The sequence below is a fragment of the Sinohyriopsis cumingii genome, unplaced genomic scaffold (genome assembly GCF_028554795.1).
Source record: "Sinohyriopsis cumingii isolate HCF-2022 unplaced genomic scaffold, ASM2855479v2 utg001711l, whole genome shotgun sequence".
NCBI classification, from domain to species: Eukaryota; Metazoa; Mollusca; class Bivalvia; order Unionida; family Unionidae; genus Sinohyriopsis; species Sinohyriopsis cumingii.
In genome coordinates this window covers 138,318-199,982 of record NW_028316038.1, presented here as the reverse complement: position 1 = coordinate 199,982, position 61,665 = coordinate 138,318, and the positions used below count along the sequence as shown (strand labels likewise).

At 36.5% G+C, this 61,665-nt stretch overlaps 1 protein-coding gene across 1 annotated transcript; it reads right to left on the bottom strand.

The window, feature by feature from the left end:
* Nucleotides 1-6,564: 6,564 nt before the first annotated feature.
* LOC149771694 (sperm-associated antigen 16 protein-like) lies at nt 6,565-45,190 on the bottom strand. Its single transcript, XM_089948204.1, has 16 exons — nt 45,140-45,190; nt 40,938-41,015; nt 39,788-39,855; nt 36,266-36,390; nt 29,634-29,771; nt 27,110-27,217; nt 23,640-23,827; nt 22,735-22,871; nt 21,392-21,525; nt 19,987-20,130; nt 18,923-19,023; nt 17,523-17,734; nt 13,099-13,164; nt 11,994-12,120; nt 10,858-10,922; nt 6,565-7,346 (listed from the first exon to the last, which is right to left on the bottom strand). Exons 1-16 carry the CDS (start codon nt 45,177-45,179, stop codon nt 7,236-7,238), a joined length of 1,842 nt encoding a protein of 613 aa, XP_089804330.1. The 5' UTR covers nt 45,180-45,190; the 3' UTR covers nt 6,565-7,235.
* Nucleotides 45,191-61,665: the final 16,475 nt, after the last annotated feature.

The window sequence follows — 61,665 nt, the reverse complement described above, 5'->3', positions numbered from 1 at the left end:
ACACTCACATGATAAGTCACTGAGGACACACATGATGAGTTACTCAGGACAATCACATGATAAGTCAGCATCTAAATCTCAAGTTAAGTTTGTTGTTATCTCAGGCATATTTGGTGAATCTGTCAAAGGTGATGGCCACTTTTCCCATAAAGGTGCTGATCTCTATGATCAAGTGACATGTTGTCAGTGCTGATCTCTATGATCAAGTGACATGTCAGTGCTGATCTCTATGATCAAGTGACATGTCAGTGCTGCATCTCTATGATCAAGTGACATGTTGTCAGTCACTAAGGATCCTAGCTTGATGAACTTACTGTCTACCTTCAGAGAAATGCTACTGAGGCTAATTATTGGCTGTTGTGTGACACCTATTGTTATGATTTCCATTTTATTGATGCTGATAGTGAGAGAGAACATAGAACATGCACAAGAAATGCGTCCAGGAATGGAGGTGCCATATTTTGATCTTGACTTTCAGCCTGGCAAGGTTGTACAACATTTTCTCAGATCTCATGTACAGGTAGTTTCTTATTCCTGTGTCAAAGGCATAGTTAAGGGGCACTGAGAAGAAAATGAAAAAATATGTTTGTGCCGGGCTCAACCTTTTTTCATACCACACTTGATACTGAAGCCTCAGACATGGAAGCATCACACTGTGTCATTCTGCACTTCCTAAGGAGTTACACAGGGCAGCCAATCTTTCAGAGTATTTTGAAAAACTCTGCCCTACTGATAAAATCAAATGGTATGTAAGGTCAACAAAGGTAATGTAGAGTTGTTTCTTCTTTTCTCTACATTTCTCTTGCAGTTAGTATAAGGTGAAAATCAATTATTCACTGTTAATTAGTAATTTTCCAGACTATGAGCATAAATATCTTAAGAATTAAAAATTTTGGGCAGTATCACTCTGCCTTCATTAGCGATTAATGTTGATCGCCTGACTTATAATGGCGGCACACAGTCACATGATAAGAGGAGACAGGTGTAGGTGGGAGATCATTCAAGCCCCTCATCCCTGTATAGTGTTGGCCTCCACTGTCATATTTCAGTCACTTCCTTCCCCTTCCTCTTCTGATGTGCTTATCTTTGATTGGGAACAATGAAATGTCCTATATTACATGTACTACAATGTTCATGTAAGACCTATGACTCTCTACTGATTTATTCTTTGATCCTTGTTTCTAACACTTTACCCGTTTCCTTGATGTAATAATTCTTACAATCATTACACTTGATACAATAAACCATGCCTCATGTTTTAAATTTTTGTTTGTTTTGTCCTTCACATGTGTAAGTTGTTGTCTTAGAGAATTATATGGCTTGTGAGATACATTGATCCTATGATGTCTCAATACTCATGCTGGGACTTCTGTTGTACCATGGATATATTACATACCGATGTTGGTTTTATTTAGGCCACACGTGGTTTTGTTTTTAAAACATTCTGCTGTTTGAAAAACTACTCTGGATAGCCATTTACCTTTAATGCAGTTACCACATGCTCTGCTTCATCAGTAAGGGTATAAGGAACATTATCCTCATAGTGAAAAATTAATAAGGATCCATTTTGTTCATTTTCCAATCATTTTAATTCTTTAGAAAGGACACCTGTCCAGAAAGAATAGGTTTGTGTAGTCCCATGAGCGATTCTTTTAGGCATGATCTATTGGATGTCAAAACATTTTCTGTTTGAGAATTTTCTTTCGACATATCTACATGGATTACCTCTGCTGTTATTATAACATTTGCTCTATCCATGAATTTATTCTCAGATGCATAAAATATTCCATACAGCAACCATCCTGCAAAAGACCATGCCCCAATGCCATTAAGCTTCATTGAACAGCTCAAAAAAAAATATAATTTTACCTCATCTTAAAAACCTTGTTTGAAATGGACAACAATCCTGCATTTTGATTGGTCACATTACTTTTGAGTAAGATCCAGCATTTTGATTGGTCACAATACTTTTTAATAAAATTCAGCACTTTGATTGGTCAGATTACTTTTGAGTAAGATCCAGCATTTCGACTGGACAGAATACTTTTGAGTAAGATCCAGTGTTTAGTTGGACAGAATACTTTTGAGTAAGAGTTGCATTTTATGATGGAGGGACCAGGCTACATGTATGTCTGTGGGTGTTACACTTTTAATCTCTTTGCCTCTACACTATGTAGGTTTTTATGTGCTGATATGCAGTTAAACACTAACCAATTGGTAAATGAATCAGTCATCCTGGTATCAATACACCGATACTTCTCCAAACAAATGACAATAAAGAAGATACAGTGTACTGTGACATTTCTATACATTACGAATACAGTGACGCACAATACCACATGCGCTATAAAAGTGCATTTGGTAAATATATTAGAAGCAATTCACACAGAACCTCATATTACAGCATTGAATGATGCAAAACCATAGAAAACTATTTAATATAATATCCACACATCCCTTAATTAGTACCAAGGCTGGCACGAGACAATACGGCGTGTTAAGCGAAACAGACATTTGGCACACCCCCTTAGAATATTGCCGATAAGAAGCTCGTCAGAAATTGATTTAAGTTATGACCATACAAAAAGATTTTCATATGAAGAAAAAACGAATGGTTTTGTTTCATTTTAGCTCCATTGTTTGATTTTTGTGCCCCATTCCTTTTTTGATTTGGCATCCCTCTGAAAGCTCACTGCTTGCACATAACTTGATTTAGCACACTCCTGCCTTCGGCTTTTTTTTGTGTTATTGTTGTAGGGTTTAACACCATTTTTCAGCACACGATTGGCTATACATGGCGGCCAGTATTATTGGTGGAGGAAGAACCTAGGAAATCCCCGGAAAGAACCACCGACCCTCGAGAAGCTACTGGCTAGCTTTCTCACATACCCACATTGGCTGAATCTGAGACTCGAACCCATGCAGACAGAGGTGAGATTGCAGTGATCCGTAACAGAGTGCGCTTTAGACCACTCGGCCACTCGGGGCCTCTCTGCCTTAGGCACATATTCAGAAGTATGAATTATTAGTACTGTAAACATATGTATTGGCAATCATACTGGAAGTCAGTTAGCAAGCACACATATCTTGGGTCAAAACTCTAAAAAAATATTTTATGACATATCTGTCAACTTTTCAAAAGTCGAGTAGGGAGATTGAATAAAACAGTAGGGAGATCAAGACATAAAATCAGGAGGTTTCTCACAGCATTTTTTTTGTGTCATTTTTACTAGATACTAACCGATCTTCTGGGTCCAATAATGCATGAAATTCTGCAAGGACTCACTGTTTCTTTCCGAGATGTACTTTATTTTCCCCCAATGACATGCCCCATTTTCATATTCTGGTCAGCTGTGGCCAATTTACTGCACAATAGCTGAATATCAGACTTAAGTGAACAAGGAAGAAAGCAAGTGTGACTAATTAACAGTTAATCCTTATTGTTGCAATTATCTTGTGAAAAGGACTGCCCCTCTGTCATACTTCAAAGAAACCACATTCTACAATTTGTGTATTTAAGAACCAGAAATTGATTGGCAAATAACGATGCCGCATTTTGTTATAGTACCTAAAGTGCATGATAATTCATCTTAACAGTTCAACTCTGCAGTCTCAAGATACCATACATGTGGCAACTATTTTTACCACGTTTTATTTATTTCCGTGTTGTCAGCTCATAAGACATTTAACGATGTTAACTAAATAAGATATTTATTCTGAATTAGTTTTGGGAGTGGGGGCATAGATGCTATGAGGTATGTTTTTGTATTCCTTCTTTTAATTTAATGATGGTAATTAACATATATATGTACAGGACAGTAATGCCAGGTGTTTACTCATGTAAATTTCCATATGGGAATGGAGATGCTATTTTGCTTGTAGAGAAGGTTACATAGCACTCACAGTGAGTGTTATTGGGATTGGAACTAATCGTTGAGAATTTTATTGTTGTGGTTTATTTTTTGTTAGGATTTAAGATTTATTTCATTATTGTATTATAGGTTTAAAAAAAATCAATAATTACATAAATAATATTTAAACTTAACATTCTATTTACTGAAGAAAAGAATTCATTGTAACGTAATACTAATTATGTCATCACAGCAATATTCACAGGTGATAAAATCGAACATTGGCTTTTGTGGATTGCATACGATATATCTATTTATGAAGGATTTTATTTTGAAGGAATGAAAATAGACAGACATAATGTAATAATCAGGAGTTCTCTGCAAAATTAAGGAGATATGAGGTCATGAGGTTGGCATGGAAGGACCTCAAAATCAGGAGCTCTTGCGTTTGTAGGTGTGTTATGACTATATATTGATCACAGTAGTCATTATGATTCTGAAATCAATCAACACACACTTCCTCTTAGGTGAAAACTCTATTAAAATATCCATTAATTGTACATTATGTATTGATCTTGGTAGAACATGTAGTTGTAAGGTCAATAAATGACACAAACACCCTGCATAAAACTCTTATTAAAATATCCATTATGAGTACGTATGCATTGATTGTGGTAGACATGGTGGCTGTGAAGTCAATAAGCACACAACCCTGCTGCTTAGCTCATATTTATCCATTATGATTTGTAGTCATAATTATCCATGTGGATGTGAAGCTCCTTATACATTCACTTTGAGGCTTAAATCAATCAATGGATCTAATGTTTTATTCTGCACAATGAGAGAGAGAGAGAGAGAGAGAGAGAGAGAAATAGAGAGAGGGTTAAATCAATCAATGGATCTAATGTTTTATTCTGCACAATGAGAGAGAGAAATAGACAGAAATAGAGAGAGAGAAACAAAAAATAGAGGGTTAAATCAATCAATGGATCTAATGTTTTATTCTGCACAATGAGAGAGAGAGATAGAGAGAAATAGAGAAAGAGAAACAAAAAATAGAGGGTTAAATCAATCAATGGATCTAATGTTTTATTCTGCACAATGAGAGAGAGAGAAAAAAATAGAGAGAGAGAAAAAAAATAGAGGGTTAAATCAATCAATGGATCTAATGTTTTATTCTGCACAATGAGAGAGAGAGAGAAAAATAGAGAGAGAGAAAAAAATAGAGGGTTAAATCAATCAATGGATCTAATGTTTTATTCTGCACAATGAGAGAGAGAGAGAGAAAAATAGAGAGAGAGAAAAAAATAGAGGGTTAAATCAATCAATGGATCTAATGTTTTATTTTGCACAATGAGAGAGAGATAGAGAGAAATAGAGAGAGAGAAAAAAAATAGAGGGTTAAATCAATCAATGGATCTAATGTTTTATTCTGCACAATGAGAGAGAGAGAGAGAGAGAAATAGAGAGAGAGAAAAAAAAATAGAGGGTTAAATCAATCAATGGATCTAATGTTTTATTCTGCACAATGAGAGAGAGAAATAGATAGAAATAGAGAGAGAGAAAAAAAATTAGAGGGTTAAATCAATCAATGGATCTAATGTTTTATTCTGCACAATGAGAGAGAGAAATAGATAGAAATAGAGAGAGAGAAAAAAAATAGAGGGTTAAATCAATCAATGGATCTAATGTTTTATTCTGCACAATGAGAGAGAGAGAGAGAGAGAGAGAGAGAGAGAAAAATAGAGAGAGGGTTAAATCAATCAATGGATCTAATGTTTTATTCTGCACAATGAGAGAGAGATAGAGAGAGAAAAAAAAATAGAAATAGAGTTAAATCAATCAATGGATCTAATGTTTTATTCTGCACAATGAGAGAGAGAGAAATAGATAGAAATAGAGAGAGAGAAAAAAAAATAGAGGGTTAAATCAATCAATGGATCTAATGTTTTATTCTGCACAAAGAGAGAGAGAAATAGATAGAAATAGAGAGAGAGAAAAAAAAATAGAGGGTTAAATCAATCAATGGATCTAATGTTTTATTCTGCACAATGACAGAGAGAAATAGATAGAAATAGAGAGAGAAAAAAAAGAGGGTTAAATCAATCAATGGATCTAATGTTTTATTCTGCACAATGAGAGAGAGAAATAGATAGAAATAGAGAGAGAGAAAAAAAATTAGAGGGTTAAATCAATCAATGGATCTAATGTTTTATTCTGCACAATGAGAGAGAGAGAGAGAAAAATAGAGAGAGAAAAAGAAATAGAGGGTTAAATCAATCAATGGATCTAATGTTTTATTCTGCACAATGAGAGAGAGAGAGAGAGAAATAGAAAGAGGGTTAAATCAATCAATGGATCTAATGTTTTATTCTGCACAATGAGAGAGAGAGTACCTCTAAAGGGAAGAGCTTACATATATATATATATATATATATATATATATATATATATATATATATATATATATGCATATGCATGTGAGCACTTGTTAATAATTGTAACCTCAAAGGATGTATCAAAATTATAATTCTTTAAGGACACAGTGCAACTAATATTTCAACAAATTAATTATATGGAAATTATAAAATTAATTAAGCCAAACTTATGGGATAAATGGCAATACCTAAATTATATGGTGGAATGTAAGCACCCTGAGGGTCATGGTAATGGTAACAACCATAGTTCTTTTATTTTACAAGCACAAGAGTCATTCATTCAAAACCATTTTATTCATCCATCAAGGAACTTAAAACTATTTCATAATGCATTATAACTCATGAAGTAGATAAACATTTATCACAGTTTTTTGTCTCTCAAATATTTGAATGATACGAGTGTTGAATGTATTTAAAATAATAAACTATAATCATAAATGTATGTGTGAACAGAATCCATTTAAATGTTTTAAAAATAACCTTGATGTTCCTTTTCCTTCAACATTTGCATCATACAAGTTCTATGTACATACAAGTAAGCTGATATTAAGTGATATCAGAATGTATACAATCCGACATCCTGGTATTACTGGCATTGGATAAACATTTTAAATAGTTTCAATTTCATTTTTTAAGGATATGCGATTGGGGATTTTTTCCACAAATTTTGGGTGTTGTTTCTATTTTTATTTTTTATTTTTTTTAACTTTTAAATTATTACAGTGAAATTAATCCCATGCATATAAATCCTTTAAGATCGATATAGAATCTTAAAAAACAAAATTCTCTCAGAAACTCCTATATGTCTTCATTTCTCTCAAAAAGTCCTCATTGTTTTCATTCTCTCATAAAGTCCTAAATGTCTTCATTCTCTCAGAAAGTCCTAGATGTCTTCCTTCTTAAAATATTCGTTATAAAAGACATTCAGTTCCAGTCCCACTATATTTTATGACCAGATTCTAACAGTGCAGTCACTGCCACCAGACACCAGAAATTCTCCACTACGGTCAAACAGCAAGCACTGGACAGCATCCTCATGTCCAACCAATGAGGACAACTGAAAAAAAGACAATCAGAAGCTATAATATGTTATGGACCATTATAAATTAAGGAAAATGATTTATTAATATTGGCTTTCAAAGCTGGTAATATCACTACTTTCAGTGCACTGTCATCATGATTTTATATTGTTTTTCTTTTTTATTAAGTGAAAACATTAAGTTTTGTCAAAAGTCAGGCAATATGATTAGAGCAATTTCATTTAAACATTTATGATACTCAGGGAAGGCACTTTTTAAAAACAATATATAACAGGGTATTCTGATTATTCAAGAAGTTAATATGAAAATGACACAAAAATTTTATATATTTATGGGTGGCTACTTGATATTAAAATTTCCTTCCTTGGGTCCAAAGTATGCTTTACTGAAACAGCCCTAAATACACTATATTTTGTCTAGCACTAATTTTCATGGACTTTGCGGTTGCTGGTGACACATCATAGATTTAAAAACTAGAAAAATGGCTGTTATCTTGAAACAGCGTGACTCTTTCCCATTTCATTTGAACTGAACTCACAATGAAACTATATTTTATACAAAACCATGCAAACTGATATTCATGAAAATAGATACATTTACGTTAATAGTGTGTGAAGCTATTTCTTTATTTTTTGGAAGATAATTGATCCTGATGTGGAATTGTGCTTAGCTGACTTCAGTGATAATTGACCAAGCTGTGACACTGTGTTCAAATGACTTCAATGATAACAGATACTGATGTGACACTGTGCTCAGATGACTTCACTGATAATTGACCCAGCTGTGCCACTGAGCTCAACTGACTTCAGTGATAATTGATCCAGTTGTAACACTGCACTCAACTGACTTCAGTGATAATTGATCCAGTTGTGACACTGTGCTCAACTGACTTCAGTGATATCACCTAAATTAAATTTTATCTAAAGGTAAGATCATCATCATCATCAAACGAATAACCCAAGAGGTCATTGGGGCACCACAGTTGACTTTACAACCAATTCTCTCCATCTTTTACAGTTCTCTACTGCCCTTTGGGAATCTCCGAATCCCGTGCCTGTCCACTACTTAATGTTGTCTTCCCACCTCTTTTTCTGTCTGCCTCTTCTTCCGCACCCTTGCACTGTGCCTTGCAAAACTGTTTTTGTCAGTCCAGATGATCTTGAGACACGACCGTACCACTTCAGTTGACACTTTTTTACAGTGGTCAAGAGGTTTTAATAGGATCCAATGGCTCGTTGGATCTTGTTGTGAACTTCTTTATTGGTTACATGGTCAATGTATGAGATGCCCAAAATCTTGCTGTAGCATCTCATTTTGAAGGTTTGAATCCTTCTTTGTAGATCTGATGTGAGCGTCCATGTTTCACAAGCATACAGAAAGATGGATTTGACAATCATGCGCATCAGCCTGATTTTGGAACCAAAAGCAATGTTTGTATCTTTCCATATTGGTCTCTGACCTTGTTATTGCTACTGTTGTCTGGGCAATCCTGCAAATTAGTTCTGGTTTAGAGCCCTCATCTGTGATAACTGATCCCTAGTACTTGAAGCTTGTGACTCTTTCCAGCTTCTCTCCACTGACCTTTTTTCCTGCACTGATGCCATTTGGTGTTGTTGTCATCAGTTTGGTTTTTTTGGTGCTAATCTCCATACCTGTAGAAGCTGTGTCGATGCGCTCAACCAAGTTGACCAATGGGCAGTGGTACAGGCCGACTGGATCCATATGGGATGGAATAAGATGCTCCCACCCCCATGAGTCTCCCAACTATGGGTAAAATAGTGTGATGACAGCACAGCATCACTGGGTGGAAGTCTTCCTCAATGAAGTCAATGACCAGGGTGGAATGGCTCCAAGATGACCTCAATGACCATGTGCTCAAGGCCAGGGCGTGCCACACTATATCAGTGAATTTTGGCTGTGGTCATCCAGTCTGGAAAGAGACAGGCTTTGCCAGGCTGTATCTTGCCCTCGACAGACCACATGAAGATCTAAATCAATTTTTATATAAAAGTAGCACCTAAATTAATTTTTATCTAATATTATCACCTAAATTGATGATATTCATCCATCGGTGTCGATTAGAACCATTCAGTGGGGGTGGGTCTGGAGATGGCTGATAAGTCCGATGCAAGCCCTGAAGAGTCTGTTGCAGTGGGGACATGGATGTGCAGGATACTGACGGAGTTACAAAACTGCTTTCCATGATTTGCACAGATCACATTTCTCAGCTGTGTCCACCAGTCTTTTCTGCTCAAAGGCTGCTGCACCGGCATTGACTTAACTGTGCCAAGCATATCAATCAGCAGCAACACTCTCCCAGCTGTCAGGGTCAATTCCTAGGTTCTTCATCGAGGCCTTGAGGGCATCCTTGTACCTTTTTTTTGGCCACCATGAGATCTCTTGCCTTGCTGTAGCCCTCCATAGAAGACCTTCTTTCTTAGGTAGGCATTCTACCAGCATGCATACAACATGGCCAGCCCATTGGAGTTGTGCCTTGTACAGCATGGTGTGGATGCTTGTTATTCTGGCCTGAGTGAGCACCTCTGTATTTAGTACCTTGTCCTGCTATCTGATTTTCAGCCATTTTCTCAGGGAGCTCATATGGAAGTGGTTTAGTTTTTTAACATGGCGGCTATACACAGTCCATGTCTCGCAAGCATAGAGGAGGGTGGGGAGAACAACTGCTGCGTAGACTTTGAGTTTGGTGGTAAGCTTGATGCCTCTCTTATCCCAGACATTTGAGTGGAGTCTGCCAAATGCTATGCTGGCTTTGGCAATCCTGGTGTTGACCGTATCATCTATGTGGACTGCTTGTGAGAGGGTGCTGCCAAGGTATGTGAACTTGTCTACATTTTTGAGCATTTGGCCACTGACAGTGATGGATGGTTCCAGGTAATGTGCTCCAGGAGCTGGTTGATGCAGAACCTCTGTCTTGCTGGTAGAGATGGTGAGTCTGAAGTTGGTGGATGCTGTGGAAAAAAGGTCCATGCTCTGTTACATGCCTTCCTCCATGCTGGAGTTGAGGGCACAGTCATCTGCAAACAGGAGGTTGTGAATGTTCTCATTTTGGACTTTGGTTTTGGTATGAAGCCTCCTCAGGTTGAACAACCTCCCATCCAGATGGTATTGGAGAGCTACTCCCACATCACTATCCTTGAAAGCATTCATCAACATTGTGGAGAACATGAGGCTGAAGAGAGTGGGGGCTAAGATGCATCTTTGTTTCACACCATTCATAACTGCAAAGGGTTTGGAATAGTTACTCTGGTCCTGGACTCTGGCAAGCATGCCATCATGAAAATGCCTCATCATTTCAATGAAGACTTCTGAACATCCAAATTGGCCATCAACTTCCAAAGGCCTTCCTGGCTGACAGTGTCGAATGCTTTAGTTACATATCACCCAAATTAACTTTTACCTAAAAGCAATACCTAAATTAATTTTTATCTAAAGGTAATATACATTAATTTTTATCTAAAAGTAACATCTAGATTAATTTTTATCTGAGTTCTACAACACATTACTTACCTTTCCATTTGATATCTCGTACATCTTAATAGTGCTATCATTGCTTGCAATGGCCAACACAGTACCTGAAATGTAGGGGCAAAATTAGAAAATAATTCTGAGTTTGCATCTGTCTATCTTGCTTTGCCCGTTTACTGAGATAGAATAATATGAAACTAATGTAATAATAATATATTTCAATGTAAATGTGTAAAAACATTTATTGTTTAAAAAACATTCTAAACATGAAATTTGACATCCAGTTTACTTTTCCAATTATTACTGATTAGACAATATTCAAAAGACTGGTATTCATTCATGATTTAGACAATATTCAATAGACTGGTATTTATTCATCATTTAGAGAATATTCAATATGCTGATTTTCATTCATGATTTAAACAATATTCAATATACTGGTATTCATTTCATGATTTAGTCAATATTCAGTAGACTGGTATTCCTTATCATTTAGAGAATATTCAATATACTAATATTCATTCATGATTTAGACAATATTTAATATGTTGGTATTCATTCATGACTTAGACAATATTTAACATACTGGTATTCATTCATCATTTAAACAATGTTCAATATTTTGGTATTTATTCATAATTTAGACAATGTTCAATATACTGGTATTTATTCATGATTTAGATAATATTCAATACATTGGTATTCATTCATTATTTATACAATATTCAATATACTGGTATTCATTCGACATTTTGAAAATATTCAATATACTGGTATTCATTTATCATTTAGACAATATTCAGTATACTAGTATTCATTAATCATTTAGAGAATATTCAATATGTTGGTATTTATTCGTGATTTAGGCAATATTCAATATGTAGGTATTCATTTATCATTTAGGATGTTTTCAAAAAGGTTGTATTCATTCGTTAAAAAACTGGCTGAAATTCAAGACATCAACTACTGAAACAAACTGTTAAATTACCTTAAAGTTCTGTTCTGCTCTGAAAATTGTGAGTTTTGGAATGTAAGGCAGGCATCAGTTTCAAACATTGCTGCCTTATTTACTGCTTATAAAAGTTTATGCATGCCAATGTCATTTTTTTATGTAACTGCGGGGGATAGGGGGCAAATCTATCTATTCATGTTATTAAAGAAAATCCTAATTAGCTCACCTGAAGGGTCGAAGCCCACTCTGTTGGCTGGATGGGGTCCTGTCTCAAAACTGACAATTGGAGCCACAGCCCTTACATCCCAGACCTTTGCAGTTCCATATGAGTCACAGGAGGCCACCATATCACCCTAGGAAAAAAATGAATAAATATATTTCAGTTCCAGTCAGATTTTTTTCTCTGGAAATAACTGTCAGATTTATCTCCCCTGGTACTATTATAATTAACAGTACTTAAGAAATCATAATTCCTCTTATTGCTATGCATGTGTGATAGATTTTGACCATTTGAGAAAGTGCACCCATTATTAAGCTGATGGCATCACAAATGTTAACATGGTTTCTTGTAGTTTTATGGTAGTATAAACATGACAAAATGTACTGGCTTATGAAAAATTATTCTTTTTTTAATAGAGCAAATTTTGAAATACTATCAAAAATGCTTTGTACCACACCATGCTTTGTACCACACCATATACATAGATAAATAAATAAATAAATATATATATATATATATATATATATATATATATATATATATATATATATATATATATATATATATATGTAACTAATAAACTGACTATGAACAGTGCAAAACTAGTATCTAACAAGCCTAAGCACTTTCGAATATTAATGTCTTTTTCAAAAGCAAATACAAAACACAGACAAGACAAAAAACAGAAAAACCATTGTCTTTGCAAAACTTTACATGACTATGACTTGATACAGATGCTGACTATGACTTGATGCAGATGCTGGAAGATATTTTATATTGACCTAGAAATGGAATATATAAGATATGACATCTTGTTTCCAACCAAACAAAAACTACCCTACTAAATGGTTCCTGGAAAATACCACAGGTAACTTGAATATTAAAAAAACAAAACAGTACAAGTAGAGTTGCAGGCTATTATACATCTGTAACATCTTGAGTTCATTTTTTTTAAAGCTGTCACGTATATAAGATGGTGGACATTATTATTGGCATGGTCTCTGTAGTCTTTAGGTGTTGCCTTACCAAAACATTAATGTCTAACTTTAAAACTGTTTTATGGTAATTTCCATACATAATGCAATAATAAGTGCACATTATAATGGCTTACCTTCAAGTTAAATGTAGCATAATTCACTGAATGCAGGTGACCATAGAATGTCTGTGCACAAAGTCCCTGGAAATAGACAAATAAAGAAAAATTATCAAAATTGTAATGACTAGTGACTGCACAGTATGATGGCAGTGCTTACATCAATGAAAATTGGTCATCCCCTGCCTACTGTGGTGAGGTCACCCAAATATATACAGCAATGAAGTCCTTTGCGACTTAACCATTCATTTAGTGTGGCCTCATTAGTTAAGTGGGCAGACAATGAAAGTAATCAAGCTTCATGTATTTATCTCAATGGATATTATAGTAAAAGTGCCAAAATGGCAAAAAATAATTCATCAGTGACCTTAACATTGAAAATTCTAACTTGGACTATCGTATATTGGATGCCCTCAAAATGATAAGTACTAGTGTAACAAGGTTCATCACTGATCCTAAAAGATTTATAAAAAAATATAATGCAGAAACAAAAGAAACCATAATATGAAGCTCTGTGACCTTGAACTTAAATAAAAGACTGTAAACTTTGAACTGCAGTATATCTATTAGTGTCAAATTTACCAAATTGTAGTTAGTTATCTTAAACAACTCATAAGTTATTTAGCAGCAGGGACAATGTTACAGAAACCTAAATTTGTGACTGTGATTGTGACCTTAACCTTAAAGATAAGACCCCCAGTTGCAAATGCAATACATCTTTTAGTATCAAGTATATGAAGTTGTAGTTAGTTATTTGAAACAACTCGTAAGTGATGGAGCAGAAGGAAAATATTACAGAAACCAAAAAGTGTGGCCTTGACCTTTAAGATAAGACTCCAAATTTGAAATGCAGCACATCTGTAAATGTCAAGTATGCCAACATGTATTTTTTTATACCTTAAACTACTCATAAGTAATTGAGCAATAGGGAAAATGTTACTGAAACCTAATTTACTGACCTGTGACCTTGACTTTGACCTTAAAAACAAGACCTCAGACGTGGTATATGACACAACTTTCTGTGATGATATAAAGGTATACAAAAGTTTTCACCCATTTGTCTCATGTGGCTCAAAGATATTAGAAAGGAAAATGTGATGGAAAACTTTAAATACTGACCTTGACGATAGGATCCAAATGTGGTCAAAGACCAAAATTCCTGTGATAAAATTATGCCAAAATTTCATCCCCAATTCTATGATGGCTCAAAAGTTATAGTAAAGTAAAAGAAAGTATCATGGTCCTCTGCCATAATATTCCATGTGAAAAGTAGAAGTTCCAAATATAGCACTGAATGGTAGCAAATTATGTCTGAGATTTCTTTCTTGTCTTGACAGAAAAGGCAGAGGATGTTCCAACTGAGGACCCCTAATGTGATACTCTATACACATTTTAATGATAATGTATAAGCTTACCACATTTAACCCTTTAGCTATGACTGCCACATCTAAGTGTCACCTGTAAATAGCTCCTGAACCCCAATGATGCATATATGCAGTGTCGATAAGCCTCATTTTCTACCCCAGTGTCGCTTATGTGTGTATATAGTTCAGCTGCTACTCGAAACCCCAGTGTCACATCTATGTGGACATGACCACTATGTTAACTAAACATTGATTGGTTGAAAGTACAGAAGTTTACATATTTTTATTTATCATAACCAATGAGAGTACAGTTTACTCAACATTTTGATACAAGTTTGAAAGCTGAGAGGCTAAATGTAAATACACAGGAAGGGCTTTCCTGCAATTTACAAAACATGTGTAGTTGAGATAAACAAAGATCGATTCTGATTCAGATATGAGCAACTTTGTTTTCTTATCCATCTGTAAGTTGTTGTTGTTGTTGTTGTAGGGTTTAATGCCATTTTTCAGCACACAATAGGCCATACATGGCGGCCAGTATTAATGGTGGAAGAAGAACCTGGAAAAAACCCCGAAAGAACCACCAACCCATGAGAAGCTACTGGCAAGCTTTCTCACATACCCACATTAGCCGAATCCGAAACTTGAACCCACACAGACAGAGGTGAGATGGCAGTGATCTGTAATGGAGAGCGCTTTAGACCACTCAGCCACTCTGTGCTGCTCAGATGTAAGTGATTTTGAATCAGATGATGAGGACATAGTCCCACTGGCACAATGGAGTGATGGCAGATAAATGATTTTGATTCTCATGTTGGTTCAACAATCAAGCTTGGACCACTAAGCAATGAGAAAGAATTTTTTCTCAATTTTTTTTTCCTGAATGTCTGGTGGAAAAGCTTGTAAAAGAAACAAATGATTATGCCAAGAAAATAGGGGACCAAAAGCAAGATCTGAAATGGTATGAAACCAGCAACATGGAGATATGGGCATATCTTGGAATATACATCATCATTTATGTGTGGATAATGACTGTTTTGAGAGGTACCAGTCTGAACTTTGTAAGTACAGTGTGGATTTCATTCATGTTTTTATGTGTACATATGTAAATAATGGATTTATTTTGTGTGATTCAAAACAGTTTACATGACTGGGATTTCTTGTATGATGGGATATAGGAGACTAGTGGAAATATATTAATAACAGACACTATACAAGGTAATCTGTTTTTTATTTCACTGAAATCCAGCAAAAACTAATGAAACAATGAATATAAATGTAACCATGTTTGTATTGTCAGTTTCTGTAGTCAGCCATGATGATGCTCTAGTATTCAGCCTAGCAACCAGCCTCAGTAACTGATGATGATAGCAGTAGTAGCTAAATGGTTAATTCCTTAATCACACTTTGGCTTTAAAGTTATACGGCAAAATGTAAAGTGTTATGGAAAAAAAATATCAACCCATGACATCAACTTTGCATATAGGACCCCTAATATGTTATGCAAACACACCTTAAAAATATATATATATATATATATATATATATATATATATATATATATATATATATATATATATATATATACCACCATGTTGACCTATTTTGTGTGTCGGGTAATTCTGTGCAATGATATGTCATTTCTGTAAATATTTGATCACATGCTATTTTGGGTCAAAAATCAATTTTATATCCAGAAAGAAGAATCGAATATTGATTAAGAAGAGTGATATTCATAGTGTACAAAAAAAATATCTCACATTTAGACCCGAAATGCACATAAAAATGTGATTTCTAAATGGCAACGTGAAGACCCACTCTATGACCTTCTTGAACCTGTAACCCAGAAAATTTTGATTTACTATGCATCTTTTAGAATCATACAAATAAATACATTATTTAAAGATGGAAATATGTACCTTAAAACAAAACTGTATTTTAATCCAAGTTTCCAATTTTGCAAGAAGTTGTCCCACACATACAAAATCGTCTGCTACCCAACGTGTCAACTTGCCGCTAGAATATAAATTCTCAAGAAATTCCCCAGGGTATAGTCTGTTTTTAAATTCTGTAGTAATTTTTCCCCATCAACAAGACATTGTAAACACATTACATCCTATTCATTGTTGTTTCTCTTCCACATAATAGCTTATTTTTCATAAAATGTTGAACTTTACATTACTAACCTATTTACAAGATCGGTTTTGTTTGCTTAATATCTCTTGCCATTTATTGGCAATTTTATGTTGAATTTTGTAAAACTAGCTATAAACCTGACCTAATTACTCGACTGAACTGCTGACAGAAACAGTCGAAAGTAATATATTTCATTTCTATAGCAAGATGGATAAACATTACATCTTTTCAAAGCTAAGCGCAGAATAGGCCGACATATCGCAAGTCAGGAAAACAGGAGGGTGGTATCCCCTGTGTCCAAAATTAATATTATTTTGAACAGAATATTCTGGTGACAATTGCATCTTTTCCAATGGTAAGCATTGTTGTATTTTATTTTTGTCAATTGCTCAAATTCAGTATGCATTTTGCTTCAATATTGGAAATGAAAACCTTAGGTGCGCAGAAATGCCTGAAAGTAGTATGTGTGTGTATATATATATAAATATATATATAAATAAATAAATAAATATATATATATATATATATATATATATATATATATATATATATATATATATATATATATATATATATATATATATATATATCGATTATTGAGCAGGAAGAAGTGTGATGGGAAATTTCACATACTTAACCATGACCTTCAACCTGAAGATAGACTGCTAAATATGGTAGATAACACCTCCAAAGGATGATAATGTATAAATATATCAAGTTTTATTCCTTAATCTCAAATGACATGACACTTATTGAGCAGAAACTAAGTGTCATGGATGAATAGATGAAAATGCTAGGGAACATATAAAAAAGGTTAGTGTATAAGACATCTGAAGGCTCTGATGTCATCAATAATTTCATGGCTAAAATATAAAATTTAATAATAATTAAATGTTAGATTAATAACTCCTTCAAAGCATTATTCAAAGTTCCATTTCTTACCATCCTGGCATCCCAAAGTGACATGGTTTTATCTGCAGAACTGGTAAGAAGGGTGTTGGAATATGGCAGAAACTCTATGCTATTGACGGAATCAGCATGCCCACGGAGTGTGTACCGACATCGCAGGCTGCTCAGGTCCCAGACTTTACTAGTATTGTCCAAAGAGCAACTTGCCAGAAAATCGCCACATGAATGCCATGTACAACCCCATACTAAAACAAAAAAGAAACAACAAATCATGTTTTGTTGAAGCTTATTCTAAAAAAGACAGAAAACTATAGATTCCATGAAACACTCTGTGTACTCATGATTGTTGTTATTAGTATATTCTTACCTATTAGCTAGTGTACACGAGAATTTTTTTTAGTTCATTTCAATATATGCAAGAAGCGTCAAACCACCTTTCATTATTTGCAGTACAATTTTAAATACTTCATAAAAATGTTAATTGTTTTCATATTGAATTTGTATGTGCAGTACTAGATTTACTAAGATATTTTATCAAACACAAAACGTTCTCGATATAGTAATGAGAAAAACAGCAACAAGAAATGGCTTTCCATAACAACAGTTCCAAATAGATATGTAACTAAGTAAAGTATACATGTAACCAAGCATAGTAGTTATGTAACCAAGTATTAAAAGTATATATGTAACCAAGTACAGCAGAGCATGGTTATATTTCTAACAATGAGGTTTCTCAGTACAGTATGACCCCGTATGTAACCAAGTAAGTATATATGTAACCGATTATAGTAGGTATGTAATCAAGTAAAGTATATGTATAACCAAGTATAGTAGATATATAACCAAATACAGTATACATGTAACCAAATATAGTAAGTATATAGCCAAATAAAGTATGATGTAACCAGGTAAAGTATATATGTAACCAAGTATGGTAGATATATAACCAAGTAAAGTATATATGTCACCAATTATAGTATATATATATAACCAAGTGAAGTATGTATGTAACCAAGTCTAGCAGATATGTAACCAAGTATAGTAGATAAATAAATAAGTAAAGTATATATGTAACCAAGTATAGTAGATATGTACACCAGGTAAAGTATATATGTAACCAAGTACAGTATGACCCCTTATGTAACATAGGTAAAATAATGTTAATTGGCCCCGCTATATTTACCTATTTCCATTACTCAAATAATTTCACTTGATTTTAGTACTTGACTGACAACTCATGGCAATGTAATTTAACATTAAATATGCATGATTTACTTTGTTTTTAATTACTATACCCTTTCCTGACACAGGCTTACTTAAAACTTATCTCAGGACTTATACTTAACAAAGTGGAACATTGTTATGTTTCACATGAACCATAATTATGAGAGGAGATTATTTTAACAGCAATTGTAATATAAATCATAACCCACCAGCATGAGTGTGGTCAGTGAAGGTATGGATACACTCTGCCTTGGAGAAATCCCAAATCTTAACTGTTGTGTCTCCACTAGAAGTGGCAAGCTTAGAACCACTGCAAAAAAAAGAAACTTGTGACCTGTAAGTTGTCTCCTCTCTAGAACTTTTCTCCCTTCAAACACTTTTCTGCCAAAGTTTTAATGACTAATGCTTCTTAGTCACACAAAAAAACAATGACTACACCTTCAAGTAATTCAATTATACTAGTTACCTGCAATATTGGTTTACTTAAAATGCTACCTTTAGTTACCAGTAAAGTTACTTTTGATTCTAAACAAAAAGTCACAGTAAATTAGTCGGGTTACTTTTGATAATAAACAAGGAGTAAAACATTCAGTTTTTCTGTAACAAAAACTAAATCAGTTAGTTTACTTTGCTTGTATACAGATAAATCGGATTACTTCATAAACAAAAAATAACCGAGTCAGATTACTTTGCAAAAAAATAACTAGTCAGGTTACTCTATAAACAAAAAGTAAATTAGGTTGTAAACAAAAAGTAAATCAGCTAGGATTATTTTGATTGTAAACAAAGTTACTCACTTAGGGGTTACTTTGCAAACAAAAATTAAATCACTTAATTAAGTTTCTTTGATTGAAAAACAAAAGTGAAAAAGTAAATCCATGAAGTTAATTGGATTGCACACCAATTCCAAATGTTAATTTGATTCTAAACAAAAAGAACATCACTGATTCAGTTAGATTACTTTGATTCAAAAACAAAAAGTAAAAAAGTACAATCAGTCAATTACTCTGATTCTAAACAAAAAGTCACAGTAAATTAGTCAGGTTGCTTTGAATTTAAACTAAAAATAAATCAGTTGTTGTAATTGAAAACAAAATAAATAAAGATAATATGTTAACAATAGTAAAAACTTTGATTACTCCTCGTAAACAAAATGGAAATCTGCAGCAATAAAATAAGATAAAAGATCATTACTGATTTCATGCTCAGCCCAATGTCTAGCACTGTGACTTATCTATAATATCAGACATAAAAAAGTGGAATTTCAACTTACGAGGGATGGAAGTCACAGCCTGAGACCCAGTCCATATGGCCCTCTCCTGTCATAATGATGTCCCCACCAGGAACTGACCACATCTTCCAGGTGTGGTCATCACTACTGGTGGCCAAGATCTGCTTTCTAGGGTGAAGACTGAGGCTGAAATGAAACAGATACCAAAAATACTATCATAATGAGAAAGTGTTGTATATTGTACTTTATTATAAGTCAGTCTCACTATGAGGTGGTATGCTTTACAAATCCCATGTAAAGATTTTTAATGATGGTACTTCACTATAAGGTGATCTCACTATACAGTAGTATTCTCTAATGTAGCTCCCATTAACAAGTGTTATAAAGAGGGCCTACAATATGTGTAATGTACTTCATTATAAGCTGAACTGACTCTGGTGGCCTAAGTGGTTAGAGCATCCAACTCTGATGTAGGAGGTCACAGGCAAGTCATACCAAACACTTATAAAAATGGTACTAGCAGCTGATTCATTAGGCGCTCAGCATTAAGAGGTTAGTGTTAGGACTGGTTGGCCTAATGTCAGGATAATGTGAGTGGGTGGAGCATGATGATACATGTCTGAGGCAGGATGCTCCAGTGCTAGACATCACTATAAACTGCCATGCAGCAGACATCGTAGCAATATGACAGAAATTGTTTTAAAGCTATCATGTTAAAAATCCAAATCACACACGCACACAAACACCCATTATAAGCTTGTCACACTATAACATGGCTTACTCAATGGCTCCTACTGACAGTGTTATATTTATTGAGTTACAGTGGTACCTCGGGTTACGAATGCCTCAGGTCACGAACAATTCGGGTTATGAACAACAACTTCGAAAATTTTTTGTCTCGGGTAATGAACAGTGCCTCGGGTTACGAACGAAGGCGAGAGAGAGAGAGCAAGGTTTAACGTTGGAGACAAACGATCGCGTACGGTACAAACGAAAGTCACGCAGTACATGTACTAACATCGCTTAGCGCTAGCCTAGTAGCCTAGATTTCTTAGCAGTGGCACTGTGTTCAGTTTATCTCTTTCATTATTTTCCTTGTTAACCCCATCAATTATGAGTTTGGTTGTTTTCTTTCTCTTTATTTAATACGTGAAGTACACATATTCTTTGCATTTTGTCAGGTAAACGACCAGATGTTAATAAAAAAGAACGATTCTTTCATCTTGAAACGGATTGTCTCTATTTCATTGATTTCAATGTTTCGGGTTACGAACGTTTCGGGTTATGAACCGAGTTCTGGAACGAATTAAGTTCGTAACCCGAGGTACCACTGTACTTGTATTACCATTACATCATGTAATGGAAACCTGACCATATCCACCTTAGAAAATGGATCCAATTATACCGAGATTACTATATCATAAACAGGAAGAGACAAAATATTTACCTGCTAACAGGATGAGAGTGAGCCTGGAATGTGTTGGATTGTCTGAACCCTCCAGTACGTGTAAGGTGACCTGGCAAGGTCTTCACTTGGCTAAGGTATGGATTAACTCCTGTGTCTGGTGGGAACTCAGAATCCTGTGGGAGAGATATTTTTGATGGCATATTACTTAACCATACCACTATATAATCTGTAATTTAAAACAAAATTAAAGTGTATGCAAAAATTACATACCTAACAATCACACTATTTTCACATGATAAATAATCTCAAGAATTTAAAGAAATTAGCAAAACGTGTGCTGTTGATATTTGGGTTTAATGCTATTTCTCAGTGCAAGATCGCCTAAATATGGTGGTTGGTAAGACCCATTGACCATACTGGTAGCTTTCTCACATAACCACACTGGCTAAGCCTGTGACTTTAACCTTTACAGAAAACACTGTGTTAAGAGCATATGTTATTCATGAAGATATATTTGTTACAGAATTAACAGATTGGGAGAAATTTTAAGATGCTAATGATTGTTAACTGATAGGTAATCTGACTCCAGTGTAGTTGTCTCCTAAAATTATCTGTCATAATCATTCAATTTTGAAGAAAAAAAAGCAAAAATTTTTTAAAATTTCTAAGCACTTTTGTAAATTATGGTCATTAGGATGAATATTAATTTGCAAACTCTATAAATAACATTCTTTTCAGCTTGAAATCTAAATATTTCTCACCAGTCAAATGTTAAGCTTGTCTTAAACCTAAGTATGCCATTTCCAGTAACGTACCTCACAATAATAACATCATGGTTATTAAAGCCCAGTATACTTAATTTTATTTTTCCAATTACAATTTTGTTTATTTCTTTTTTTTAATTCTTAGCCTATTACAATAAATTAAAATTACAATGTAATATAAAACATCAATCATAATGAGGCTTTCTTTCAATCATAACATTATTACATATCCATCATTATTAATGTAACCCATTATAAGGCTGTCTTCTATATAACATGGCATATCTTACCATTATTACATAATCCTCCTATCAACATAAACCATTATAATGCTGTCTTGCATATAGCATGGTATAAAATACCATATTATGCTGCCTTTTTATGAATGTAACCCTATATTCGGAAGCCTTGTATACAGCATATACCATTATTATATAGCCCGGTCAGAAAGTTGTTCTCAATTCAGCCCATTATAATGCTGTCTTCCATACAACATGGTATAACAATTTAGCTGACCTAAACAGCATTACAGTCCAGTATTTACAGGAAAAATATGGTATATAAGAATCTAGACCAACTGCCATTTCAAATATGTCAGTGATCACAGTAAAAGTTTACATTAGGATGTCGCTTGTAATCCTGGGGAATTTCTCTAACATCCACCATAGCTTTCTGTCTTTCCTCAACAAGCATCCTCTGTGTGGGGCCATACCCTGCTTCATCCAAGGGAACACCTCGTCGAGACTGACCATTTGCTGAAAATATATTTAAACATCTTGTCAAAAATACATCAGAATTATCACTTTTTTTTGCAAATGGCAAACAATTTCATATTTTGTTGAAATAATGCAAGGAGAATTCAGTACCTGCTGGAAAAAAATGGGGCTGTAATGAAGGCAGTTGATGTTAGATATGCCTTTTTCCCTGATGATCAGTGTATAAACTATGTTCATGTTATGCTCATCTGAAATTATTCCAAAAACTGAAAAAATTATACTCCAAGAAAGCCTTCTTCAATTATAAATATCCTTTTAAAGGGTGGACCTTCTTATATATCACACCTGCAAGGTGGGCTCCATGGACTTATCATGGAAGGATCTAAGGTATTGCTTACTTTGGTGAAAGAGCTTGTCTTGTGCAGTGATATTTACTCCTGTCAAATTAAAGAGACAAGAAGCATTTCTAGGCTTTCATGATATGATATCCAAGTGGCATGAAAACAGATGCAGGACACTTGTATAGGCTGTTTTTAATCAGATTCAACAGCAAAACTGTATAAACCCTGATATGCCGTAAGATAAGGTGCCAGCAGATTTGGGTCAATGAAGTTTGTTAGGAGTACAAAGTAGCATAGAGTCTGATCTGATGATGCATAACGCAACTGTTGTTTGCAGCTGCATGCCCCAGAGTAACTTATAAGCAAGTATATACTGTAAGTAAGTGTGGCTGTTTGAATGGATGATCATATGGGATTACTCTTGAATGGATTGGGATTACTCTGACTTGCCTTCTGAAATCCTTACCTTTCTGAGTGAGTACTGAACCACCCTTGAAAGACTCCATACTCTTCAGGGTGCTCTGCAGCCCAGTCACCTGTCCCATTGCACGATCTCGCTCAAGTTTTGATAACATCTTCTCCTTCATTGCCACTTCATACTTCTTTTTCAGTTGCTGCAGTGTTGGTTCATACTGGGCATAATGACGTTTTAGCCTGAGAAGAAGTAAAGAAAATTTTATATATAGTTATCCCTCGCTATAATACTGTTAAGGTAAGACGTTAAAAGGTACCATCTTACAAGTCAGGTTGCCTTTTACTAAGGTAGGTTTACATTCATCCCGAAATGGGATCCATGCCAAGAGGGACGTAATACTATACTGAAGTGGTTTATAGTAAGGGATCACTGTATAGCACTACATGGAATTTGACAAAATTTAAACAAAATAACTTTTTGATAATACTATAGTGAACTAAGTGCATTCAATGACATAAAGAGTTTGGTGCATTGACACATTGTGCATTTTTTGTCATCTGACTCATTCTGACTGATTTTTAAAAAAAATCTAGTACCACTTTCAGCAGACCTGATCTATCAGAAATACATTTCCCCAAACCAGTCTCCTCTGCAGACAGACTGGCAACCTATTTTGTCCCTGTAAAAATGCTGTACTACTAATGAAACTTCTTTATATTGGCTGTCTATATATGACAATGCTAATTTGTATGCCAACAATGGCTCATGTTTAAGGATGTTTACATTACATGTGGTACATGAGGGCACACCTTCCATTTCTTGCTCTAAAAGGTAAACACTGAAGCACAGTACTTATAATGCAAATGCCCGGACCGAAAGGCACCCAAAATGGGATATCTGACATGAAGCTTAACTGTATTTCTGCTTTGAATAACGTCAACTAGACTGGATGGTACAGTATCATCTTTTGCCATGCATATTATCCTCTAAGAACAGTCAGATTTTTAACCTTTTTTATGCAGTGACTCAGATTACCTAGGTGTGTTGTACTAGCCTCACCACATCTAATACTAAAAACTCGCTGGTAGGAAATTTCAGATTATTATTGCTGATCTTGGCGACCCCATTCAAAACAGCATGGTGACCCAGTTTTAGGTTGTTACCCATGGAATAAGAACCACTGCTCTACACAGACAATTTTTTTATTATGGTTGTTGCTGTAGGGTTTAATGCCATTATTCAGCACACGATAGGCTATACATGGTGGCCAGTATTAATGGTGGAGGAAGACCCTGGGAAAACCCCGGAAAGAACCACTGACCCACGAGAAGCCACTGGCAAGCTTTCTCACATACCCACATTGGCTGAATCTGAGACTCGAACCCGCGCAGACAGAGGTGAGATGGCAATGATCCATAATGGAGAGCGCTTTAGACCACTCGGCCACTCGGGGCCCAACATATTATGGTATCAACACAGTATTAACATCTTAAACTAAACATATGAACTGATTATCTTTGGAGCAATGAATGGATGGCAAAAAGAAAGAATTACAGTATGTACTTGCTTATAATTCAGATCCAGCTGCAAGCTGAACAGACCCAGATCTGCCACTGCATAATCTACTAGTAGATCTAGGTCTATGTAATTAGAAGTAATCAGCAAAACATCATACAATGGCAGATCTGGGTCTATGTAGATTGCTAGAAGTAATCAGCAAAACATGATACAATGGCAAATCTGGGTCTATGTAGTTTGTTAGAAGTAACCAGCAAAACATGATATAATGGCAGATCTGGGTCTATGTTGTTTACAGTTGGACTAACTTATAAGCAAGTGCATATAATACAATGACTTTCTGCGCCTGCCCCCACCCCCCACCCCCCGGCACATTTCAAGACTTTAACAACCTGTTTATTGTAGCAGTAAAATATGCAGTCTCTGCTAACACTGTGCTATTCTGTTATCTTCTTTATTTTAATTTATTTGATAAAAAACATGATTTGCTAGATATACATTTCCTAATAAATTTACATTATTTTCTATCAATTAAACATTATTTTTTACCCATTAATTGTGTTTAGGTGATCATACTGTACCACATCATGACATCCTTTCAGAGAATGGCCATTTATGACAAGAATAAAAACAACTATTCACAAAAAAAGTATATACCATAATACATGTATATGCTCAGAGTCTTGGTGAATTTAAACAAGGAATTATAATTCATAGATTTCCATATAAAAAAACTGAAATATTTTCAAATTGGGATAGCCACCAGAAAAAGCAATCAGGGTTATCTTCAAGGGTCAATAATTACTAGTTACACTTTGGACTATTTATAATATTGTTGTTGAACACCAAAAATCCAATCCACAAGTTATACAAGACATTGAATCTGCAATTTTCTATAAATAAAATTGTTAATTCCATATTTTGTTGAATGTTTGCCCCTCCCCAATTATCCAGATATGATCATTACTGAATTTTTGCCCCTCCCTACTTACCAATATATGGTCAAAGATGAATTTTTGCCCCTCCCCACATAACCATATATGGTCACAGCAGATACATAATCATATTATAGATAAAGATTGATTACCATGATAGCATGCTGGTGTTTTGAATATAAATTGAATATGTTCCATTCTTTTGACATAAATTCATAACATTTATTGAAACTTATAAAAAGTAAATTATTCATGATGCCAAGTTCTGGTGCTATGACATAAGCACAACAAGGCAGCTCCATGTACATGGTTATCATCATCATTTTGTTAAGGAAGTTTGTAACCTTTCAATAATTTACCCAGCTGTGAGTTTTGCTGGCCAAGGCTAATTAGGCTGCACCTAAATTTTGTACACTGAAATCCAGGTAGCACTAAATTCTTGTGCACCTTGTGTTTTGTCATGTGACTAGACCTATATCAAATGGTAATTGTTGTGGAAGTGGTTGTTGATTATAGTCTTGTAACTGAAATCAACACAATTATGTCATATTTCATTTTGTGACAGGTGTCATTGCTTGATCACAGTGCATTACTATGTTATACCATGTGAAATTGTTTAGCAGTGCTACTGTTAATGAATCCGAAGAGCATGCCATTTGTAACCACTTTCAAGAACACTGATGAAATGAATCAATCTAAATGTTTGAATAGTTGTTCATGCACTGGTATACACAGGTAAATGTCCCAGGTGTTATGGGATCAAGAAACATCTGCTGTCTGAATGGTACAAATAGGGTTTACTTATTGTTTACTTTAAAAAATCAGCTTCTACATTCTCTTCCAAATTAGTGAGGAGAAATTTGGAAGACATGTACATATCATGTTACATTGGATACAACATTTCAAAGAACCACTCATAATGAGTCCAGGGCTTAACTCTGTTTAAACACTTCATTTTAAAAAAAATAAATTATCATGCTCTAAATCTATTGGTGAAAACCTAGTTAATGTTGATCTTTAAAAACAACAAGCAATTTGTTTTGAAGCATAAGTTAAAAATGTAATTACCGTTTTATGTCTGTGATGAGTTTGTTCTTTTCCTGTACCACTCTCTTGTGATGCATTCTGTGGTAGTCCCTCTCCTTCCGTAACTTCACATAGGTTTCCTTGGCTTTCCTGTCATAGAGAAGATATATGGAGAAGTCAGTCATCTGGTCTCAGTCAGAAAAAAAGGGATGTTGTTAAACATTAACTCAATGGCATTTGCATCTGCAGAAAATGATAAATTAAAGGTAGAATAAAATGTGGGTCTACCCCCTAGAAACTTAAATTTTATTGCAACAAAGGAATAAACATTGGAACAGATAACAGTAATAGTAATGTAATCATTCAAACAATAACTTGCAGACAATGGTGTAAAAATTTTTTATATTGACTGCAGCATAAGAGAGTGTATGTGTTTGTGGGTGTGTGTATGTTCATGTGTGTGTGTGTGTGTGTCTGTTATCCAGATTTTTAATGTAGCTTTAAAAAAAGTTCAGTCTTATCGTTATGTTGTCTTCAGTGTGACAGTTTATAGTGATGTCTAGCACTGGGACATCATGCTGCAGACATGTAACATCATGTCCCACCCAGTATATAATCCTGACACCAGACCAACTAGTTCTAACCCTAATGTCTTAATGCTGAGTGATCAAGTGATCAAGGTAGCTACTTGTACCATTTTTATAAGTCTTTGATATGACTCGGCCTGGGTTTAAACCCATGACCTCACAAATCTGAGGCAGATGTCCTATCCACTTAGGCCACCAGAGCAGTCCAACATAAGAGATAAGAATAGTAAATTGATAGATAGACCAACCATAGCAGTAAACTGTCATGGTATGGTGGGTACACAGGATGATTTTAAACTGTAAAGGTATGGTGTGTACAGGGTAGGATTTTAAACTGTCATGGTATGGTGGATACAGGGTATGATTTTAAACTGTCATGGTATGGTGGATACAGGGTAGGATTTTAAACTGTCATTATGTACAATGTATTAATGTATATTTTCTAAATATTATTCCAACATATTTACGCACATAAAATATAAGACTAAGTTAATTAAAGTCAACTGAAAGTGAATGTTTTAATAATATCAAGTTTATGTGAACTATTCAAACTTGTATTAAACATTCCAGTGCATGTTGCTTCCCTTGTATGTACAATTTTGTATGTTTCATGCTCCAATGTAATGAGAATTTAGCAAAAGGAACTGTCACTGAACAACTTGTAATTTTTTACATCAAACTTTAGAAATCTGATGAGAGCCCTAGATCTCATTATTATGTAAATGGGATTTTGAGTTATATGAGTGCATTGTTGAGAAAATGGTGTACACATCTTATATCGAATAAATAAAAATAACTTGTGTTCAAGATTTTAAACTGTCAGGGTATGGTGGATACAGGATAGGATTTTAAACTGTCAGGGTATGGTGGATACAGGACAGGATTTTAAACTGTCATGGCATGGTGGGGGATAGGATTTTAAACTGTAAAGGTATGGTGAGTACAGGATAGGATTTTAAACTGTAAAGGTATGGTGAGTACAGGATATGATTTTAAACTGTCATGGCATGGTGAGTACAGGATAGAATTTTAAACTGTCATGGTATGGTGAGTACAGGATAGGATTTTAAACTGTCATGGCATGGTGAGTACAGGATAGGATTTTAAACTGTAAAGGTATGGTGAGTACAGGGTAGGATTTTAAACTGTCAGGGTATGGTGGATACAGGATAGGATTTTAAACTGTCATGGCATTATGAGTACAGGATACGATTTTAAACCATAAAGGTAAAGTGAGTACAGGATAGGATTTTAAATTGTCAGGGTATGGTGATTACAGGATAGGATTTTAAACTGTCATGGCATGGTGAGTACAGGATAGGATTTTAAACTGTAAAGGTATGGTAAGTACAGGATAGGATTTTAAACTGTCATTATGTACAATATTAATGCATATTTTCTTAGTAATTTTTTAAAAGTACAGGATAGGATTTTAAACTGTCATGGCATAGTGTGTACAGGGTACAATTTTAAACTGTAAAGGTATGGTGAGTACAGATAGGATTTTAAACTGTCAGTGTATGGTGGATACAGAATAGGATTTTAAACTGTCAGGGTATGGTGGGTACAGGATAGATTTTTAAACTGTAAAGGTATGGTGAGTAGGATTATAAACTGTCATGGCATGGTGGGTACACTGTAGGATTTTATATATATATATATATATATATATATATATATATATATATATATATATATATATATATATATATATATAATAATTAAAGATATATTAGTGCCATTCATTTATGTGTAACTGCAACACAATTTTAAAATAATGACTGGTCTGTAACATGTACCTCATGTTGCATAATTTACTTTCATGTATCATTTCTAATCTAATTTTCTCACTAAATTTGAACTTTAAAATTTGTCATTTAAATCATACATACTACCTAATCTGAAAAACAATGGATAACTGAGCCATTCAAAGAATATAATAAATATCCAGGAAGAAATCAGTGACACTGGACTCTTACATAGCAGCGTCTTTGTATTTCTCCACATCTCTCTTGAGGAACTTGATCTCATTGTCCAGGTTCTGGTTTCTGATGTAGACATCAGGGACCACTCCGATGTCCTCCTCGTGCAGTAAGCCTCGCTGCTGCAGCTCATACCTACAAAATAATTTAAACAATCATGGGTTTAATTACATTTTTCTCCTTGATTTGTATATCCAGCCAGAAAATCTTTTTATATTTTTGCAAAGAGCATGTACTGAATAACAAGATCTGACACATTTAAAAATTAACAGATAGAAATAGTGCATTGGCAATGGCTTTTTAAGTGAATGTTTTGGAAACTCATGTTACTGCTAGTTGCCAACAATTTACGTAACTTTGACAGCTTAGTATGTTAAGGCTAGTTGATGACAATTTACTTAATTTTGATAGCTTATATTACTGCTAGTTGCTGACAATTTACATAATTTTGGCAGCATATATTACTGCTAGTTGCTGACAATTTACATAATTTTGGCAGCATATATTACTGCTAGTTGCTGACAATTTCTATAATTTTGGAAGCATATATTACTGCTGGTTGCTGACAATTTACGTAATGGATCCAGGAAATACATTCTTATCAAGATCTAATGACTGATCCAGATATTGCACAATACAAAATGTTTCCTTAATAAACCAACATAAAAACATACCTATATACTGTGCATACATGCATATAGCCATATCTGTATAGAAGTGTGTAGGAAATTTGATACATGCATACCAACATACCTTTTTTTATAAATGTCCCTATATGTAGGTAACTGTGGGTTGAGGAACTTACTGACTATCACATGTATCACTTACTGACTATCACATGTATCACTTACTGACTATCACAATATGTATCGCTTACTGACAATCACATGTATCACTTACTGACTATCACATGTATCACTTACTGACTATCACATGTATCACTTACTGACTATCACAATATGTATCGCTTACTGACAATCACATGTATCACTTACTGACTATCACATGTATCACTTACTGACTATCACATGTATCACTTATTGACTATCACATGTATCACTTACTGACTATCACATGTATCACTTACTGACTATCACATGTATCACTGATGGTATACCATGTCATTACCAGGATAGCAACCACATTATTTCTGGATAAATTTTTGCTTCTGGTTTTGTTATTTTCAACTCTTCTTGAATAGGACTGTGACTAAAGTACCTGGTGAACTGCAAGGAATTTGCATGTATCAATCTTATTACCAAAGATTGTCTTGTTTTTGCAAACGTTTGCACACACTGATGACTTTAGTTAAAATGTTCACTTTGAACAAATGTTTGCAAACAAAGATCTGGTATACGAGTTGTGAGGTGTGTTGTTATGCATACATAAGGACATGGTAATATCAATGTCATATGTCTCTCTATTAAAGTTGTTTGTTTGCTTGTGCTGTTTTGATTTGTTTATTTTTGTCATTGCTTTCTTTCAAGTAGACATTTATGTTCCAAATTTTTGTATAACCATTGGCTATACCAGTTAAGTTTACTTCATGGCTACAGTCCAAGGTTCCCTTCTCCCAGAAATAATGATGAAAATTTCTCAGGCTTCTACACCTAGCTGAATTATGACACATCAAACCTGACATAGGATATCTGTGTTTATTACAGTACAGTCCTTCCTTGAGTTCAGAATACATGTACCATCTTGTTTGGACAAAACATGAGATAACCGCGTTTATCACAGTACATTTTTTCCTTGAGTTCAGGATATATGTACCATCTTGTTCAGATGAAACATAGGATATCTGTATTTATTATGGTACAGTTCTTCTTTATGTTCAAGGTATATGTACAGTCTTGTTCAGATGAAACATAGGATATGTCTGTTTATATTAGAGTACATTTCTTCCTTGAGAGAGGGTATATGTACCATCTTGTTCAGACAAAACATAGGATATCTGTATTTATTACAGTACAGTCACTCCTTGAGTTCAGGATATATTTACAATCTTGTTCAGATCAAACATAGGATATCTGTATTTATTATAGTACAGTCACTCCTTGAGTTCAGGATATATGTACCATCTTGTTCAGATAAAACATAGGATAGCTGTGTTTATTACAGTACAGCCCTTCCATGAGTTCAGGATGTATGTACCATTTTGTTCATACAAAACATATGATAGTTGTATCTATTACAGTACAGTCCTTCCTAGAGTTCAGGATCCATGTAACATCTTGTTCAGACAAAACATAGGATATCTGTATTTATTACAGTATAGTCCTCCCTTATGTTCAAGGAACATGTACAGTCTAGTTCAGATGAAACACAACTTATCTGTGTTTACAGTCCTTTTTTGTGTTCAGGATATATGTACCATCTTGTTCAGACAAAACATATAATATTTGTATCTATTGCAGTACAGTCCTTCATTGAGATCAAGATGTATGTACCATCTTGTTCAGATGAAACATATGATATCTGTATTTATAGTCCCTCCTAGAGTTCAGGATATATGTACCATCTTGTTCAGACAAAACATAGGATATCTGTATTTATTACAGTATTATAAGTCCTTCTTTGAGTTCAGGACATATATACCAACTTGTTCAGGCAAAACATAGGATATCATTGTTTATTACAGTACAGTCCTTACTTGAGTTCATTATATATGTACCATCTTGTTCAGATGAAACATAAGATATCTGTATTTATGGTCCTTCCTTGAGTTCAGTATATAATGTACCATCTTGTTCAGACAAAACATAGGATATCTGTGTGTTTTACGGTACAGTCTTAATCCTTATGTTCAAGGTACATGTACAGTCTTGTTTGGATAAAACATACAATGTATCTGTATATTAGAGTACAGTTCTTCCTTAAGTTCAGAGCTTATGTACTGTCTTTTTCCAGCCTGATTAAAGTCAGATTTCCACTGTCCAACAAGAAGATCAGACAGTAACTGCTTCGGGGTCATGTTTTGGTGATATCCAAATTAGCCATGCAGCTTTTAGAAATCTGAAAGTGAATAAACTCATTTGGCTCACAATGATGTTCTTCAACCATACTGCTCTGTCTCCTCCAATTACAAAGATATAATACTTCATCTGTTTAGGTAGCTGATAAAGTTAGCAATTATGGTAATATCATAGGTCACCAGAACATGACCTCTAAGCATTCACTGTCAGATCTTTATGTAGGACAGAGGAAATCTGATTTTAATCAGACTGAGTCTTATTCAGATATAATATACAATATCTGTCTTTATTACAGTAACTTAGTTCTACCTTGAGTTCAGGATATATGCGTACCTACCATAATATGACATGTCATGCTAAAAACCATTATTTTTTAAAACTTCCAAACCTCTGAAAAATTGTCTTTTGAAAAACATGATTTTCAGTAATCTTCAAGAAAGAAAAGAAACCTTCTGTATGTGCATGTAAGTTCATGTAACATGTATAAACAGTTAACAGTTGTGATTGGAGCTAATGTAAAACTATCCTTTATTATACATGTATGTGTGTATATCTATATATATATATATATATATATATATATATATATATATATATATATATATATATATATACTGTCTTGCTCAGACATAACATAGGATATTTATGTTTATTGCATTTACAGTTCTTCTTTGAGTTCAGGGTACATGTACCATCCTGTTAAGATGTAACATAGGAAATCTGTATTTATTACAGTACAGTTCTTCCTTGAGTTTGGGGTATTATGGAACATCTTGCTCAGACATATTATAGGATATCTGTTTTCATTACAGTCAAGTTTTTCCTTGAGTTCAGGGTATATGGGACATTGCTTTCAGGCCTATCATAGTATATCTCTGTTTATTACAGTTGAGTTTTTCCTTGAGTTCAGGGTATATAGAGCATGTTCAAGCATATAATATATGTGTGTGTGTGTGTGTGTGTGTGTGTATTACATAGTGCATGTGGACTGTCTTTCAGTTCTCTACATATAATTGATGCTCGTACTAAATTTAGCCAGATAACAATCAGAAACCAGCCTATTACATGGGCCAAAAATTAAAAATCAACACTGGATGGATGTACAGTTACTGAAAGAGGTAAAAATGATTTTTGATGACAGGTTATGTACAAAATAATGAAAGAAGAATTGTAATATTATATTGGTATTTGTCAATTGTAAATAATATCTACTTCATGGATATTTATAGAAAATAAGAAACTGATCTACAGTAAATTTGTATACAGCCTGCCATCTTGTTGTGTCATACTGAGACTCAAGATCAGCATCAAATGAATGCAAGGTAGAATTTTGTTCTGTCTGGATTGATGCATTTTGGATCTAGAATGTGAAACTTTGCATTAACACAGCTTGTGAAAAGTGGACCAAAAATTCCATAGTTAAGTCTATGTGATGGAAAACTGAATGAAACATTTGATAGCTAGTTCTATTTGATAGAAAACTGAATGGAAAATTCTTTAGCTATAGTCTGAATATACCTCCCCATTTGTTTGTACCCCCCACCAATTTAAAAAATGAAAACTACAGATGAGATAAAAGATGCACAGAACTTAGTTCATACACCTCCCCCTTGTTAACTAGCACACAAAAGGGTCCAAAAACATTGAATGCACTATAAGCGATGGTGTGAATTATTGAGGGACCTCCTTAACAATATGAAATAATACCATCCTCATTGGCCACAGAGAAAACTGTTTAGGGGTGGGGGGAGTGAACTGGTCTGTTTAGTGGCTGAATACTCATTTTAAAGTTGCAGTGGGAATAATTGTCAATAAAGCGCTTTTTCTACCCAAGTTATTTATTTTTGTGTAAAAATGTCCTTTATTTTGTTGATGTAAAACCACTGAGAGATCATTAACAATAAGCCAACTGGATTTAACAACCATCATGTATAAGCAAACATGTTGTGTATTCACTGCTTTATGTTCTTGTAGAGTAGTCTGGTTCCATGATCCATATGCTCCATGCTCACTCTCTACGATAGTGGAATGCAATGCAAGGGACATAGTAATCAGGGAATCAGACCACTTATTGTTTCAAATTCACAATCAAACAAAATTCCTTTTATTAAAAGAAACAATACACAATAAAAACCTGGAACACTTGGTTCATGAAACAGCCATCATCATCGAAAGTCATTTTGTTTGTTCTATTAGTAAAATATTGATGCAATGATTTCATTGCAAGTAATAGTGAAACTTCTCATCCATGTGGAAATCTCTGAGTGCCAATTCAATAATTACAAATTAACTACAAGCATTAAAACAAGCTTCTCATTAATAAAACGTATCTGCAAAACATAATTTTATTTCACCAAGTATTCATTTCAGTTTGGTTGTCTTGCTATCTTTGATCACAGTTGTGAATGAGTGTGTTAATTTAAGGTAGTTTAATTATATTACGTTCAAACACACACAAAAAATTGTAACAGTGTTCCATGACCTGTCACTTGACTGACACCACTAGCTCTTATGCAGGTTGAATTTGCATGCATTTTACTTATTTATTTGGTATTTATTTATTATAGTACTGCCTCAAGTAGGTGTTAGTGTCATTTTCATTGATCAAAATTTTGTTTTATACTGTTATTTATGGTTTACCAAGAATGTAGTTTGGAAAGAAATTTTAACAAAATACATGACTTCCTATTAAAAATAGATAATTTCATAATATTAATTCAAATTTTCAGGTCATATCAACCATTTTTGACAATAAATCAAGCAATATATAAAGGTTTCTTGTACAAATTTTGATCATGATTTTCCTCATATTCAACAAATATGGGTCAAATTATTGGTACTCTCTAGTATAAACAAATGGGATCCACGACTGACCCAGCGTTTATAGGCAGGTTCACAAGTTATCACAGGGCAAGAGTTATCGAGGGAGTGGCGTATAGCCTGATTTGTAATTTCAAACCTGAATATGCCCAGTTGGATGTTTTCAGTCTAAAAGATGACCCTGCTCACCAGTCATTTCCAGTTCCTGGACAAGTCCATTTTCAGCAAAAAGGTGTAAGCATGACTACACATATATGTAAGTAGAAGGAAAATACTACATCGTCAGCTTCCAATATTTACAATGTCGAATCAAGCAAAGGAAACGAATGACAACTACAAATTAGCCTTTCATGTGGATTTAACAAACAGTGTAATTTCTATGTTCATATGTGCAAAGGGATATAATTAAAAACTCTCAACATTATGGTAATTTTCCAACTTATCTGGCTAGTCATCAAAAAGGATGAAATCTGTCACTCTGTTGTCTGCCCATAGTGTACACAATAAGGCGATGTGTTAGTATGGAAAGTCTATTAAGTATGAAAGCAGACATAATGCCAGTGTTAGGGTCACTCTGGTTGCAGTCAGGTTGGAAATTATAAATCATTGAATTAACTGACTAAGTTCTGTGCACTTTTTGTAACATTAAAAATTTCTGTTATTGAAATCAGTACCTGGGACCCAGTACAAATGGGGAGGTATACTGAGTCTATTATAAAGTTCTAGGTGACTGAAAACTGAATGAAAAATTCCATATCTAGTTCTATGCATACCATGTACTGCATTCAGTGGCACAAACTGAATGTCAAGTTTAAATCTTCCTAATTTACATACCATTCAGTCTGGAAGCAATCAAGAGTGCGAGTCATGCCTATCCTAACCAAAAAGTTGCGGACAAAATCATCAACAACTTCAGGGTGTTGTGTGACAGATGGCTTGCTCAGTCCCTCTTTTCTGGCCTGAAAATTAAATAAAACCCTATATCCTGCACTGGAAATGGAAAGGAAGACTTACATATATGAATCTTACTGGCCTAGTAATTAATCTGTCTGGCCTAGTTATAAAGAAGACTTGGCATTATATGAATCTTTCTGGCCTAGTAATAATGATATATCAATCAGTCTGGCCCAGTTACAAGAATATATGAATCTGTCAGACCAAGTTATAGAGATATGTGAATCTGTCTGGCCTAGTTATAATTATGTATGAATCTGCCTGGCCTAGTTATAACAATACATCAATCTCTCTGGCCTAGTTATACTGATATGTGAATCTGTCTGGCCTAGTTATAATGATATATGAATATGCCTAGCCTAGTTATAACAATACATGAATCTGTCTGGCCTAGTTATACTAATATGTGAATCTGTCTGGCCAAGTTATAATGATATATGAATCTGCCTGGCCTAGTTAGAACAATACATGAATCTGTCTGGCCTAGTTATACTAATATGTGAATCTGTCTGGCCAAGTTATAATGATATATGAATCTGCCTGGCCTAGTTATAACAAAACATGACTCTGTCTGGCCTAGTTATACTGATATATGAATCTGTCTGGTCTAGTTATAAAGATATCTTTGTTTCTTTATTTATCAACAAAGTAGCATTTTGAATTCTACAAATTTGCACATTTGAGAAATATTAAAGTTTTGTTTTGTATTAATATAAAGTCTTTTAATAGCACTTCTGCTTATCCATGCATCCATCCATGCATGCATCCATGCATCCATCCATCCATGCATCCATGCATCCATCCATCCATGCATCCATCCATCCATCCATCCATGCATCCATCCATCCATGCATCCATGCATCCATCCATCCATGCATGCATCCATGCATCCATCCATCCATGCATCCATGCATGCATCCATGCATCCATGCATCCATCCATCCATCCATCCATGCATCCATCCATCCATGCATCCATGCATCCATCCATCCATGCATGCATCCATCCATGCATCCATCCATGCATCCATGCATCCATGCATGCATCCATCCATGCATCCATCCATGCATCCATCCATCCATGCATCCATCCATGCATCCATCCATCCATGCATGCATCCATGCATCCATCCATCCATGCATCCATCCATCCATGCATCCATCCATGCATGCATCCATCCATGCATGCTTCCATCCATCCATGCATCCATCCATCCATGCATCCATGCATCCATGTATCCATCCATCCATGTATCCATCCATCCATGCATCCATCCATCCATGTATCCATCCATCCATGCATCCATCCATGCATCCATCCATCCATGCATCCATCCATCCATGCATCCATGCATCCATCCTTCATTCATTCATTGTAATTATCAAACTTACGTTAGTGGGTAATGTACAAGTACATACCAATCTTCTTAATTTCTACAGACTAAAATATAACTTGAATGATGACCTTACTCATTTCTATATGCACATTATCTGATTCAAATTCCATTAAAATGGCATACCAGCATTGGAAGAGCAGATAATAAATCATTCAGTCCCACAACCAAAAGTCTGATACAGGACTTTTGCCTGATGCTCATCACCTAATAGAGCACTTTCTGCAGACTGCATTATTAACATCATACATAAGTTTGACTTCTCATCCAATCCTAACATAAAAGGCAATTTGTTTTAAGTTGAACAGTCTCATAACTACCATCATTTCACTAATAGGCTTATAACTACTGTTAATTCACTAACAGCTTTATTACAACTGTCAATTACCCCATATAACCTTATAACAATTGTTGATTTGCTATACATGTATTAATGCATCATAACAACTTGAATGGATTTCTTGCTTACTACAAACCAGTTATTTAAAAACCCCAAAACAATGATTCTTCAATGGAAATAAAAACCCAACAGCAAAAATTCTTCAATGGAAATAAAAATGCAACAGCAATGATTCTTCAATGGAAATAAAACCCCAATAACAATGATTCTTCAAAGGAAATAAAAACCCAATAACATAGATTCTTCAATGGAAAAAATCCAATAACAACGATTCTTCAATGGAAATAAAAACCCAAAGAACAGTGATTCTTCCACAGAAACAAAAATGCATTGAACAATGACACTTCAATGGAAACAAAAATCTTTTGTGGAATCTAAGAATATAATACCTATCAGTTCTTCCCAAAAAAATGAAACTTGATGCCAACAAAGTAAACAAAATTGCAGTGCACAAAAGTTCCATTTTCACAATAAAATTAGACATAGTCAAGTTAAACATAACACATCATAATTTGGGTCAGATATTATTGTTTGTGTTATGAACCTGGCAAATACTGTTTCAAAAAGATAAGATTTATTTAATAAGGCCATGATTTAAAACAATAACTGAACATCAGTTCAAATAAGCTTTTACCAACACTGTAGCTTGCATTATGAACCTGGCAAATATTATTGTAGTTGGTATTATGAACCTGGCAAATATTACTGTAGCTGGCATTTTGAACCTGGCAAATATTATTGTAGTTGGCATTTTGAACCTGGCAAATATTATTGTTACAGCAGCTGTTATTATTAACCTGTCAAATATTATTGTAGCTGGCATTTTGAACCTGGCAAATATTATTGTAGTTGGCATCTTGAACCTGGCAAATATTATTGTTACAGTAGCTGTTATTATGAACCTGTCAAATTTTATTGTAGTTGGCATTATGAACCTGGAAAATATTATTGTAGTTGGCATCATGAACCTGGCAAATATTATGGTAGTTGGCATTATGAACCTAGCAACTATTACTGAACCTGGCAAATATTATGGCTGGCATTATGAACCTGTCAACTATTATTATGGCTGGCATTATGAACCTGGCAAATATTATTGTAACTGGCATTATGAACCTGGCAAATATTATTATGGCTGGCATTATGAACCTGGCAAATATTATTTTGGCTGGCATTATGAACCTGGCAAATATTATTATGGCTGGCATTATGAACCTGGCGAATATTATTATGCTGGCATTATGAACCTGGCAAATATTATTATGGCTGGCATTATGAACCTGGCAAATATTGTTATGGCTGGCATTATGAACCTGGCAAATATTGTTATGGCTAGCAATATGAACCTGGCAAATATTATCATGGCTGGCATTATGAACCTGGTAAATATTATTATGGCTGGCATTATGAACCTGGCAAATATTATCATGGCTGGCATTATGAACCTGGTAAATATTATTATGGCTGGCATTATGAACCTGGTAAATATTATTATTGCTGGCATTATGAACCTGGCAAATATTATTATGGCTGGCATTATGAACCTGGCAAATATTATCATGGCTGGCATTATGAACCTGGCAAATATGTATTTAGTGTACTGACTTACTGTAGCTTGTGCATCCTCCTCTGTCACTCTGATTGTCCTTACAGCTGCATCAAGGTCCTCTTCTAAATCTGCAATTTGGCAGGGATATAAGTTTTGAAGAAAAGAACCAGTGGACTATGTATCTGCAGGCTTTCCAAAATATGGATATAATTATGTTTGTGTTACAGTTACTGTATTTATTTCAATATGTACTCACCAGATTGTGCAATCACAATGATTTTTCTCTTGTAATATAATTTGTATTTATTGTGTTTATCACCCATTGTCATGTATTTTTTTTTATGATAGGCATATATCACATGATGACCTCCAAAAATATACATTTCAGTTATCATTCAAAAGCAACCATCTACATGTATCAGTCTGAACAGTGAATTTCATACACTAAATATCTGTCAAGGAAAACAAGTTTGTTTTGTTTTGTGATCAATATTATCTGTGTTCATTTAAAATATCACTGAGTAGATATAAGGGAAACAAAATGGAAATGGAGCATTTATTAACATAGTTTAATCACTGAATAAGTCTCTTTGTGTGAAATTTTAACAAAATAAGTCATGTGCAAAAAATATTCCAGAAAAACATATACAAATCACTTCACCACAGCACTGAATCCAATTCAATTATAAATGATTGTCCAGAACAGGAATCAGCAAATTTTTAGAGTATCTTCAAAAAGATTCCTTTAGCAAATTTGTATTTTTCAGATAATTTAAAAGAAATTCCCTGAAAGATAACCCTCATCCAAGCAATTGTGACAAATGAGTGTCATACTATTGGAGTAATGCGGAAGGATAAGCATGTATATATAACATGTTATTATGCCACTGGCAGAAACAAGGCCAGAGGCTTTATGGAAAATAATGACAAATTTGCCCTTACTAGAGAAAAACAGTCTGTAAAGGAATCTAAAATTTCCTTTTTTCTTCTAATTTGTCTGCTTTAATATCTATGAAATATGCAGTATGTAACAAAATAGAGACCTATGAAACTTTAATCAACATTGAAAAAATATTAGTGTTTTTTTGCATGCTTTTGGGTGTGAAGAACTTATAACAATCTTTAGTTCAGTCAATGGCTCATTTTATATATATATATATATATATATATATATATATATATATATATATATATATATATATATACTCACCAGCTGCAACAAAGTCTTCATCCACTGGTACTTCTTCATATTGGAATTCATCATCAGAGTCCACAGTGATCTGCTCCTCTTTACAGTGTTAAGGATCATACAAAAATGATTTGAATTTGTTTTTAGATAAAAAAGGGGTATTTATGTTATAATGATATGTTACAGTTTCAGTGTCTATCTTACATCTTCTTCCCATTTTTTTTTATGTTTCCCTTACAATTTGAAACTGAAAGACAATTGATTTCTGTACTGAACTTTCCCAGGAATGGTCAAAATTTGAAACTGAAAGATGAATGACTCATGGACGAATTTTCCAGGAACGGTCAAAATTTGAAACTAAAAGACGATTGACTCCTGGACTGAACCTTCACAGGAATGGTCAAAATTTGAAACTGAAAGACAATTGACTCCTTTACTGAACTTTCCAAGGAAGTCTAAGAAGTATAAACTTAATTTAAATCCAAAAGTCACGAGAATGACCTAGAAAAAGAAAACACATTAAAAACTCATTTATATCTATTGTCAAACACATATAGCAAAGAATCTTGATTAAAACACAATTATAACATAAAAGATTACAAGAAGACCAAAGTGAAATTTGAACATCAAAATATTACATTGAAATGCAATATTTATAAACCACTATACATAGACATTTACAGCTACTTTATTAAATTATTGACTTCTTCACTTATTTTCAACTCAGATTTAGCCAAAACTTTCTCCACTCATATTCAAATATTTCTCTGTTATACAAATTAATTTTGATGATTTTGCCTGATATCTACTCATGTTCCACTGATTTGGTTTTCAGGAATTTTTCACAGTTTAACACTGGTATGTTGTTGTTGTTGTTGTTGTTGTTCTAGGGTTTAACACCATTTTTCCGCACATGATAGGCTATACATGGCGGCCAGTATTAATGGTGGAGGAAGAACCCGGAAAAATCCTGGAAAGAACCACCGACCCATGAGAAGCTACTGGCAAGCTTTCTCACATACCCACATTGGCTGAATCGGAGACTTGAACCCACGCAGACAGAGGTGAGATGGCAGTGATCCATAACAGAGAGCACTTTAGACCACTCGGCCACTCGGGGCCCCAACACTGGTATGTGATAATAAAATCTGTTTTGATATCCTCATATTTCACATTAAGCTCCTGATATACCACCTTTTACCCCTCTTATTTTGTAACTGCATAAGTCTTTCTTCATTGGTTCAGGATTAATAATCACTGCCACTCTACTGTTTGGCCCCAACCTGTTTCAAATGTTCTCAAGCACGATTTCACCATAATCCATGATCATACTTTATGACACTGATAAGAGCAATGGACTCATTACCTTTTTTGGCATAGTTTAAATTGCTGATGGATGAATCCTCAAATCTATTTGTCATGATTTCTTGAGGTATACGTAAAAGCACTTTTGGATCCAATTGCTGTTGTTCATCTTCAGTCAATTTCACATCCTGGTAGCAGTTTTCTCAAATTGATCAAATGATCTCTGCAATGTCTGACCATTTTTCAACACCTGAAGTTTTCCAATGACTTAGCTGTGCTAGAGACCATCACAGTTCCAATGTCAATGTCCATTTTATTTTTCTGGAACAAAGTGTTCATAACAGACAACACATCAATGAGGAAAGCAGTCATTAAAAACAAAATGCAATGACCGTCAGACTTTCTGCATTAACCTTTTGGAATTATTGTTACCATCTCCTGCCAGGTTTTCCAATGCAGACTCCAATGCTGAATACACTTTGAAATTAATTGCCTGAGGCAAAATATGTTTACAGTCCCCGTGCATAGTAAAATCCAGCCTTTTCAAGGAATACTTCTCAGGTGTTATTTGTTTTGGTCACTTCACAAAACTAACAAGCCTATCTTCAACAAATATCTTATTATCTTGTGCAAATTGGAAACATTTCATGCCATGTATAGTAGCATCAGCAGAGTCAACTTCTAAATCCAAAGAAAACAAACAAAAACATACCCGCAGGTTTCAAAAGAGTGACATGTCTACTGACATCATTTTCATCATACAAATGAAATGGTGGCAAATTTTTGCAGGCTTGATTGGCCACACAATGCTAAAAAACCTGCACTGCAACACAGTAGAGATCTATATAAGCCTAATGTAGTGACTTGCATGTAGTTTAACATCTTCATCTCTATTTTTTTGTCAGAACAAAAAACACTCAGTTGACATGGAAACTTCTCTATTTTATTTACAACTGCATCTACTTATCCATTTTGAATGGACACACAATCCATGAAATGAAGGCATTTTTCTGTAGTTCCTGCCTCAAATGACGTGAAATACATATTAAACCTCCTTATGCACTTGTCCATGTTTGATCTATAATGAAATCACTGGAGTTAATGTCCACTCCAATGTTGCCCTAATTTCCTTATCAATGGCATCTAGCAACCCCATCATGGTCACATGACTCCTCATATGGCTCTCACCTTGGATGATTATACAGATTTAGAATGGTCAAGAAATATTGCTGCTTAAATTTCTCAAAGGCAAGTAAATTTTTTGATTTTCTAATGGAACAAAATAATGCTAAAACAATCTTATCTGAAATGATAAAGGATATTTGAAAAAAATTAAGTTTGTGAATTATGAACCCTCTTTATATAGATAACTGAATGTCTTTCATCCAGCAAAAGGCATGACTTACTTACTTACTTAAATTGGATTTAAGAGGTGTGCATGTGCCTCTGGTTTGTGATCGCACAGTGACCTGATAATTGTTCCTAGGAGAAGGAAAGAGAGCCTCATCCACCAGGCATTTGTGTGCACAAAGTTCACTGATAATTTTAGCCTCAGCTGCGAGTCCTATTTTTGGATCCATTGTGGACTGAAAGGAGGGCTGTTTCATGAGAGGGAATGGAACCACGCACTCATGATACCAATTAATATTTTTATGTTTACCAATCACTGTGGTATTAATCAATGCATATGTAATGTCAGTCACAATTGGTCAGCGACAATGAAATCACACTGGGACACCAATTTTATGTGGGTGGAAATCGTTCCACTTCTCCGCACATATGTACGAATGTCCAGACGTGGAAAGTGTAGGAAATTCCGGCAGCAGGCTATCCACATGAAGTAACAACAACCCACCTGTACTTTAAAAGCATGACAATGATTGCAAAATATATTTTATTTTTAAAAAATGTTAACATTCAAAACTGGCGTGCTTTCCATTACTCTAATCTGTCATATACCTAGCCATTACAATACACACATTATAAATAAATGCTTAAATTTATCTTAAATTATTCAGACACATTAACATGGCTAAACTATTTTATTATAATATAAATAATTAATTTATCTCACCTCAAAAAGCTTCAATTTAAGTAATATTTTCTGTGGATATATGGAAGAGGATGGAAAGAAGTTCTACTAAGTAGGCAATATCATTCATTATTGTTATACAATAAGTGTCCTTACCTTTAGATTTTATTTCGGATTCTTATTTGGTTAGCTTATATCAACATTTAAAATAAATGTCATGCTGTTCAGAGTGTATTATTATATATGTGACTTTAAATTAATTTGCATCTGTTCACACAATCACTGCTTTCCAAATGAGCAAATTTATGCAATTTTTATATCATTCGTGCACTTATGCACCCTGGCAGCATCTCTTATTTTTGCCACAAGACTGAGCTTTAACTGAATTAATAAATGCACTTGATTATTTAATTTCTAATATTGTTCTTTTCCATAAAGATTGTTGTATCCTCTGTACACCTAGGCCCAAGAAGAAAATATCTGCAGAAAACAACTTAGTACACTGGATAACCATGAAGTTAAAATTCATTAAGCTTTCCTTATGGATGATGGGTGGATTACTTTCACAAATATTCCTGGATAAAGAATTACATATGCCATTTCATTAAGTTCAAAAATAACAAATGTATGTATAAAAATCAACAAGCATTTCTTTCCTGCGCTATTCACAACTTAAGACCTAAGAGCTTATACGTTATATACTCTGGGATACTACAATAGCGAACCATACCGACCGACTTGTCTAATTTTAAAATAGAACTAAATTATTTGTTTTTACAAAATGTTATATAAATTCCTCCTTAATAATGATTAATAACTGCTTAATCAATACGAATCGTGTCTTTATAACAGAGATTGCAATAAATAATCACTTAATTTAGGATACTTTCAAGATAATATTTTTCCGCCTCCGGATCGGTCGCCATTTTTGTTTCAATGCGATCTCCACGGTTACATACTTTTCTGATCTTCGTTTGAAAGAGTAGCAATTACTACATCTGGACAAAAGTGAACATATCGCAACGGAAATCATTTTCAACAGACAACGCTCCGGATATATAATATGAATATGAGTGCTATGGTCTTTGGTGTTAAAGTCTGCGATCGGCGAATAAGTAAATAAAAACACTGACCATCAAGATATTGTATGTGTATATTTTTTGTTCTTTGTTAGATGTAAAATTTTATTTCATTTCCAGTTTCAATCAGACGAATACTGGAAACAATCGACAAACAGACGCCATATAGATTCCAGGATACATTGGAAATTACTCTGCATCGCAGTAACGTTGTAAAAATATTTTTAAGGTGGCATGGTGCATATGTAGCAAAATGTGTAAATCAGCTTGCAAAATTGAAGCCACTTCAACAACAATCATTCTGCCACAAATGCCTTCCGAGAGAAAGTTTTCGGGGAGAATAAAATAAATGCATCTGTTACCACCTACGTGTCTGCGGCAATATGCCCTTGTGCTAGACCACAGGGGATCGTATCGTTGCTTACAACTGACCCGTCATACATGTACTATATAACTATAGCACATGTTTGACATGTCAATTGTAAGCAGCTATACGAGTCACTGTGTGCTAGATATCACTATAAACTGCCATACTGCAGACATCGTAGCGATATGACTGAAAACTTGCTAAAGCTACGTTAAAAATCCAAATCACACGCAAACATACCGTAGAATATCGTAGGAAGTTACCATAAGCAGTTATATATAAGTTGTAGTTACAAATAACTATCACTTTATACACGAACCAATATCATCATCGCATAAAGTCCATCCAAGTTTCATTATCAAAGGAAACATTTTTTTATTGTTTGTTTCTTCTTTTCCAATTCTATATTTTTTATTTCTTTCATAATTTCAACAGTCTATGTGATAAAAAATGGAGCTATTAATTCACTTCTACGGTAGATAATGGCCATGCATACAGTTTCACGGCGCATTGGTGAATGCGTGACGTGACGAGGTGTTAATGCCGTCACTGTGGTAGGTGTGTGGGAGGGTGATTCCAATATTTTATTTAAATTATTTAAAAAAAAGTCCCACCCAGGCTCGATTTTGGTTGGAAGTTAAATTAGTGAAAAATAGATGTACAATTCCGAGCCCCCAGTCAGCAGTGCCGACGGTTAAATGATTGAATATACAAAACAGTGAAATTCAACGAATAACACTTTAATGAAAATTCAGTAGTCAACTATTTAAATTTCCCAGGTATTCTCCTTCCGCTTGACCCTGTGATAGCCTATTGCATCATTTGTCTAGTAATGTGAGATAGCTTTCTACCTGTCATTGTATTCTACTCATCTGTGTATTCTTCTCTCCTATTCCTCCAATTCCTTCTCCTCTTCCTCCCGACTTTTCCGCATTCCTACTCCTTCTCGACTTCTCTATACCTCTCCTCCTTTTCCACTTCCTGCTCCTCGACTCTCTATACCGACTAGAATTGTTGACTCCAACTGCTCTGCTAGTCGCACTTCCGTCTCCCCTCTTAGACGGGTTCTTCTTCTGGCACTGACACTAACACAGGTTTAAAAGTTACGAATTTAGGATCACAACTCTTGGTCTTTGTAGTTACAATGAACTATCGGTCTTGGACGTTTTCCCTTTTTATATGACGACCAATATCGAAGTGTCCGTACGGCAAAGTGAAGTGCTTGGGAAGTCGCACTCGCTTCTGGTACACGATTTAATACACTTTTGCAAAGGCCGACTGACGATTTGGTGTGTTGATAAACGTACAATATTGTACGGTTCGCAGGTGGTCACTTTAAAGTTTCCATCCTGTCCAGACTGCAAGGTTTCTTTCAATAGGCCAAAGTTCATCAGTCGACTGGTGTGATTGTTGTTGTTGTTGTAGGGTTTAACGCCATTTTTCAGCACACGATAGGCTATACATGGCGGCCAGTATTAATGGTGGAGGAAGAACCAGGGTAAACCCCGGAAAGAACCACCGACCCACGATAAGCTACCGGCAAGCTTTCTCACATACCCACTGTAGCCAGACTGGTGTGATAATTGAGAGTCAATATTTTCACCTTACACTCGGTGTCCACTTTTCCTTGTGGGTCCCGGTATTCTTAGCCGTAATATTTAGGACCGCTGTTAACAAAACTTTGAATCTTGTCGTAGGGGTGCTCGTCCATCCAGGCTCCTAAACAGTCTCTTTCGATGTTAAGGAGCCGGTGACCCAGCCGATCGATGTAGATGCAACTGTATGTGTCAAAATACAGGACACGATCTCCTAATATTTCTAAAGCTTCGTACAATATTAAACGAGCACGGGCTGTCACGTACGCCGCAATGATGACATTTCCAAATGCGTCAGCTTCTACAAAAGTCCAGTTCTTCTTCGTAATTGACTATGGTTAAGTCTTCACGAAGGATGTCCACGTGTTTCATGTATTTGATTTTGTCGTGAATCATCTGGAAGTAGCGGGAAGGACCGGGCAAATACTCCGTCTTGGGTAAACACGGTCGTTGTGCCATTTTGCCCCACAAGCAATTTAACATCACTTTGGCAAACGATCACCTTCCTTCGTTTTCCCCACGTGGTCTAAAGTGATGCCTTCATGCTCCCAGTATTTCTCTTTGAATTTATTTTGGTCTTCGGGAAAGTGGCACCAAGAAGGTTAACCGCTGGCTTCTTGTTTCAGTTTAAAAAGGCAACCACATAGTCTGTGGAAAATGCCTTTCTGAGTTTGATCTCCCTTATGGTGTTTTTCTGTCTTGGTAAAGTGGTAAATTTTGTACACTTCTAACAATTGGTATCCCAGGTCCAAGGCTTTGAACAATTCCACGCTGATCCACGTTCCTGGGTGTGCTGACAAGGCTGGTCATGGTTTATGCACAAGTACGGCACAAGGGAAACATCAGTTTTCCTTAGTGATGGTGAGGTAAAACGGGATGATACAAGTCCGTGGGAGTCAAGGCTTTGCACTTGATCAATCCTTTGTATTGTCGAATGTTTTCCACGTCGATTTGTTTGGTGAGCAATTGATGAAGCTCTACGGAAAAGTGACAATATTTGCACACGTAAGGATACAGAGAACACACGTCCAAGTATTTGATTTCTTCTCCTTTCTGCTCGTCAGCTTGGTACAGCAAACAGGTGGCATTTATCCGTCTTCTGTACAATTTGTCCCTCGGGTTCAGAAGGTCCTCCAACTTGCAACTTTCACAAGTCTTGCAACTTTCCAAGATACGTTTAAACTCAGGATCGGTTTTCAAACGGTGTTCGTACTCGTGTTCCCATATTTCCACCACTTGGTATCCTTGCTGTTCTAACTTCAAGCGCCGCTGACAAGTGGTCTGGTACAAGTCTTCCATGTTACGTTGTAAAAAGTGATTTTTAGTGTCACGTTGAGGGTAGCAGATGGGACATCCGTGAAATAAGCACCCGTTAAACTCATACACGATCTTAGGGTTTTCTATGTTCCAGCCATCCACTGAATACTTTCCGATGGTCTTTTCGCCTCCTCCGTTTAGTGCATGTTGAATCCATTTGTCTTCCTTGTCGCACAAGTAATGTAACCAGCGGGAGGCTTTGACCGAGTATTAACGTTTGACAAAGTTCGTCGTTTGAGGGCTTAAGACAGCCAGGGTGTTTTCGGGCATAAATCGTTGGCGGTATAGTAAGGAACACGCTTTGACAATGGTGCAGGTCTCTTTCAAAGGATCGATCCCTCCTTGTTTCATGAATCATTCTCGAAATTGTCTGCAGCAACGACGTAAAATGTCCACGTTGGAACGACAATACTTTAACATTTCTTCCTGAAAGTCGAAGGGGACCGAGGCGTGAATCTGGTAACAATCGTAGAAAGCTTCTCTTTGTTCGGTGCCTATGTTGTCTGGGTCGTAGTAGTGAGCCTCAGGCAAATGGAGTAGAACGGCGTGTTGACTGGCTTCAGTAATGAAAAAGTGCGACAAAAAGCCTTTGGTCATTTCTGTCATTCTAAATGTTTTAGGCATTCGGCTCAAATGCATGGCCAAGTAACTCATCGAATCTATAAATCGTGCTTGTCCCACTTGCATGTAGATGATTTTGGCTCCGCTCAAAGTCACTTTAGGACGTTCGGTACTTTGCTCCGTATGGTATCTCAAAAGAAAATGTCCATCGTATCCCAAGAAATTGTGAGCCATTACCGTGGCATGGCGATGACAGCCTCCATAACGTTATATGTCCTCTTGACTCCACGTCTCGTCGATGGGGTCTAAGATCCATTGGGTTAAATCGGCTAGCTTGTTCGGTCACTGAAGAATATTTTCAAGTCCTCCAGGAATCTTGCTGAAGTGAGGACAATGACTAAAGATAGGCTTTTGGATGCACATCTCGCACGCTTGATAAGCCATGGAGGAATTAGGAATGCGACTGTCGGTCTCTTACATGCATTCGAAATCGAAAATGATGAAATTGCCTTTCTTCTGGCCATCTTCTTCATGTTGGAGCTGATATTTTTGAATGTAGCATTCGTGTTCTAAGTCCACGATTTCGTAACATTTGTGACATCGTTTCTTTCCGGAACATACATGCGCCTTGACATTATTGCTACGTATGGCATGTCCGCAAGTAGGGCACAATCTCAGGAGTTGACAAGCACCTTTCTGCTGTGAACCTTGCGTCTTCAGATGTTGTTGGTAACAGGCAGGGCTGACAAAAGTGAGCTGACAAACAGGGCCATGCACTCGTTCTTGTCCTTCGTCAAGACAGGATTTAGAGGCCAAACATCCTGAGCATTTCGATCTACAATATTTGTGTTGCTCTGGATTGCTATAGCTATAGTCACATTTCTCACACCAATTACTGCATTTCAGGAATCCGGCGATACTGGTAATGGCATCGAAATGTTTATCGTGATAATAGGCGTGAATGTATTTTCCGTCTTTGAAATATTTGCTTCAAAACAGCAGAGGTCCACGCACTTCTTGAGTGTGTACTTTCAAGGTGTATCGTGGGGCCAATACATCTTGCGATCTTTGCATTTCAGGAATGCCACAGGGTGTGTTTTTGGATTGCCCTCTTGCTGAAACAGGAGTTCTGCTTCTCTTCGTTGTTCGGCTCTGTCCGATTGTTAAATAGTTTTCTAGGCTCTTTTCCATTGTAAAGTGTCGTTTTTGTCGACATACGTTCGTCCCAACAAGATGGCACGGGCTAAACAAATCTTGTCTTGAGAGTTGTTAATTCGGACGAGACTCGTTTTGGTGCTACGATGGTCGTCCACCAGTAACACCGTTTTGCATCCTGTCCCTTGGGGAAGAGGCACTTGGGTCATGAACTGTGTCGCTTTTCCATCGGTGATGTGAAACTTGTCGTTGGATTGTTGCACGTGTTGAATCTCTTCGATGACTTTGGAAGGTGTCAGTTCTGCTGGACTGCTAAACTCGATCCAAACGGGGGACATTAAACTATCGTGATGAATGGAAAGTCTCAAGCAATTGTCTTCCTTGGCTTAACATTGCCGTTTCAGTGTGGTTAACAAAGAATCCCACACCTCGAAGATGAACCCCTTTGCTTTCTCCAACGGTACTTTGGACTTGAAACCTTAAAACTTCAATGTGTAAGTGTAAGCCGTAGTTTTAAATTTTCTAGAGGAGCGCTTTTCAGTCTCTCGAATGTGCTAGTACTTTTGAGGGTTATCTAGTGGTGGTGGTGGTGAACATTGGTTTGGTGTAGAATCTCTAGGTCTGGAAGTTGGCTCACTCATGTCATCTTAAAAATCGATGGCATGAATTTGAACCAAGACTTCAGCTACTGTGCGGGGTGATAAGTCACGTTTATGCCTCTTACTTTCTTCTCCTTTCTCCACGAAATGATGCGATCGTTTCATTTTGACTGCGAAAAGTCAAATGACTACATTTTAAACGCCATGGGTCCCTTTATATCCATGCCAGACTAGTGTATATGTAAAAGGTCAGTGTATCCCGCCAAACGTTGTTTTATTGGCCTTGTTTATGAACTAGCTGAACTTACCCGCCACCCGCGAACTAGCTGAACTTACCCGCTACCCGCTAACCTATGCAACAACCTCACTTTCTCTTGTCGGTATACAGACCCAATATTCATCATGTTCAATTCCCTTGACGCTAAGTTTGCCCAGGGTGATCTGAAATGTCTTGTATTAGAGGTCATATTTCTTCTTAAGTAAATACATGCATCAATAGACAGACAGCATGGGTCATCATCCTTGAGGTTCACTGAACTTTAGATTCTTTACTTCATACAAACCCCAGATTCACAAGTTGTTGTTTGTTTTTTGTTTTTGTTTTTTTTTTTGTTTTTTTTCCGGGGGGGGGAGGGGCGAACAATGTAACACTTCTGACTCTACCGATATGAGTTTGAGTGTGTATGTCAAAATGTTTAATGACATAAAAAGAAATTGTCAGTTTCAAAACGTGAACCAGTACTGTGACCGTTCAGTAGTTGATGTGGTAAGAACAAATGGTACAACACACAACAGTCTGTCTGCACTGTAATGGTAACAGCGCAAGAGCGTAGGCGTTATTTTGTCATACTGCCTTAGAACAAAACAATGCATTACCTGTTTAGAGCCATTTCATCGGCTAGACGTATTTTCTTACCGCGTTCGCTCTGAACTGACTTTATTATCTCTTCACACAGTGACCAGATAGGTCATGCTTATTTTCTGGGTCTCGCAGCTAGGCGATTTACAAAAAAAAAAAATAAAAAAAAATAAAAAAAATAAATAAATATTAAAGACAATTATGCTAATGCACATACAGTTGTACCATGGGCGATCCATGGGAATTTTGTCAATCGTATTGCACAATACATCAAGGAATATTTAATTTTACTATTATGTGAGAACCTTTTAGTCGCATTCGTCATCAGTTCACTATGGTGATATTTTAAAATGGTGGATTATTCCTATGGATTTTATTTTCTAAGTAGAATGTGTGTTTCCTTTGAAGTTTTATTAGGGAAAATATGCCATAGAAAACAAACGTAAATGTCGTGATACGTTTTTAAAAGTAGGAATGACATAGTATTTCTCTCTCTCTCTCTCTCTCTCTCTCTCTCTCGTAAGTTAATGGTATTTGTTCCGTTTGAAGATACCTTAATTTCCTAAATTGTGATCAGTAGTTACCATAATTATGTGAACTGTTATGTTTGTCCTGTCTGAGCATCTCACAAAATACTAGTCTCCAGACTTACTGTCATCCAATTCAGTAACACTTGTGTTCGCGCGTGCGTACGTGTGTGTGTGTGTGTGTGTGTGTGTGTGTGTGTGTTTTATCTTAACAAAAAAGAACTTGTCCCTACACTGTGTGGATAGTATATATTGTGTTTTTTTTCTCCCTTCACTTCTGTGTTGATAGTATATATTTAAGTTATTTTCTTCCCCTTCTGTGTTGATAGTAGGTATTTGGCTTTTTCTTCCTTTCTGTGTTGATAGTGTGTGTGTGTGTGTGTGTGTGTGTGTGTGTGTGTGTGTTCGCGTACGTTTGTGTAGATAGTATATTTGGGTTCATTTGTTTCTTCTTCCCGTGTGGATAGTTAATTTTGGGTTTGTCTTTTTCCTCTTCCCTCTGTGTGGATAGTTTTTTGGGGTTTGTTTTTCTTCTTTCCTCTGTGGCGTGCGCGCGCGCGCGTGTGTGTGTGTGTTCGCGTACGTTTGTGTAGATAGTATATTTGTTTTTTTCCTCTTCCTGTGTGTGGATAGTAAATTTGGGGAGGGAGGTGCTCCTTCCCGTGTGTGGATAGTATATATGTGTGTGTGTGTGTGTATTGTTTTTATTACTCCTTCCAGTGCCTAGATAATATTTTTTTTATTTGTTTATTTTTATTTATTTGTTGCTTCTTCGCGTCTGTGTATAGTATATTTTGGGGTTTGTTAGGAAAGTAGGATTAAGAATAAGAAGCTGGTGGAGAAAAAGAATAAATTAAAATAACAAGAAGAAAAGCAAATGCCCTTTTCAAGGCCACTCATATGTCTCGAAAGATATTTATTCTCTTTGCCTGACAAAAAGAAAAAAAAAACCGGGTCTCGTGTGGACTTTCATAGCTGGAGAGTTCAGCTATCCCGTTTGCGTTACAATGGGTTAGAAGGTGATATTACTTCCTTGGGATTGTCTTCTCCTGAATATGTGTCAGTGGATATGGTTTATTTATTCAGTCAATATGGACAAGCAGAGACAGATGATCCATCAGGTTTGATATTCAAAATTGGTATAGTTTATAAACTAGCTGAACTTACCCGCCATCACGCTACTGCTACCCGCTGAATTAGCTGAATTTACATGCTACCTGCTACCATATACAACAACCCAACTTTCTCTTGTCGGTATACAAGCCCAATATTCCCTATGCTCAATTCCCACTGACGTTAAACGTGCCCAGTGAATTTAACCGCTACCCGTTACCCCCCTTTACAATAACCCAACTTTCTCTTGTGAACTTACCCGCTATCCGCTACCGTGTACAACAACCCAACTTTCCATTGTCGGTATACAAGCCCAATATTCCCCATGTTATTATCCCATTGACGCTAAACGTGCCCACTGAACTTACCCGCTACCCGTTTGCAAAGGTCTCGTAGACTACCTTAGGATGTGGTGGGGTGCTCCCAGTATTATCTTTGATTATTACAGAAGACCCACCCTGGCTCGTTTTTGTTAGAAATTGAAGTAGTGATAGAGATGCAAAGCTTCGAGACCCCAGTCAGCGATGCCGACAGTTAAATTACTGAATACACAAAAGGTGGAATTCAAATAAACAACAAATGTAATGCCATTCAATAACAGATAGTCCTTCCTCAAATGAAATTCAATATTCAAAACCCTATCACTCGTCAAACACTCGACCAAGTGATAGCCTATTTCATCATCTGACTTAATGTGATAGATTTTCCTCCTGTCCTGTGTTTCTACTCATCTGTAGTATTTCTTGACTGGTACCCAGTACCCCTTCAGTCTAACAACCACGTCCTTCACCCTTCCACTTCCTCCACTTCCGTTCTCTCCTTTTCTTGTCTCCCAGAGACTCGGGACCAACTGTACCAGGGTATTTCCCTTCTCTGTCTCCTACAGCTCTTCCGGTCCCTAAAAGCTTCCTGTCCAAACATACACAATGACATTATTATATTTTTCTAGCTATCTGGTCTCACACTAAACAACACTCTATCATCAGATAAGCCATTACCTTCTTTGGTCACGCATTCGTGCACATCAAAATACTCATACTTTCTGGTATGGTATACACGGTATCAACTGCTTATCATGCATATATCAATAGATTTCATCACGTCGGTATATATATATATTCCCAATCTTATTATATAGAACAATATCACATAATCAGACGCATTTCTGTACATTATACTTCTACAAAGTGTACACAGATGACCACATATCCATGCGCTGATATATCCTTACACATTATACTCCTATTAACTAATGTTGCACACTGCAACCATTATACAAAGTTATAATTCAATTCAACATTTGCAGATCTAGAATATCACATGAATACATGCATGAGGTTACTACGAATTAACCAAATAGCGAATTACAATATTAATTCTTTACATAAACATTGCTCATATCTCAAAATATGCATGTAGATCAAACACTACAAATTAATCAAACCCTACAAATGGTGATTCTACGTACTAACGATTCTAGTAATGAAGTATACATAATGCACATAATTAAAGTACAATTACCTTGCCGTAATAGATTGCGACAATCGAGCAAATGAGTCACTGACCTGTCCGAAGCTCCTTTGTAATTCCCAGAATAACAATGTTTCCCGCCAATTTCGAATGACGTCGGAGTAGCTTATAACTTCCTTATGTAATTCCCGCAAGATAGTTTAGCGACTACTGCGTTTAGTTTCAAGACACTAGATTTAAACTTGCGATTCCAATGGTGGCCATGCCTTGCTCAATTCCGAGTGGATGTCGATTCACCCATGGTCTACATAATTAGCAGACATTGCCCCCTCCCCGGCAGTCTGTCAAGGGCGGATTTACGAACCCCATTTGATGTTCCTTTGAGCCCAACACCTGCAATTCATGCCACTTATCTGTGAATCGCACGCAGCCAAATAAGGCGACAGTAACAAGTTCCTATGGCCATGTTATATACAACTGGCTTCCCACCAGTCCTTTTGATGTCGGCTTACACTATCGTAACATAAGCCGGCAGGCCAGCTGTGTACACATCGCTTTGACACTCATTGTTCGCAAGGCTGACACTCGCAACATTTATGAAGCGAATAACTAGTCTCAGGGTCTAGCATATACATGTTGCAATCTGGCTATTGTTCCTTACTCATAACGTGACACCCCTACCCTATACAACAACCCCACTTTCCCTTGTCGCTATACAGTCCCAATATTCCTCATGTTCAATTCCCCTTGATGCTAGAGTTGCCCAGGGTGATCTGAAAGGTCTTGACACCAGAGTTTGCCAAGGGGGGTCTGTAATGTATTTTCATATTGACGCTAGGGTTCCCCACTATACTACTCTTGAAAACTCCAAGAGCAATCAACTGCTCGGTCTCTTCTCTTACGACTTGTTGATTCGCGTGGAGCAAAGGGTCAGGTTAACCGCTGGACTGGCCGGTCGTCCATCAGCTTTGACCCGAACTCGACAAGTAACGTTCTCCCGGGCATTTCCATAAGCACATAGGAATACCCTGCCAGGAACGTATCTATCTCTTCACGCTGCTCCGCAGTCAACATGGGGTCACATTCCACATCCGAGTGTGTCTCAGCCCTCGTTAATGGACAACTCGGGACAGTGTCTGCACCTTCTGTGTCGCCTTCAGGGTCCTAGGTGACGATCGTGGCCACGACAAAACGCTGACGGTCTCTCTTTCTTGGTATCTAGTAAGGAGATTGGCATAGTACAACTTCTCCTTACTTGGTAGCCGTATCCAATAGGTTTGACCTCCGACCTTCCCGGTTACGACGTACGGCCCCTCCTAGAAACTTGCAGCTTGTCGTGTTCTTGGGTAAACAGCAACAACACTTTGTCCCCTACTTCATACTGGCGTGGTTTCACGCGCTTTTTGCAATGCTTCGCCTGAGGCGACATCGCTTGCTTGAGGTTCTATTGTGCGAGAGAACAAACTTCCTCCAGTTTGTTTCGCAAATCACAACGTACTGATAAGTAGTACATACCTCTTCTACAGCGTGATCGTCCGTCCACAGCTGTCTCAGTATGGCGAATGGGCCACGTTCGGTCCTCCCATACAAGAGTTCAAAGGGAGAAAACCCTAAACTCGCCTGTGGTACTTACCGATAAGCGAAAAGCATGACAGGAATGTACCGAACCCAATCTTTGGGGCGGCCTTCACACAACTTCTTAATCATGTTTTCGAGAGTCCCATTAAACCGCTCGACCAGTCATTTATATTGGGGGTGATACGGTGTAGTCGTGAGGTGATTAATCGTCATCAGTTGGTTCACCTCTGCCATCACGCGACTCATGAATTGTGTCCCTTGATCGGTCATGATCTCGTCGGGCACTCCGACTCTTGACCAAATCTCAAACAGTGCTTCAGAGACGGATTCCGAATCAATATTACGCAACGCGACAGCCTCCGGATAGCGTGTAGCGTAATCTACAACAGTTAAAATATACCTATTTCCTTGCGACGACGCGGGTATTATCGGTGAGATCAAATCCATCGTGACGCGTCGAAATGGTTCATCGATAAGGGGTCTAATCCCCAAGTGGACGTGTCAATGATCCGTTTTCGGAGCCATTCTCTGACACTTGTCACAGGAGAGACAGAACCGCTTTACATCTCCTTGGACCACTGTCCAGTAGAATTCCTTGACAAGACGATCACGCGTCTTGGCAATTCCCATGTGTCCTCCCACGAGACTCTCATGCGTGAGTTTCAACACTTCACCTCGCTTCTCCTTTGGCACGACGACTTGCTTGCAGTGTTCGTGTCCTTTCATGGCGTGGCGACACAAGATCCCCTTCTTGTCTGCGAACTTCACCGCACCATTCGTAGTTTCTTTCTCCGTTCCATATGCAGCGTATTTATGCCAGTGCGCCAGAGTTGAGTCTTCCTGCTGAAGAATTCTCAATTCGGCCGGAAGAACGTCACTGGCGTAACTTTCATCGGCGTCGGTTTCGTCTGTTGGCTCTTAGACCTGGTTTCCACAGCACTCACCGGCGTCGGTGTGCAGGTTTCGGAGTTCGTTTGTGGCAACACATAACGATATCCAAGTATGACGTCATGTGATAGTCCATCTAAGCATTCAGCTTCAATTTTCCCCTTTACGTACGGTGAATCGAGGCCAATGATAGCCACTGGCAACGAGCCATGCACGTAGTTCGCGTACTGGACGTCAATTACCTCCCCTGTGTAGTCTTCGTGCATAAACAAGGGCTGGAACGCTACACCCAGTGACCGTTGATAGTTGCGGACGCGAGGTATGCTGGTTTATAGCTTGATTCCGGTTCGCACTCTTTCCTAGCGACGACATTCACCTGGTTCTGCCTGCCCTTGGGACAGTCCCTTGCAAAATTCCCCGAGCGCTAGTAGCATGTCGGCAGCCCTTGCCGTCCTGCAAGATCCATTTTCTTGGGTGATACCTGTCCTGATCTATGGTTAGCATCCTTACCTGTAGATCCTCCTCCGAACTGCTCGTCGCCCTGTCGGTTATAGACAGCCAGCTTTTCTTCAACCACACGGCACGACTCAGTGGGTCGGGTTCGGTCCGTATCCCTGTAACATCCACCCTTCGATTGTACCTGATCGTATATCTCCGCCAAGCTGACGATCTCTTCGAAAGTCAGATGCTCTCTCTCTCCGATAGGAATACAGTCAACTCGTGACGGTAAGTACTCAGGTCATGCTCCTTGAGTATAACCTCGCGTAACCCATCGTACGATCGTTCGACTTCTGCAATCTTTATCCACTTCTCAAATAACCCTCGAACGTGGAAGTAGGATTGAGAGTGGGTTTCCGTTGCCTTTTGTGTCAAGTCCCGAGAAAAGTTTACAGTACGTTTCGGCGGCCAGCCGATAATGGCAAAGAAGGGCCTTCTTGAGCATCAGCTTCTTCTGCAAAAAGGCTGAGACGTTAATCGCCCATTTAAATGACACACAATGCATAGGTTCAGTATAAACTTTATTGTAAATATAAATAATCTTTGGCATAATTGGGGCAAATCCTGTCACAGCACATTACACCAGCCGAGCTTTGAATTGTTTATATAGGAATATCTCAGGAAGAGAGACTTGGGGGAGTTTGTAGAGTTGTGAAGAGTGTCCGACACCTGTATGTGGGGCCGCAAGGGGCTGATACGAGGTATATCGGGACACTGATAACCGAAACTTGATAAGTCTGATCCTGAGGATTGCTATGATACCAAACATCAGCTGATACTCCATACATGAAACGTACGAATCGGATATAAAGTATATGGGCATAATAGCTGAGTACATTTAAGTACTGACACAAATTGGGGGTCAAAAGCAAAGTTGTGAATGCATGAAACTTGGCAATGGCCCCTGAATTGTTTCTATAGTACTACCTCAAGAAGGAGACTCGAGGGAGTTTGTAGGGTTGTGAAGAGTGTCCGACACCTATATGTGGAGCCGAAAGGGGCTGTTACGAGGTATATAGGGACACTGATAACCAAAACTTGATACGTCTGATCCTGATGATTGCTATAATAACAAACATCAGCCGATACTCCATACATGCACCGTAGGAAGCGGGTATGTAGTATATGGGCATAATAGTTGAGTACATTTAAGTACTGACACAAATTGGGGGTCAAAAGCAAAGCTGTAAATGCATGAAACATGTCAACATTAGCCGATTTGACAAAGGGCCCTTAGAACAGAGCTGGAACGGTACGCTATGCAAGAAATATCCCAAATAAACAACATGGTGGAAGGAGGGGAGATGGGTGGTTCTTTCTGCAAATAATGTTAAAAATTAAATGCAGCATCTGCACTGAAAGGAATGCATCTATACAGGTGTATCAGTTATATGAATGACGCCTAACTGACACAATGTTTGAACACATGCTTCAACTCAGTCATCTGATTGGCTCGACATGACAACGTATCTAAATTCAGTTACTAGCTTATTAACATAGATTGGCTGCAATGACGTCATGTCTGGGCAGAGAACCGTAGTAGACAAAGACGGGCCCAGCATGGAGCCAGAGAAAGATGCACTGTGTATTACTTAAACCACATTTAACCAATTAAAATATAAACGTTCCTCGGGAATTTTATAAGGCACGCGAGTTTCTCAAATTGGACGAGGAAATCGTCAATGGACTCTTGTTTTTCATTGAACCGCAGCATACTTATCTGTACCATTTGTTTGTCGATATTGGGTAGTATGCTCCCTCCAGAACTCGTACTGGAGTGGTCCCTATCAGTGGTCCTAGCTTCTACCCTTAATTTCTCCACGTCGAGAGCGTGAGCGAGCGCTTTCTTTTGCGGTCGCTGCTATCCTGGCCAGGTCCGCCTGTATCTCTCTTTCGGCTGCTTTTCGGCTATCCTGGCCAGCTCCAGCTCTTTATGTGCCTCTGTGCACTGCTATATTGGCCAACTACTTCTGGGTCTCCCTTTTGATTGCTTTTTCGGCCCTCCATTCTTTCATTATCTCCTCTACAAACGCTGTTAGGCGATCTCCCTCGTACGCTAGATCTTCCGAGCCCATGGCGGGATATTCTTTAATCATCTGTCTTTTTGTAGCCATTGTATGATGACACCAACACTAAGTAATACCCTGTCTCGACATACTAAACAACTGACAGATGTTACACTTCCTTAACCCAAAACCTACATATTGACAACTACCTTCGCTCAGGTAAGATATTTCGCCCGATATTTGCTTCACAATTACTGCAATTAAATTAGATCTACCAGGTATGCAAATATCAAACTACAACATACACAAGTTGAAAAATCATAAAAATTCAAATACACAGGATGGAAAATATCTCACAACTGTTCACTAATACTTCCTAATAAATACAACTTTGGATCGTAAAGATAATATTTATGTCTAATTCAGATCCCGGACGAAGCTGCCTCTGTGACGTGACGGGTTGTTATGCCGTCACTGTGGTAGGGGTGGGGTGGGGTGAGGTGCTTCCAATATTTTATTTAAATTATCATATAAGTCCCACCCGGGCTCGATTTTGGTTGGAAGTTAAATTAGTGAAAAATAGATGCACAGCTCCGAGCCCCCAGTCAGCAATGCCGACGGTTAAATGATCGAATATAATAAACAGTGAAATTCAACGAATAACCCTTTAATGACAATTCAATAGTCAAATGATTAAAATTTCCCAAGTATTCTCCTTCCGCTCGACCCTGTGATAGCCTGTTCCATCATTTGATTAGTAGTGTGAGATAGCTTTGCACCTGTCCCTGTATTCTACTCATCTGTGCATTCTCTCTCCTATTCCTCCAAATCCTTCTCCTCTTCCACCCGACTTTCTCCGAATTCCTACTCCTCCTTGACTTTTCTATACCTCTTCTCCTTCTCCACTTCCTGTGAATTCACTTCTACAGCAGATAATGGCCATGCACATTTTCACGGCGCATTGGTGAAGGGAAGTCACCAGCATATGCGTACTATTGAACCCTATCTTAAGTGCGCGGAGTTATGCTTCTTTGTATGGACTGGCGGGAAATAAAGGAGTTGTGGAGACGGAATATGAGAGAGAGAGAGTATAAAATATGAAAATAAAGAATTCGAGACGATACGATTAAGCAATTAACACGTTTATTTAATGATGATCAATAAGCAGGTTGAATTGGAATTGGCGAGGTTAGGAAGTCATTATTAGAGGCAGAGAACCAAACTAATATTGTATTTATATTTACTTTGCTTTTCCTTTTATATTTCCTTTTATTCTTTATTCGACAATAAATGGGTTCGGTGTTTTCTAGAACAGCAACAAAAGCAGGTTATTTAGTGCCCAGGCAATTGGAGTAGCATGCCTTGTCCATGGACACAATTCGGTTTGTCGAGCAAACTGAACTAATGCAGGATTCGAACCCGCGCACTTTCGATTCGAGTCGGGCGCGCCAATGGATGTGCCACCGTAGATACTGTCTATGTATGTATGTATGTATGTATGTATGCATGTATGTGTATATATATATATATATATATATATATATATATATATATATATATATATATATATATATATATATATATATATATATATATATATATATATATATATGTGTGTGTGTGTGTGTGTGTGTGTGTGTGTGTGTGTGTTTGTGTGTGTGTGTGTGTGTGTGTGTGTAATACATTCTAGAAGAACGCGCAAACTACACACCATTCTCAAGCCCAATTAAAATTTTCTGGACAATACCTTGGTATTACTCGATCTAGTTCTGTTACATTCCAAAATATATTACTTCCCCA

What these genes read in the sequence shown, in the direction of transcription:
- LOC149771694 (XM_089948204.1), bottom strand. Translation starts at nt 45,179, where the DNA reads ATGGCGACCGATCCGGAGGCGGAAAAATATTATCTTGAAA. An exon ending in GATTGCTTCCAGACTGAATG is followed by an intron (nt 29,772 to 36,265) that starts GTATGTAAATTA and finishes ATTATTTTGTAG; the next exon opens with GTATGAGCTGCAGCAGCGAG. An exon ending in CACTTTGGGATGCCAGGATG is followed by an intron (nt 13,165 to 17,522) that starts GTAAGAAATGGA and finishes GTCTATTTCCAG; the next exon opens with GGACTTTGTGCACAGACATT.